General features: G+C 37.8%; 1 long non-coding RNA gene across 2 annotated transcripts; it reads left to right on the top strand.

Annotated features, from left to right (window-relative positions):
* Nucleotides 1-11,567: 11,567 nt before the first annotated feature.
* Nucleotides 11,568-49,703, top strand: LOC134761479 (uncharacterized). 2 transcript variants are annotated; one of them, XR_010140148.1, is made up of 5 exons: nt 11,568-11,717; nt 16,428-16,647; nt 21,600-21,884; nt 48,095-48,237; nt 49,575-49,703. It is a non-coding gene; the product is annotated as an uncharacterized LOC134761479 (long non-coding RNA). The 2 variants fall into 2 exon arrangements; XR_010140147.1 differs by lacking the exon at nt 49,575-49,703 and adding an exon at nt 48,699-48,967 and having other exon boundaries at nt 16,462-16,647.
* Nucleotides 49,704-72,089: the final 22,386 nt, after the last annotated feature.

Consider the following 72,089-nt stretch of genomic DNA (forward strand, 5'->3'; position numbering starts at 1 on the left):
TCACTTCCCTTGCCCCAACACCCTAACAGGCCCCATTGTGTGATGTTCCCCTCCCTGTGTCCATGTGTTCTCATTGTTCAACTCCCATTTATGAGTGAGAAAATGTGGTGTTTGGTTTTCTGTTCCCATGATAGTTTGATGAGAATGATGGCTTCCAGTTTCATCCATGTCCCTGCAAAAGACATGAACCCATTCTTTTTTATGGCTGCATAGTATTCCATTGTGTATATGTGCCACATTTTCTTTATCCAGTCTATCATTGATAGGCATTTGGGTTGGTTCCAAGTCTTTGTTCTTGTAAATAGTTCTGCAATAAACATACGTGTGCCTTTGTCTTTATCTTGTAAAACAAAAATAACCCTTGTATGCAATGATCTAGATTTGGTCTTTAGAAATGTGGCCACATTTTTATTTCATCAGACTGAAATAATTGAAATACAATGGAACAAAATAACTTCAACCACATAAAGTTCATAAAATTAAATGGGCTCATCCTGTTCACACTCAGAGAAGAATCACTTGTGGGAATGGAAAAAGCAAACAGACAGAATGAAATTCAGTTCAATATCCACCGTAAGCTGGCACATCCAACTTTAATACTAATAACTAAATGTGTAACCCACTGAAGTATATTTATACTTTTAGCAAAAATATTGCCATTTCTTTTAAGGAATGGCACATCCAATAGCAAAAGCACTGAAAAATTTCTCCTTATGGCCAGGAGAGTTTATAGACAGGAGAGGCAATCTTCCTAGTCTGGTGTTCAGGTGAAGGTGCTTACACTGCAGCTTGGAACTGAGACATCATTGTGATCAACTGTGATGAAGATGAGCAGTTGTTATTGGTGGTGGTGTTGCAGTGGTGGTGGTTGTAATTGTTGTTGTTGGTAGGGGTGATTGTGGGCTGTTATTTTTCATGGTGTTGATGGTGTTAAGGAGTATGATGGTGATGGTGGTGGTGGTGTTAGCTCAGCCTTATTCCTGGTATTTCCTGTCTGTGTCTACTAGATTGTTATAGTTGGAAGGAACTGGATTTCCCTTGGATTATCTAAGCTAAGGAAAGGGCTAGGAGATATGATGAGTGGCACTAGTATTGTTGGTAGGTATTTGAAAAATGGAAGAGGAATCAAGAAACTTTGACTTCACGCCTAGACATCTTGGAAACCCACACAAAGTTGTACAAGCATTTTCTCTGAAACACAGGCCAGTTGTTCAGACAGGCCATGGAAGACTAAAGAATGTGGTTAAGTATGTCAGAATCACCAAAATATCTTCCTAAAATTTACCAGGAACTCCCCATTCCACCTAGAATGAAATGCACGTGCCTCTGCATGCTCTCCTCAGTCCCACATGGTCTGTGGTCATTCCATCATCTCTCAGGCTCATCTCAGTCCACTGGCTCTTTTCTCATTCTGCTCTAGCCATGTGGACTTTCTCAGTATCAACCTCACTAAAGCCAAGCAAGGGTCTTGCAGTGGTGGAAGGCTATTCCCCAAGTTGCCACTCTCCGGTCTCATGCTAAGGTCCTTATTTCACAGATCTCCTCCTCAGTGAGTCCTCTAATTACCATTCTTGTTAAAGTCTCCTTCCTCAGGCACTCACCTCTATACATCTTATGTTCAGCACTGTTCTCATCTAAAATTATCAATGAGTTTTCTTTGTAATTAACCAGAGCCAGTACAGTCTGCAAGTGCAGGTATTTCACAACCTGAATGAAAAAAAAATTGAAAAAAAAGGCAAGCCTTACTAATGAAAGAATGTGACTGTAGCCAGCTCTTAAACAATTGGCTATAGCATGACTGTGAAAAAAAATGGACATTTAGCTAACAGAGTAAGTAAAACTTGGTATGTGAATAGCAGCTGCTTTTTGTGAAAGTTGTCTGGCTAGACCACAAAAGTGCAATGTGTAAAGTAAAAGATGTGACTAGATATAATAATTATGCAGTGATTAAGAGAGAAAAGCCATAACAACTATTGCATCCAGTGAAATCTAGATTTAATTAAAAAAAACTGCAAATGCATAGTAATATATTTTATAGTTATACATTTATAGCTACTAAAAGCATTATCAAGTGATTTCCCACAGAAGACAACTTTGTTTCTATGAGTCTGAAATGCTCTCCGAGCTCCCTTTTCCTCCATTAAAAAAAGAATCTTATAATTTTATTGTTATAACTTCTTATTTTGCTATAATTTCACATTTACAGAAAAATTTCAAGATTAGTACAAAGAACTTCTGTATACCCTTTACCCAAGATCAGAAATTGTTTATTTTGCCCCATTTACTTTTTCTTTCTCCCTGTCATATGAATATACACATAAATTTATATGTATTATTTTGGAACCATTTTAAATCAATTTCGAGACATAGTGCCCCATTACCTCTAAATACTCCATTGTGTATTGTCTAACATAACCACAATGATCAAAATCAGAAAATTTTGTTTTGATAAAATATTATATGATTTATAACTCAGTCAAATTTTTCAAGTGCCTTAGTAGTGGCATTTATATATATATTTTTTCCCTAATCTAGGATGCAATCGAATTGGGTTAATTGCTGCTAACATCATTCAATATAGAAATGCCTTGGCCTTTCTTTGACTTTCTTAACCTTGTTATTTTTCAATAGTGCAGGCCAGTTTTTTTTTGAATATTTCTTAAATTCAGTATGTCTGATTTTTACTTATGATTAGTTTCAGCACTGTTGACATACACCACTATAAAAATCAAGTCTAGCAAATAGAGTACAATATTTATTTACAATATATTTAGGTAAAATTTATATATAATGAAGTGAAGAAATTCTAAGCATGCAATGTGATGAGTTTTGACAAATGCATGCACTGTGCTGCTATCAAGATATACAACATTTCCATCTCCACAAAAAGATCTCTTGAGCTATTTCCTAGTGAATTCCTCTGCTCCAGATGCAATCTAAGTACTGATCCTTTTTTCTGCCATAGATTAATTTTGCCTGTTCAAAAATTTCCCATGAATGCTACTACGTAGTATGCACACTTTTGTATCGAGACTCTTTTGCTCAGCATGTCTGTGAGAATCATACATGTTGTTTTGTCTACCAATAATGTGTTCCTTCCTATTTGATGAGCAGTTGCCTATATGTGAATGTACAACAATGCATTTCTCCATTATTTTTATGATGGATATTTGGGTTGTGTGCTAGTTTTGTATTGGTTGAGGTTCATCCAAAGTAACAGAACCAGTAGGAGATGTATGAAGGGATTTGTTACAGAAAAGTGGCTTACAAAATTGTGGGGGCTGGTTCCATAGCTGTAGAGCTGTTATCTCTTTGCTTTGCTGCGCTGTGGTGAATTCCCCCCAGACCAAACCTCCCATTCTCCTTAGCACTGTCAGCTGAAAACCGCCTACTAAAGCCTCAGTAATGGCGGATACCCCTCCCCCCACCAAGCTCAATCTTTCCAGGTGGACTCCAGACTGCTAGGCTGGCAGCAGTGAGGATTTCAAGCCAGTAGTTCTTAGCTTGCTGGGCTCCCTGGGAGTGGGACCCACTGAGTGAGATCACTTGGCTCCCTGGCTTCAGCCCCCTTTCCAGGGGAATGGATGGTTATTCTCTCTCTCTGGGGTTCTACATGCCGCTGGGGTATGAAAAAACTAGCTTGGTGCCTGCCCAAACAGCCGCCCAATTCCGTGCTTGAAACCCAGGGCCCTGGTGGTATAGGCTCATGAGGGAATCTCCTGATCTGTGGACTGCAAAAAACCATGGCAAAAGTGTAGTACCGGGGGCGGGTAGCACAGTCCCTCATCACTTCCCTTGGCTGGGGGAGGGAGGTCCTATGGGTCCTTGCATTTCCCAGGTGAAGGGATGCTCCACCCTGCTTCTGCGTGCTCTGCATGGATTGCACCCACTGCCTAACCAGTCCCAGTGATCTGAACTTGGTACCTCAGTTGGAAATGCAGAAATCACCTGCCTTCTGCGCTGGTCTCACTGAGAGCTGCAGACGAGAGCTGTTTCTATTAATCCCTCATGGCCCCTCCCCAGTGACTCACACTTTCACATGGCTGGGAGGCCTCAGGAAACTTACAATTATGGCAGGAGGTAAAGGGGAAGCATTCACGTCTTACAGGGTGCCAGAAGAGAGTGAGAGTGAGGAAGTGCCACACTTTACAACCATCAGATCGCGTGAGAACTCACTCATTATCACGAGAACAGCATGGGGGAGACTGCCCCCATGATCCAATTGCCTCCCACCAGGTCCCTCCCTCAATAGGTGGGAATTAAAATTTAAGATGAGATTTGGGTGGGGACACAAAGGCAAACTAAGCCAATTATGTATACATTTTTGTCTTAAGAGGCACTGCTAAACTATATTCCAGGAAGCTTGCATACATGCTCACTTTTACAAGGTCTGCTTGAAAATGACAATTACCCAATATTCTTCCCTGTTACCCACTGAATATTATCAACCTTTTAATTTTCCACTATAACAGGCAAAAATAGATAGCTTTTTAAGTTGCATTTTTATGATTATTATTGAGGTATATATTCTTTGATCACCTCAAAAAGTAGGCTGCTTGATTTTTTTCTGATTGAATTTTGATATGGATTATTTAATTTTCTTATTAGTATATAATTTTTCATAGATAAATATTAATTATGCATGACAAATTATAAATATTTTAATATTTTTTCCTTTCTGTACCTTAGTCTTGTTTCTTGTTTATATTTTGTGTGTGTGTGTGTGTGTAAGCTTTTGAATGTTGCACAATAAATCTGTCGTTTTTCCCTTTCATTCCTTCTGAATGAAGGGAAAATCTATTCTATTTTGAAAAATACTTCCTAATCCAAAGTAAAAATATTCTTCTCTAATTTACTCTAGAAAATGTACTTTTTCTTCTTCTATTTTTTTTTTTTTTTTTTTTTTTTTTTGAGATGGAGTCTTTCTCTGTCACCCAGGCTGGAGTGTGGTGGTGAGATCTCAGCTCACTGCAACCTCCGTCTCCCGGGTTCAAGTGATTCTCCTGCCTCAGCCTCCCAAGAAGCTGAGACTACAGGCACATACCACCACGTCCAGCTAATTTTTGTATAGAAAATTTTCTTCTTAGCACTTAAATCTTTATTTCATATGGGATGTTTTGGTGTAAACATTTAGTTTCTTTCAAATCAGTAGTTGATTATTCTAGAACCAATTTTTCAATATGTAATAATTTACCCATTGATTTTGAAATGCTACACTTATTATACACACTTGAATCATTTTGTACGTGGATTATTTTTCCTGTGCCAGGAATCTGGAATGCGGAGATCTCCAACTCATATTTGGAATAAAAATTATTGGTTATTTTAATTAACAGATTAATGTAGATCTAATTTAGGCTTAATTTCTTCAGTTTAACACATTAGTCATTTAGGTGATGACATTTTGTGAAAACTTGGGCATTCATAGAGGAAGAGCTGATGTCTGTGTGACACTGTGGGACCCTTGGGGCATTTTTTATGAACTCTGAAATATGATAGTTTTTTTGTATATATCTGTGCCTGTTTTGTTGCAAAATATTTGTTTCTAAGAATTTTATAGTTTTATTGGTATTGTGATTTGGAAATGCTTGTACATACTGTAGATAAAGAAATCTATTTATATCTATTTCTAAATGGTTGTACATACTGTATATAAAGAAGAGTTATTGCTTTATCTGTGTTTTTCTTGTATTCAATCACCTTATTAAAGGTGATATTATTATTATATTTTTATTTATTTCCCTTAGATTTACTTAAATATGATAGTTTTCCCCTTTTTAAGCATTCATAGGTTTATAAATGCTTTTTTTTTTTTTTTTTTTTTTGAGACAGAGTCTTGCTCCGTCGCCCAGGCTGGAGTGCAGTGGCGCGATCTCGGCTCACTGCAAGCTCCGCCTCCCAGGTTCACACCATTCTCCTGCCTCAGCCTCCCGAGTAGCTGGGACTACAGGCGCCCGCCACCACGCCCGGCTAATTTTTTTTTGTATTTTTAGTAGAGACGGGGTTTCACCGTGTTAGCCAGGATGGTCTTGATCTCCTGACCTCGTGATCCGCCCGCCTGGGCCTCCCAAAGTGCTGGGATTACAGGCATGAGCCACCGTGCCCGGCCTATAAAACTTTTTAAAAGTTTTATTAAATTGACAGAATTCTTAAACAATACCATCCAATCCTCCTGCCATTCCATTCTAATTCTCTTCCTCTGGATCATGCTGCCTTCCACAAGGGAGTGGAATACTGGCCTCATATTTTTCTTATTACTACAATCCATGTGGATTTGTTGCATGTAGAAATTATCTTATAGATATAATAAATTTTATTGTTTGAACAATGTTTTTCTGTTTATCTAGAGAAAGAATAGTAACTTTTGTTTACTTTAAATCCAATCAAACTGAGACAGAGACAAAGAGAGAGGAGAAAGAAAGATTGATTTACTCGAACTCAGCATTAGAAACATCTTGCTCACCTCGGACCTACAGAATCAAATTCTCAGGGCTGGAGGCCCAGCATCTGCAGTTGTAACCAGGTTTCCAGGTAATTCTGGCACGCAGTGAAGCCGAAAACTCCTTCTGTAAATCCATGGGCACAACCGCAATTTTTAAAAGTTACATAATGATGCCAGGTTTTCCGTAAATATAAGAAGCAAGTGTGTTACCCATAATACTGTAGGGAATTGTATGTGACACTTGTAAAATTGTAAGATTCACTTACAAAAATGGACTCCAACAACTTCAAGAGAGTGTGATCTGATAGTAGTGTGGAAAGGAAAATAAGATCAGGAAAGCCGAAAAACAGAGCAAAGGCAAAAGCAGGAGTGAGGAGAGGCAGGGTGAACAAAAAAGACTGGTTAGAAAGAGAGAAGACATATGTTTGTAACACAGCTAACCTGTGCAGTTGGAGTGCTGATCTTCTCTCACATTAGCTCGTGTGAGCCACCTCAGTACGGGACAGACCGCAGGCTTACTTGCATCTTCTTCTGTTTTCAAGCTCACAAAGCCTCTCTATCATAAGTTTCTCCACATTTTAAAATATTTTATTATAATCCAACAATCATTGGCCTGATATAAACAGGAATGATCATGTATTCTCCAGCATTAATTTGTAGTTTATGCAGAAGTGCCTACTATATACAGTAGGGTCCCCCTTGTCCACAATTTCACTTTCTGAAGTTTCCGTTACCTGTGGTATGATATGATATTTTGAGAGAGAGACCATATTCAAATAACTTTTATTACAGAATATTGTTGTAATTGTTCTTTTTATTTTGGTTATTGTTGACAATCTCTCACCGTGCCTAATTTATACATTAAACTTTATCATAGGTATGTTTATATAGGAAAAAAATGTAGCATATTTAGGGTTCAGTACTATTCGTGGTGTCAGGCTTTCACTGGGGAACTACTGCACATTAATAGGGTGCTATTATCTCCTTGAGCACAGACAGCAGGCTCCTTAGACGGTTGAGATCAATTGGCAAGCATTTGCTTCTGTAGCTGACTTCGCGTAAGTTCCGAACTATGCCCTGAGACCCTGATAAAGAATCCTTTCTGTCTGTTCAAAGGGCCTGGTGAGCTGGATAGAGTGACTCAGAGCAAATCAAATTGGAAAAATAGCAAAAAAAAAAAAAAAAAACAAACAAAAACACACAAACACACACACACACAAACAAGCAAAAAACCAGAGACAGACAGAATAATCATCAAGTTGACCAATAAAAAGAAAGCGAAATGCTGTACTGATGAACACTGCAGAAAGAGATTTGAGGGAAGCCAGGCTGTTCTCTTAATAAAACAGCAATAACATATGAAATAGTTGCAAAAAAATTTTTTTAAATTTAATCTACTGATTTTTTTTATTTTTCAGTAATAGTAATAGAATAAGAATCATACAACCTTTAATGGTGATTTAGCAGTTTTATGGAAAGCTAAAGATAAAACAATTCTAAAATAGAAATGAAGAGGGGGCCACTAAATTCAGTCTTCTTCCCAACTGAGATCCAGGATAAGGAGGAACTGGATTAGCAAGCAAATGACAACCTCATGATTAGAGCTCGTTTCATAGTCTCTGCAAGCCTGTAACTAAGCCCTGAAGCAGATGAAAAAATTCTGAAGAGAGAAGCATGATACAGTTCATTAATTTAATGAAGAGAAGATTCTCTTTCTCCATGTCTTTAGGAAAAAAATGACATATAATTCAATCTCCTCCATTCCCTAAATCAGAGTTTCTAGTGTGTGGTCCCTAGATCAACATCAGCATCATTTGGTAATTTCAAAATGTAAATCTGAGCTCTTCGCCAGTCCTATTGAATCAGAAACTCGGGGAAGTTTCAGCCATCTGTGCTAATAAGCCCTCCAGGTATTTCTGATGCTCAGGAAAGTTTGAGACCTACTTCCTTAAAGCATGTGTATTTTCCATTTTAAAGCCTTTATCAAGAATGTGTGTGGTGGAAATTATCGTAGAAGTGGACTGGATGCATTCACGCTTCCATAGGCTTTCTGTTTCTTGGCTTATTTGGAATTATAAAGCTAAGGGGTAGACGGACACATTCCTAATACAAGAATGTTGGTATTTGCACAATGAGGTCCTGGGAGACTTTTTAACACATTAAAAAAACTGGTATGAGAAGTAAGAGGGAGTTGAAACATTAACTATTGTCCTGTTTTCCAGGATGAAGAAGATCTTCCAGGACTTTTCTCAGGGGACCATCCTCTACATTGAGAAGTGGCACAAGGAGGAGATAATTTTAATCCAACTCATAGCAAAGTGATATGAATTCAAAGAGGGTTGTAGCCTACTGGTTGACCTTGTGATTGGAAATTAGCTCATGAATTAATTTTTGCCATAGTGACATTGTATATATTCATTTGTGTCTTTCTTACTTATAACTTAATTCTCTTAATTTCCTGACTATTAAAAGTTTGGTATTTCTGAGAGTTTCCTTCTCTTTCCTCCAGCTCCCCAATGATATCTAATAAATATTCCAGTTCATATAAAAAAAAGAGTAATTTTTGCACTTAGTGAGTGCAATTTAACATCCTTTTTAAATTGAGATAGATTCCATATGCCATCAAATTATTCTCCTAAAGTATATGACTCAGTGGATTTTACTATATTTACAAAGCTGTACAACCATCACCACCAATTCTAGACCTAGCAAATGCAGTAGTCTTCCCTGCTTCATGCCTGTGAAATGTGTTGCTTTTCCTTAGTGTCCTCATTTTCTCCTCAGAGAGTGGAGAAAGTCCAGGTTCATCATGATAGCACCTCGGCTGTGAACTCACATGAACAGGTGAGTAAATCTGAAAAGCACAACATACTGGCTAGATGATAGCTTGAGCTATATTTTCTTCTTAATTCCTGTGGTAGCTGAGCATAGAAATTTCAGTTTAGTTACATAAACTGTAGCATGATTTTTTACTCCTCTTTTAATATCAATTATCAAAGATTTAGAAAAATGGAAGAAATAATAATCTATGCTTCACAGAAACTAGGATAAAAATTAAAAGGCCCTTATTCCCCTCTTTTTCCAGATGTTAGCTATCATAACCCCTAAGGAAATATTAAAAGGCTATGACCTAGGCTGATTAAATTTATAGAAGCAATAAAAAGAAGCCCACCATATGCATAAATACCAGCTTTGGTGGGTGGGAGTAAGATAATGGGGGATAAGAGAGCCCTAGAATAGCAGATACTAAAATAACCATGGGCTATCAAGCAAAAGGGCCACCAAGAAGCAAGGGCGCCTTGGGAAGGGAAGTGTCCTGGGGTACAAGAGTAGGGTCTGCAGGATAAGGAAGGGAGCACAGCTATCTCTCCCCTCTTCCTGCTGCCTGATTACCCCACATCCCTCTAGAAATTGGTGCTGTGGATCCAGGCTTCCATCTGTTTGCATTCAGATCTGTGATCTTGCCAAGTCTAATCTGACCAAATTATTGGCAGCTTTGCATCGTACACAAGTGACTGGGGACCTCTTCTCTGAATCCAGAGATGAAGTGAGCCACTTGGAAGAATCCTGCAAAGATAGTAAAACTTCTGAGCATTTATTTCCCCAATCCTCTTGGAGGCTATTCAGCCAGATACTGTGCAATACATCCACCTGGGAGGCTGCAGCAGAGGAGAGATCCACATTGATAAAACACACAGAAAGGGGATTTTGATGTCAATGTAAGGGAACTTGGAGAGTTGTAAACCATGGCAGACTGTACTGTTTAGCTTCTGAGGCATAAGAGCCATTACTTCAAGTTGCTTGTTCAATACGCTGAGCTACAGGGTCACCCCAGACTTCAGGAAGAGCCAGAACACTCAGAACCTAGACTCTTACTCTAAAACTAGGAACTCCAGCTGCTGCTGTGTGAGAGCTGCTTGAGAACTGTGTGTCATGTTCTGGGCTTTTCTCTTTCAGGGATTGCAAGGCCAGGACCCTCAAATTTGCCCAACTTGGAGACCCTCAGAATGCCCCAGGGACCTGGGTCCTTCTTCCTCAAAACAGAAGGGAGTTTAAAATGAGATTGGACCATGACAACAGTGACTATCATTATCTAGATGACAGTAGGTTTAAGGAAAATATTCATTTACTGGCTTTCAAACTTGATGAAAGAGAAAGCATGAATTACAGACTCAGTATTTAAAAATTAAATGCATTATTCAGAATCAAATATAAAAGCCAGATGCCACGAATTACTCCAAAAATTCACATTTTTTTTTGAGATATGATTGATTAAAGTTCTATTTGAGGATGCATTTTCCTATGTGACTTTTGGTTTAGGAGTCTTCTTCAGATAATCTTTTTCTAAGAACTAACCAAAAGGAATTTATTTGTTATCCAAGAATTGTCATTACTGTTTCTTCATTTCAGCACTCATTTATTTATTCACAGGTCGCATGCTGTCTGACCTGTCCTGGTTGGTGGGAGGGATGGAGGGATGGAGACTGTGTAGGGTGCCCAAGGACTGGCTGTGGAGGCTGCTGGGCCTAAATGCTTTCCCCCCACTTTTTTCCGTGGACTGACTTCTGTATCCCAAATGACTGACATATTTATTATTGACCCTCTCTGACAAAAGACAAAGAATTATGGATCTACATTTTTCTCTCTCAATCTCAGGAGCCAACATATTCAGTGTAAAAGCTCAATTTTCATTTGAAAGAAAAAACAATTGGCTCAAGAAAATTTTTTTCCCATAAGTCTAAATTCTAAAAATTTGACTTATTAAAAACAAGAAAGATGTGTTATTTTATATATATATATGTTTTTGTCCTTAGTTCCTAGCTCATAACTCCCCTAGCTCTTGTTAAAATCTTTTATTATTATATTGGGCATGTTAGTTCGCAGGAGCAGAGCTTGGGAAACTGAATCTCTCTACTGCCTTCTTTCTCCTACCCTAAGGCAGGACTTTAATCTTCTCTCACCTTTCTGATTATGGATCTTAAGAAATTTCCCTGAGAGGGCTCTGCCCTGTACCCTATACTTGGGGAAGGAATGCTGATGTCACAAAGCTTCCATAAAAACCCAAAAGTACTGGGTTGAGAGGGCTTTTGAAGAGCTGGACATGTGGAGGCCGACAGGAAGGTGAAGAAGTCATCCACATGCTGTGAGGGTAGCGCACCCCAACTCCATGGGGACAGAAGGTCCTGCATTTAGGACCCTTCCAGACCTCACACCTATGTATCTCTTCATCTGGCTGATTACTTATATCCTTTCAAAGACCCTTCTTAGTAAACTGGTAAACGTTAAGTGTTTCTCTGAATTCTGTGAGCCACTCTAGCAAATTAATCAAACCCAAAGAGGGCGTCTTGGTGACCTCAACTTGAAACTAGTTGGTCACAAGTTTCAGAGGCCCAAACTTACAACTAGGAGGAAGAAAGGAACAGTCTTGAGGACTGAGCCTTCAACTTGCAGGATGGGACACTCTCTCTAGGTGGACAGTGTTGGAATTGAATTGGGGGACACCGAGCCACTTGGCGGCGGGGGAGAATCTGCATGCATTTGGTCACAGAAGTCTCCTGGGGTGATTGTTGTGTGGTGAGAGTCGAGGAGAAACACAGTTTGAGGGTCGTTTTTCTGATACGAAATGAAAATATAATTTAAATACATCTGGAAAATAGATATGTCTTTATTAACACCATTCTCAATTTGTCAAATTTCCAATGAAAGAGACGTCTATTTTGTGAATTTAAGGATTTAAGGCCAGGCAATAATAGATTTAAATACAAAAGTGTAGAGGTGTCATTATTATACATTTTCTTCCTAAGTGAGTATGATGAACTTTATCGGTTGAAAGATCGCTGCTGAGAGTCAATGGCACTGAGTCATATTTTAACCTTTAGAATATGACAGAATAAACCATTAGCTGTAATCTTATTCATATTGTTTCTGTGGTTGTCAGAGTCTGCCACAAAGTCCCAGCACTCCCTTCGTCATTCCAAAGCATCACATTTAGTCTTAATTTCTACTCCCACTTCATCTGAGATAGGACTCTTTTGTCTGTGCTAACACTGACAGGTTTTCAAACTGTCTTTTTAAACATTAGATTTTGTATTTGTAAGGCCCCTTTCCACTGCTAGAGCCACTGGAATTGCACTTTGAAGTTTGAGTATAATCCTTTATTAGTCTTAATACGTGAGGATCCTAACTATACACTAAGGCATAAAGAATTCCCTCCATTCAGACAATGCCCCCAATCCTATGAAGCAGGGAATGAACCCAGACATGAAGCAGGGAGGAGGAAGTAGCTGGAGGGTCAGATGGAGCCATTCCTCCATGATGTGTTCAAAATGATTTCTTATACCTCCAGTGAATTTATAGGAGTCCTTGCTGATTGAAGTCATAAACTTTGTCAATGATATAAAAAAGAAATTTTGGAAAAACAGGCTGAATGTCAGATGTAGACACAATACCACCATTGATTATGATGTTAAATTATATGGGGGTTGTCACACATGTCGAGGGACCACTGGTCTTCTTCATCCACTGTTAAAAGTCACCCTAATGGATAGTCTTTTTGGCATGCAAAGTGGTTCAGGATGTTTGTATTGGACATTTGTCTTAGAACTAAGTAGACTTTCCACAAGGCTGGTCTAAGAGTTAGGGTGTGTAGTATGAAGTGTGTAGGAAAATTTATTGGATACTATTTTGCACTGTTTCGTTCCATACTGAATTTGTTATGTCACAGGCTTTCACTCTGATTTTTTTCCTGAGTTTTAAAATCCATAAAGTGTGAGAAAAGAACAAAATCTTTTTGCAGTCTACAACTGCTAACAAATTAATCTCAGAAATCCCTTTGAAGACCAACATAAATGTGACCTACATCAATGTATATGGACTCAGGGTCTATTCAGCTCAGGGATGTACCTGTGTTGGATACTGAATGGATATTGCATCTCTGTGAAACCTGCTCTGGCATCATAGTGTCTTAACATTAATCACGAAAAAAGTTATTTTGATTTTCTGCTGAGCTTTGGTTAATTTTACTGACAATAGATGCATTACAAAAGAAAGGAGCTCTTTGTCAGATGAGTAGGTTGCGAAAATTTTCTCCCATTTTGTAGGTTGCCTGTTCACTCTGATGGTGGTTTCTTTTGCTGTGCAGAAGCTCTTGAGTTTAATTAGATCCCATTTGTCAATTTTGGCTTTTGTTGCCATTGCTTTTGGTGTTTTAGACATGAAGTCCTTGCCCATGCCTATGTCCTGAATGGTAATGCCTAGGTTTTCTTCTAGGGTTTTTATGGTTTTAGGTCTAACATTTAAGTCTTTAATCCATCTTGAATTGATTTTTGTATAAGGTGTAAGGAAGGGATCCAGTTTCAGCTTTCTACATATGGCTAGCCAGTTTTCCCAGCACCATTTATTAAATAGGGAATCCTTTCCCCATTTCTTGTTTTTGTCAGGTTTGTCAAAGATCAGAATCCTTTCCCCATTTCTTGTTTTTGTCAGGTTTGTCAAAGATCAGATACTTGTAGATATGTGGCATTATTTCTGACGGCTCTGTTCTGTTCCATTGATCTATATCTCTGTTTTGGTACCAGTACCATGCTGTTTTGGTTACTGTAGCCTTGTAGTATAGTTTGAAGTCAGGTAGTGTGATGCCTCCAGCTTTGTTCTTTTGGCTTAGGGCTAATATCCAGAATCTACAATGAACTCCAACAAATTTACAAGAAAAAAACAAACAACCCCATCAAAAAGTGGGCGAAGGACATGAACAGACACTTCTCAAAAGAAGACATTTATGCAGCCAAAAAACAAATGAAAAAATGCTCACCATCACTGGCCATCAGAGAAATGCAAATCAAAACCACAATGAGATACCATCTCACACCAGTTAGAATGGCAATCATTAAAAAGTCAGGAAACAACAGGTGCTGGAGAGGATGTGGAGAAATAGGAACACTTTTACACTGTTGGTGGGACTGTAAACTAGTTCAACCCTTGTGGAAGTCAGTGTGGCGATTCCTCAGGGATCTAGAACTAGAAATTCCATTCGACCCAGCCATCCCATTACTGGGTATATACCCAAAGGACTATAAATCATGCTGCTATAAAGACACATGCACACGTATGTTTATTGCCGCATTATTCACAATAGCAAAGACTTGGAACCAACCCAAATGTCCAACAATGATAGACTGGATTAAGAAAATGTGGCACATATACACCATGGAATACTATGCAGCCATAAAAAATGATGAGTTCACGTCCTTTGTAGGGACATGGATGAAATTGGAAATCATCATTCTCAGTAAACTATCGCAAGAACAAAAAACCAAACACCGCATATTCTCACTCATAGGTGGGAATTGAACAATGAGAACACATGGACACAGGAAGGGGAACATCACACTCTGGGGACTGTTGTGGGGTGGGGGGAGGGGGGAGGGATAGCATTGGGAGATATACCTAATGCTAGATGACGAGTTGGTGGGTGCAGCGCACCAGCATGGCACATGTATACCTATGTAACTTACCTGCACATTGCGCACATGTACCATAAAACCTAAAGTATAATAATAATAATAATAATAATAATAAAAGAAAAAAAAAAAAAAGAAAAATTCATTTGGGATAACAGTAAATCAAAAAAAAAAAAAAAAAAGAAAGGAGCTCTTTGAAAAACTGAAAATTTAATAGGAAATTTTATTAAATACATCATTTTGATTTGCAACCTCATTATAAAATTTGAAAAGTTCATATTCCGCATTTGAATTGTCCATGTTTCCTTAATAAGGTGCAATAAAAATAGAATATAAAAGTATGCAGCTTCTCATCACTTTCATCTTTAATTTAATTAAACTTCTCTGGCTTGGTAAATCATACAAACCCATTAATATTGATCCTAGCATGTGTGGTTTTTTCCTAGCTATTTGTTGAATTCTATTATTTTTAAAATATGCTATCTTATTAATTATCAAAAACTACTTACATGTCTCTTTTCATTCTAGTTTACTCATATTGTTTTATAACAAGAAAAGAGATGAAATTTGTTGATATTAGAGGGAAGTTTTGTTTAGGTTAAACAGGGGGTAATTTGAATTGAAGATAAAATATATAACCACTCTAGATATGGAGTTCTGACCTCCTCTGATTAATAGTTGGGACTGAGGTGGAGCTGAGGTAGGGGCTGTAATTCCACAGTTCTTAGACAGACCTTGACCTGCAGTGGGTGAGATAAAGGAAATGAGGTCTTCTTGCAGTTCAGGAAGCCTGACTCCTATTCATGCGCATAACTCCATCTAGAACAGAAGCAGGGTTGTTTTTTTATTTTGGATTCAGGTTTCTCAGTGTATTTTCTGAATAAATAATGCAATTAATTAGTTCTAATTTTCAGAATTTTTCTATTTGCTTTAAAAAATATTTGTGCATGTATATGTATGTGTGTGTGTATATATATACATACACAATTCTTTGGGTTTAGGGAATTTATTTTCTTGTATACTTATATACAATATAAATTGGTCTTACTTTATATTTGGAAACTGCATAAATTGAGGTAGTTGCTTGTCACAAAAACTGTTCTTGTTTTCTTTAACCTGAACTGGAAATTCAAAAGCTTATTAAAATATTAAGGCAACTAGTGTTCTCAAAGTAAATTTTCCCTACTCAGATTTTAGTCAAACAACAACATGCCCATAATGAGTTAAATTTGTGCTTTAAGAAAAAGAAAAGCAATCGTGCTGAGGAATCCTAGTTGGCCCAGGAGGTTAGAAAATGGACATTGATTCTCCCTCTACAAGTCATCAATTTGATTCGGTCCAGGTTGGCAGTTTCTCAGAACATCTGTCCTCTGATTGCTCTTTAGTGGTCAGTAAACAAGAAAATCCAGATGTTCTTAGTTTAGTAGAGATCCATCATCTAAAATGCCCCTAAGTCCTGTACACTTCTATGTGCCTAAAGGTCACATTGAAATGGACTAGGGATCTCTGAGAATCCTTTCTCCCAGGCATTACTTCTAAGTGGTGGACATGCTGTCCTAGTGCCTCCCTCACATGGCCAGCGGAGAAGGGCCTTGCCCTACCTCTCAGACTGCAGCCCTGAGCCACTCCTTGGAGGTGAGGAGCACCATTCACCTGAGCAGCTCCCTGCCCTGCTGGAGAGCAGAGGAGCAGTGTCTGAGAAATAAATCTGCCTTCAGTCATACGGTTCTACCAATCTGAGCACACGTAAGGGTTTTTCTGTGTTGTCTTCTTCCAAGCAAATGCTTTCTCCTTAGAGTTTTTTTAAAATTAATGTAATCTCATCTAGAGGAGGAGATTGTTTTGTGATCACCCTGTGTAAGCCATATCAGCCTGCCTCCCTAAAATGTGGTTCAGATGTCAAGACTGAAAATGCTACACATGCAATAAGAGAGAATGCAAAGATTTGTTACAATATTAATGCTTTCTGGGGAGAGCATCATTTTGTAAAGGGATGGCTTAGCCATGGTCACCCATGCCAACATCCACAATACATAGTTACAAACGTGTAAGTGTAAAAAGTCATGTTGACTTGGGGCTTGGCTTGTAGGCGTATTGATTTTTATAGGAATATTTATATACAAATTTTTCAAAATTTAAATCTGTAAAAGCCAATTATTCTTATCACTGCAGTGCAGGTGTATGTGGCCAGGTGATATTCTGGAAAAGGGTCTGGGAAAGGATGGTCATGTTGGATGACTGGGACAATCAACCAAGTATAGGAGGGGATACTGAATACTGATATTATTTTGCTATTAGTATTTTGGCTACACATACTATACTTCTATTTATCAGAGTAACAGGGAGCTTGTTGGAGGCATTGACGAACAGTGTGGGCATTTTTCCATATGCACTTCATGTTAGAGTTTGGGTGAAGTCCCTGGTTAAAGAAAAGAGGTACCTGGGAAGTTCAGCCTGTAAGTTAGAGTTGCAGCAGTAAGCGGAAAATAAACGTCCGCGTGGGTCACGGCTGTACCCTGTAGCCATGAGGATGGAGGCTAAAGGTCCAGCTCAGGCCGTTGTAGCTAAAGAGGTATGCTCTCAATTTGCCCAAGAACTCCGACTTTCTCAAGACAGAACTGAAAGTACACCACACAGTTGACAGATCTTTGAGGGGAAGGTGTGTGTCCAAATTGCCAAGCTCGGATAGGAAAGAGACCTCCTGTGTTCTAGAGACAGCCCTAGATCCTCCCCAGCCATGGCGTTCAGATGGGCAGACACAGGCTGCTCAGCAGTGTCCAGAGATGGCTTCAAACTTGCTGTCATTTATCTATGCTCTGATCAAGGGCACGGGTTATAAAATTGTTGTAAAACTAGTCCAGTTGGGAAAGACATAGAATGCACCTTTCTCCCCATCTCAATGTTCCCCTGCCTGCCCACTGCCCACGACTCTTGTGGAGCTGCTTTTCCCCTTTTCTTCCTGTGCTTTAGCCTTTATGGCATGCCACCAGGCATATCTATGTGTGTGCGCATGTGTAAGTGTGCACCTGCAGGCTAGATCATTCTCATAATTTATTTTTAATTACTAAAATTTGTGCATACAATCATTACACATATTTTTATTTTTACTTGTATTAATTTAAAATGTATTCTAATATCTAAAGTTCATTTTAAATTTTGTTTTATATGTGTTTATTAAAATTCATTTTAAATATTAAAATTTGCTTTTAATATTTAAAATTATTATAGAGTTCAGTAATTCATCACAACGTATACTTCATTTCTTCTCCCTAAAGGAAAATATATTCAAATTTTTTCATTGATTATTTTGGGGTTTATTTCCACATCATTAATAATTATTTTATATTGTTGCTTCTTAATTTTTCAGTTTTAGCTGTAATCTGTTTACTCCCTACAATTAAAGGTGGGAATTTACCCCCCTCATATGAATCTTTCTTCCCTGACCTCTTCTTTTTTCCAATTCTCCTTTGTTTAATCTTCCAAATATACTTGCATCATAATTTTGTTTAGATCAATATTTAATATTTACATTATTACTATATACATGTTCTTCATATGTGTTTGCATAGTTTATTATAATGAGTTTATCTTTCTTACTGGTATTCCTCTGTCACTGTTTCAGCGCCAGCCTCTCCTTCCACTATGTAACTTTTGTCTCAGGATGCTCCATCACACCCTCACTCTCACAGCCTGGTGTGAATTCCTCCCAGCCTTCTGGCTGCTCTGAGCTGCCTGGAATGATTTCTCTCTCGGCCCTCTGGCCGCCCCCCAACCTCGGACCCCAGCTTTACTATCATCTTGGAAATCCTTTTATCTCTTTGAATGGTGGATGTCAAATTTCCTGAATTTCCTTATCTTTTATTTCTTTCTTTCTTGGATTATTCCTTGGATTTTGTTGGTCATGTTTTCTAGTAGCTTCCTGAGATAGGGTGCACAGGTTGTAAAATTTTTGAGAACATATATGTTTGAAATGTCTTTTTTCTACCCTTGCGTTTTATTTGTAGTTTGACTTGCTTTAGAATTCTAAGGTGGAAATCATTTTCTTTTTTTTTTAGAGACAGGGTCTCCCTCTGCTGCCAGACTAAAGTTCAGTGCTGTGATCACAGCTCACTGCAGCCTCAAACTGCTGGGCTCAAGTGATGCTCCCACTTCAGGCTCCTAAGTAGCTTGGACTACACATACGAATCACCACGCTCTACAGTTTTTGTAGAGATGGGGGGGTCTCACTATGTTGCCTCGGCTGGTCTTGAACTCCTGGCCTCAAGTAATCCTTCCACCTCGGCCTTCCACAGTGCTGAGCCACCGCACTTGGCCTCAATCCTTTACATAAAACCTGTTTTCCTCTTAAGAAGCTTGCTGCATTTTCTGTTTGTTATATTCAGTGTTCCGAAAATTTATGATGCCATCCCTCGATATGGCTCTGTTTCATCCATTATGTTCAGCAGTCAGTGATGCCTTTAAATCTGGAAACCCACGTTTCCCAAGTCCAACCTTATTTTTTTTTAAGTGTTTTACTGACAATTTTCTCCTCGTTTTCTTTGTTCCTTCAGTCATCTTTAACTGAGAATCTGTAATCTTTATATTATAATAAAATGTTTAGACTTTTTTTGTTAATACCTTTAGAACTGGTTAATTTATTTTAACTACAGTATGGTATTATAATATATGAACAGATCTTAATTCAATAATACATTCATAGACATTTAGATTGCTTCCCTTTTGAGATTTTATAAATAATATTTTAATGAATGTCTTTGTGAGTGTATTTGTGTGCCTGTGTACAGAATTTATGTTCTGTAGAGAATGGCTAGAGGAAAATGTACATTTAAACTTTACCAGACATTTTTACATGTTAAGTGGTAGTACCATTTACATTCCTACTTATGATCACTGAAAAACATTTCTCTGCATCCTCATCAATGCTTGACACAATTATACCTTTAAAATGTTGCCAACATAATGGATAAGGAATTGTTACTCAATTGAATTTGCAGCTATAAAAGTTGGAGATACTTGCATATATATTAATTCAACATGAAAGTTTCCTCTTCTATGAATAGCTGATTCATATCATTTGTGCATAAATTCTAAACTAAATTGAATTTCTAGATATAACAAAAAGCATACCTCAAAATATAAAAACAATGCAAAATCTGAATTACATAGAAAATACTTGATTTTTGCTTAATAGGATTCCATAACAAATAGGAAAATATCTAAATTTGAAGGATACATCTAAATGAAATTTATTCATAATTTTTATATTACTTTGTTATTTCAAATAAGGAGACCATTCCTTTTTAAAAATTAAAATAGCAAATGAACTATGAACACTGATTTGCTTTTTATATATTAATCTTGTTGGCTGTTTTCATCATTTATGGACCATTGCTAATGTGCCTTATTTGTAAGCTGCTTCATTTTTTGAAGTTACAAACAAAAATATATATTAAATGTTTTTCTATGTCCAAAATAGAAGACAAATTAACCATAATCCTGAAAATAGGTATAATCAATATTAATATTTTATATATATCTCTCTCCTCTTTTTATGCCTATATAAAAGTTATATATTTTAAATGTGAATATTTTGTGCAATTCACATTTTTTTCAGTCAATATCACATGAGGAGCATTTCCTTCTACATTATCAAACATTATTTTGCAACAGTATTTTAAATGGCTGCATAGTATTCTGTTATATGGATATACAACAATTTATTAAAGCAGTTTCTCACTTTTCTATTGAAAAATTTAGTGTGGTAACGTTAAAAGTTCCTGATGAATGCCTAATATAGAGTATATTTTTACTCCTACTTTTTCCCATAACATTATCTGAATATCATTTTTATTTACCATTCTAAAATTATTACAATACTTCTATGCTTCATTTGTTAAAGACAACATACACGTGCACACACGTGCACATACACACAGGCACTTTCCATGTCTTTTGGCAGAGAGATTGATATCCTGGTAAATGGAATCAAGTTTGGTACCATAAGAAATTAATGACTTTGCGTGCTTTGTTAGACCAATCTGTGATCCATCAGGAAAGTGTTAACCTAGTTTAGTTCCCTTGCATGGTTATTTTTAAATAAATTGATATTGATACTGATGTCCAGTTGCATGGGGTGGTGTCTTAATAAGTAATTCATTGAACTTATCAGCACATCACAGGAATTTCAGATTAACACTCCTGATTTACATGATTAAAAGTGCCACCATTAGCAGAACAAGGAAATGAAACACTTGCTTCCTAAGGAGCTGTTGAGATGATCATTGAAATATCTGAGTACCGTATTTCACTGAATCACAAATACGTATTTTCATCCAATTTTAACATGAAAAATGTGAATGACCTTACAGTCAACTGTGTCTTAAAATATAGCTGGTGGCAGTTTTACTTTCTTAGTGGTATGCACATTATAGCACAGCTTGTATTTGGTGGCTTCCATGCTTGGACCCACAATCTACCAATGATGTGATGGATACCTTTGGCGTGGCTCCCATCATCCCCACATTCTCGTGGTTAAACACTGCGCAGTCCACTCCCCTTGAGCATGGGCTGGAGCCAGTACGCAGAGCACCGCAAAAGGGATGGAATGCCATTCTGAAATTAGGTTATAAAAGACTGTGAGCTCTGTCTAGCTAGCAACCACTCTATGACCCTTCTTTCCTGCTTGTTCTGATGCGCAGGACCACCCGATAAGGTACTGAGGATGGCTTCTGACCTGGAGGCATCAAGGACCTGAAGGCAGTAACCATTTCAGAGGACAGCCACATCTCTCAAACTACAAACATCTAAAAAGTCCATTAACTGTTGAGTGGATATATAAATTCTGATGTTTTATAAAATGGCATACCCTACATCAATGAAGATGAGTGAATTACTTCTGCATAAATCAATATACATGCATCTAACCAATATGACACTGAGTGAAAAAAGACATCCATAGAAGAGCACAGCTCACCATTCAGGAGGTGAGTAGGCTGAAAGAATCCATGGTGTTAGAAGCTGAGACATTAACTCAAGGATGAGAAAAGTAATAATAGAAATTGGGAACCGGTGATGAGGGTTTTTTGGTTAGATAAAATTCTGGTAATATTCTATTGCTTTTCATCTGAGTGATGGTTATCAAATTGTGTTTATTTTTTGATAATTTAGAAAGTGGTACACTTATGATTTGTGTAAATTGTCTATGCAATTTTTATGTCATGACTTTTTTGTCACTGTGGCCGGGTGAGAGCTAGAGTGTCATGCACCGATTTTTTTTTTATTCTCATTTTGCTTTAAGTTCTGGGATACATGTGCTGAACGTGCAGGTTTGTTACATAGGTATACATGTACCATGGTGGTTTGCTGCACCTGTCAACCTGTCATCTAGGTTTTAAGCCCCACATGCATTAGCTATTTGTCCAAATGCTCTCCCTCCCCTTGCTCCCCACCCCCAGACAGGCCCTGGTGTGTGATGTTCCCCTCCCTGTGTCCGTGTGTTCTCATTGTTCAACTCCCACTTATGTGTGAGAACATGTGGTGTTTGAGTTTCTGTTCCTGTGTTAGTTCACTGAGAAAGATGGTTTCCAGATTAATCCATGTCCCTGCAAAGGACATTAACTCATTCTTTTTTATGGCTGCATAGTATTCCATGGTGTATATGTCATGAACCAATTCTTAAATGTTTTGAACCAAGAGAGAGAAGCTTCTATTTGCAGCCTTTTGGCCAGACAGTGCTAATCTTAAGTCTTTGGCTAACTGCATGAGGGCTAAGGATTGTAGACATGCGTGTGACCAAAATACAGAACCAGAAATAAGCAAAGTGTGGGAATATCTATTATATTAAGCTATTTCCTAAGGTCACATAGCTGTTAAGTGGAAGAGTCAGAGCTGTAGCCTGAGAGTTGAATTCTAGAATCTACTCAGCTAACACACAGTAGACTGCCTATAAGAAAAAGTGGCTTTTTGAAAACTTATATAGTCATAGGTTATGGTACTTAAATTCAGGTATCCCTATGTTAATTTAGTGTTCCTTTAATTATATTAGATACTTTTCAATTTTTATTAGTCAATTTATACACTAAACATTTTAAGAAACTATTTTATATCAGGTAACATATACTAATCTTAGAGATTCAAAATGTTTAGGAAAAAATCCCTCCCTCAGTGACTTCATGGTTAAGAAAAGCTTATGGATACAAAATCAAATTAACTTAAATCTGACACATATTTACTAGGGCCAGCAACTGGCAAAAGGTGATCTAAACAGTAGACATTCAAAGATGAGTAAGACATAAAGCATGCCCACAACAACCTCACTGTTCAGTGGAAGAGATGGGAACATTTTAAAAAATAGCTGAGGTCAGTGCAATATAACATGAAACATGTCTGAGGCTGAGAGCTGGGTGAGCCCAGCTGGCCACGTAGGGCTTCAGAGAGATGGCGAGATTTTATCTGGGGTTGTAAATAGAAATGAAATTTGTCAGGAAGATATGGAAATATTCGAAGAAGAAAAAGCTGATTGTGGAAAATTTCTGGTGTCAAGGAATTGCCTGTCATGGCTTGGAAGGGAAGGAGTGGCCAGTGTGAGTGGTCTCAGCTTGCAGGAGACAGGGTTTTGCTAACAGCCTTGTTCCCAGCTAGAGAGCACTCAGTAGTCAGAGGATAAATGAAGTTACCATAAACTTGAGCTAGAAGGAAATGGTTCAAGAGAGAATTCAGAAACATATTCCATTGCTGGGGTGAGAGAGAGGACTCAGGGATGATACAAGGTTCAATGTTGAACAAGTGGGTACTGCTCACAGAGATAAGGAAAAAAATGGTTGTAGAAATTGCTACTGCTTTGGATTATGATATGTTGGACACATTCAGTCTAAGTTGCCTGTGAAGTATTTTGGGAGAAGAGTCCAATACATTTCAGCTAAGTAATAGTTGTATATTCTTACATCCTTACCTTTCTATATTATCAAATGCTCTTTGCTCTTTCACTACTTATACAGAGAAGAAATTCAAATGAAAATGTTATGAAAATATCCAAAGACTAAAAATCCACTGCTATCACTGAATCTAGGATGAATGCTTTTTGGAGCTATCAATTTGTGAAAATTGTAAGACAACTTATTTTATTAAAGATCATTTTTAAATCAAGGGTAAGGCTTTCTGTGGGGCCAATTTCATCACTAAAATTAGTAAAAAGTGAGAGCAAATTGATCTACCAGTTTTCTGTTTGTTTTTACCTTTGAATTTTAACAGTGTTATTGAGATATAATTAATACACCATATAATTCACTTATTTAAAATACACAATTTACTGATTTGTAATACACAAATTTGTGCAATTCTCACAAAAATCTACTTTCAGATATTTTCATTATCACAAAGGAAACCCTGTATTCATTAACAGTCTACAAAGCTCTTTCCATATTTTAGAAAAACTGTACTTAATACTCTAAGCAATTGTACTACTTCAAAAATATGTATTTCAAGATTCATAAAAGGAGATACTCCTTCACTATTTCAAACATAATTCTAATATTATAGCTTCTAGATATACCAACTAAATCTAATTAAAAGTCAATGATGCAAACCAATAATATAATAGTAGATCAAATGCTAGCATATCAAGCACACAGATTGTTAGAATAAACTTAACAAATTAATAAACCAACTATATACTATCTGCAAGGAGCTCACTTCCAATATAAAGATACGTGTAAGTAAAAGGGGAAGAATGGAAAAATATATGCCATGCAAACATAAATCAAACAAAAGCTGAAGTTATTATATTAATGTCAGATCAACTAGACTTCAGGGAAAATATTCCAGAAAAAATAACATTAAATAATAATAAAAGTGCTATTCACCAAGAAGACAGAACAATCCTACAAGCATATGCACAAAATAACAGAGGCACAGAATATGTAAAGAAAGAACACTCTGCTTCTAGGAGTTAAAAACTCATGGACTCAGAGAGTAGAATGACGGTTACCAGAGGCTGAGAGGTGAGGAGAAGAATGGAGAGATTTTGATCACAGGATATGAAATTGCAACTAGACAGGAAGAATAAATGATAAGTATTTAAGATGAGGGATATGTTAATTAGCTTGATTCAAGCATTCCACATGGTATACATATATCATTATAACATCACTATGTATCCATAATTATATATGATCATAATTTGTCAAAAAATAAAATAAAACTAATAAATCTGAAAGGAGAAATAGGTAAATTCACGATTATAATTGGGCACATCAATAACCCTCCTCTCAGTAATTAAAATAAATGATGGGCAGAAAATCATAAAATACACAGAAGAACTGAACAGTAATACCAATAAACAGAATCTGATTAATATTTACAGAACTCTTCAGCCAACCAAAGCAGAATATACTTTCTTTTTAAGTGCCCCAGGGATATTCACCAATATAGACATTATCAGTTCATAAAACAAACTTAAATATGTTTAAAATTTTATAAATAATAAAAGTATACTCTCTAACTATAATGTAAATAAATTAGAACTCAATAACAAAAAATGAGGTTCCAGTTATTCATAATCTTCCCATTTTTTCAAGTATTACATCAAATACTTGGAAATTAATTAGCATATGTCTAATAACACATGGATCAAAGAGGAAGTCTCAAAGGAAATATACAAACACATTGAACTGAATGACAATGAAAGCGCAACATATCACAGTACGTAGAATGCAAATAAGTTCTGCTGAAAAGGAAGGTCATAAGGCTTAGAAATGAAGAACGGTCTGAAGGAAAGCACTTTAACTTACTAGAAAAGAAGAGCAAGAGCAAAATAAACCAAAATCAGGAAGAAAGAATAAAATAAAAATATACAGCAAAAAATGATAAAAATTAAAATAAGACAATAGAGAAAGATTAATAGACTCAAAGTGGTCTTTCAAAATGATCAATGAAACAGATAAACTTCTTGCAAGCCTGATAAATAAATAAAAAGAGAACATCCATCTTACAGAAATCTGAAATGAAGAGGGGATATCACTACTGGTATCACAGATAGTAAATAATCAGAGCTACAAACAACTCTATGCACTTACATTTGACAACTTAGATAAAATGGACACTACTTGAACAGTACAAACTACCAACACTGGTCCAAGATAGAACAGATAATCTGAATAGTCCTACTATAAAGAAAATTGAACTATTATTTAAAAACCTTCCAAGAAAAAAACTTCAGGCTTAGATAGTTTCACTGGTGGAGTCTACCAAACTTTAGAGAATAAATAACAATTCTACATAGTCTCTTTCTGAAATAGAAGACATATTTCTAAAATCATTTTGGAGTTTGCTATTTCCCTGATACAAAATCAGGAAAAGACATTACTTATAAAAAAAAGAAAGAAAATTATAGAGGAATATTCCTCAAGAACATAAGCACCAATATCCTGAACAAAATATTAACCAAAATATGTTGGTTAACATTATATATGCATACACACAAACACACACACACACACATATATATATATATTTTCACCAAATGGGGATTTATTCCTAGGGATGAAAATCTCATCTGGTATTCAAAAAAAAAAAAAAACAATCAATATAATTTTCCAAATTAATAGTGTAAAGAAGAAATGCCATACAATCATATCGATTGATGGAGAAAAAGCATTTGACAAAATGCAACACCTTTCATGATAAAAAATATCTCAGCAACCTAGGCCTAAAACTTCCTCACCCAGATAGAGATCATCTACATAAAACCTACAGCTATCATCGTATCGTATGTATGTCAAGAGGTACAGATGCCATGTAAAAGAGCTCTCAATGGCCAAAGCTGAAACAATTTGAGTTATAACACACATACATATATAAATTTCTACATAAAGTAACATAACAATTTTGTACAAAGCCAAATATATCTTTCCTATGACCCGAAATTCAACTCCTAATTATTTACTCAAGAGAACTGAAAACAAGTTCACAAAAAGGTTTTTCCAAAATGTTCATAGCAGGTCTATTTATAATAGTTAAAAACTGACGACATCCCAGGTATCTTCAATAATGAATGAACAAACAAATTGGAATATTCCCACAATGGAACACTACAATAAAAAAGTAACAAATGTTTGGTGAATGCAAGAACATGGAGGCATTACAAAAGCATGCTGAACAAAAAGCCTCACACATGTGAGAACATATGGCTCCATTTCGTTTACACAAAATTTTAAACAGGCAAAACTGATCTCTATTGAAAAAACAAATCCGAACAATGGCTGCCAATTTGGGTGTAGTGGGGGGGTAGTACTGGAAGTGGCATAAAGAAACTTTCTGTGCTAAGCGTAATATTCTATATTTTGATAGGGGTTTAGGTTATGGTGTATGTATTTGAAAAAAACTCAGTAAATCTACACTTACTACTTATGCATTTCATTGTGTATACATTTTAATACAAATCTATAAAGAAATATTGAAATCATGCTAATGTATGCATACTTAAGCATTTGAAAAGTTGTGTACTGATGTCTGCAATATACTTGAAAGCATTTCTAAAAATGGATTAAATGATAAATGGATGTATAGATTTGATAAATCAAGTATAATAAAATAATGATAAAATCTAGGTGGTGGATATTTTCAGACTCATTGTAAACTTCTTTCAGTTTGCTGTGTTCTTGAAAAATTTCATTAGAAAATCCTGAAAAAATTAATGCTACCCAATTCGTTATAGAGATGCCATTTTCCCACCAGATTAGAAGATAGACTGATGCACAAATGCCTTTAAATCAACTCACTGTGTCTAAATAAGGTCGCTGAATCCATTGTTCGTCATTTGATATTTTTATTTTTTAGATTCATAACTTCTCTTGTGTCTGTTTACCGCTTTGAGCCAACAATGAAATTATGTGCTCTTAAAGATTCTGATATCCCAACAGACCTCAGACCTGCAAACCTAATTGTTCGAAAGGCTCTTCTTATTGACCGACCTATATTTATGTGCATTGTGATTGCTGCCTGTGGGTCAGGCATGCAAACATCAATAACCTACCACCAGAAGGCACATTTTAATGACAAAGGTTAGGGAAGCAAAGGTTTACAGGATTTGCTCCCAGCAAGTTCCTTATTCATTTTAGGGTCTTCCCCAAGATTTGTGAACCCCAAATATAGCAGAGAGGCTACTTGCTCATCCAGGGCTGTGAACTTGTTCATGTAGTAATGTTATACCATCTTTTATCCATCTTTATTCGTCTGTTATAAATTAACACAGTATCCATACCCTTGGAATCACATAGTATCCACGCTCTTGGAATCACATTGAAAAAGCACAAAGTATCCAAGCCCTTGGATTTAAATTGAAAAGGTTTTATAAAACTAGACAGAAAAGGTGGTTTTTGTGGAGTACTCTTTGGAATTAAGCTGAGGAAGAATGTTCCAAAGAGGACGATCCAGGAGGACACAGGGCAGCAGAAACGAGGCACAGGGATGATTAGAGAATACAAAGATAGACCCTGGAAACTGTCCCATCTCCAATTTCCTCATTAAGGCATGTGTAACTGCAGCCACTGGCCTCCCATCTCTGGGATCACATTCCTCTGCTCCAATGTAGCACTGTGAGATTAGCAGGTTTCATCTGAATTTCAGATGTTCTAGGCACATTCCTGTGCTCCAACATAGCAGGCTTCATCGGAATTTTAGATGTTCTGGGCACTTTGTCAGAAGTGAATTTGTCAGCATGGAGAAGTAAAGCTTTGATTATCTCAAGGAAGGGGGATTCTACGTATAATAAAACACTTGCTACTCAGATGTGTCTGTGGGCACATAACAATTGCTGCAATCATATCTCAGTCCTGTGGAAAGACGTGGGTGGTATGGAAACATAAACCAAGCGGAAAAAAAAAAAAAGAGTCTGTATTAGTCTGCTAGGGTTGCCACAACAAAATATCACAGACTGGGTAGCTTAAACTGTGTCTTCACCTGGTTTTCCCACTATGCACGTCTGTGTCCCAATTTCCCCTTCTTGTAAGATCACAAGTCGTACTGAATTAGGGCTTACACTGTTGACCTAATTTGAACCTGATTACCTTTCTAAAGACCCTGTTACCAAATGCAGTCACATTCTGGAGTACTGGGGGTTAAGACTTCAAATAGAAATGTTAGGGTGACATAATTTAGTCCATAGCACAATCCTTTTCCTTAAAATATTGTGAAACTCATAAGATAAGAGTATATCACCTTGGGAGGCTGAGGCAGGTGAATCGCTTGAACCTGAGAGGCGGAGGTTGCAGTGAGCCAAGATGGCGCCACTACACTCCAACCTGGGTGACAGAGCAAGACTCCATCTCAAAAAAAAAAAAAAAAAAAAGAGAGAGAGAGTATATCACTTCAATAAACTGTAACATGCAGGGAAGGGAGTGATAGTTTTGTGCTTTGCTACAGACTTTCATCATCTTTTTTTTTTTTTTTCAAGACAGTCTTGTTCTGTCACCCAGGATGGAGTACAGTGGTGCAATCTTGCCTCACTGCAACCTCCACCTCCCAGGTTCAAGCAATATTGCTGCCTCGGCCTCCCAAGTAGCTGGGATTACAGGTGCATGTCACTGCACCCAGCTAATTTTTGTATTTTTAGTAGAGACAGGGTTTCACCATGTTGGACAGGCTGGTCTTGAACTCCTGACCTTGTGATCCTCCCACCTAGGCCTCCCAAAGTGCTGGGATTATAGGTGTGAGCCACTGCGCCTGGCCTCGTCATCTTTTTTGTAGTGACAGGAAGCAGGCTTGCTTGTGCACCTGAGTCCACTATGCTTCCATAGGGATGTGCACATCAGTGCTTGTCCTGCTGTGTTGGTTGCATGATTTTATCACAGGGGTCTGATTCCAGCCCACTCTCTTCCCCTATTACCTGGCTTCCCTTTCAGTCTGACCAATGAAAGGTACAGGCAGGAGACAGAAGGACAGAAGGGAAGGGATGCCAGGGTATCTCCCCCTCTCTCTCTGCCTTGGTGAGTGTTTCCAGTAGCAGCCACATCTCCTTGCTGCTCAGGTTCCTAGAAAGCCCTGAGCTCCATGGTTCCAACTTTTACTAGGCAGTCCCCAGTATAAAATGCTAGCCCCATCAAAATGCCTCTTGTATTTGGTTACTTGAAATTCTACTGCTTCCTACTGTTGGGACAGTAGCTCCTTCATGCAGTTAAACTGCCATGCTAACCTGCCTGCCTTCTCATCTTCCCATCACCTATGTAACAGATCTTTATGTTAAACTCCCTATATTTGGAAAAACTAGAGTAGTGTTTGCTTCACTGCCTGGATCCTAGCTGATATGGGGGTGGTCTGCTGACCAATGTATTTGATTTATACACGCACACACACACAGACACGTGAATAGACATAAACATACATCTCGCTTTTCCTTTGTTCTTCTCTTTCTAAACTTAAATACTTTTTATTACCTAATTGGAGCTCCAATTTGGGGTTTGTAGATGCTCAGATTTCTTCTGAAACATATTTATTTGCAGAAAATAAAATTGAAGTCTTTATGAAAATCTAAAGATGCTATGCTAGTTTATTGCAGTAAGGAGAATGAAGGAGAAGAATAAGAGCTGTGACAAAATTATAGAAGCAAAATAATGTTGTCAGATTTAATTAGGGGGTGTATTATGGCAAGATGGGGTAGGGGAGAAAAACAATCCATGCTAAAGCTGGTCACTGGCAGAGAATATTTTGAGTAAAATATGAAAGGAACATTTGTATTCTTTGTCAAAATCATTACAGATTTATAGATAGTTTGAAAATGGAAGACATGTGAAGAAATAATTGTAGGGAGTGTGGCTCACGATCTAACCTAACCTTTGCAAATGCCATGAGAGACAGACAGTAAAAAGACTAAAGGGCTTGAGACATAAAGGAGAAGGGATTCATTCTGGATCTTTAGGAGTTACTAGGGTGTTGTGAAGGAGTAGGGGATGGGTCCTCTGGGCAGCTGGAACAGCGTGTGCAAATTATCAAGGTGCCCTGAGCCTCAGTTGGTTAGGGCATGGTGGAAACTGTGTGTGCTAGGAGCATGGGGTACATGGGCTGGAGAGAAAGGGAATGAGATTCGGGCTCACACACCCATCACTCTTGAATAGGCGGGACGCCTGACCACCCTTGGGAAGAAAAATGTGAGAATAACAAGGTTTGAATAATAGTACTGGGGCTGACCACAGACTGCTAGGGTTCCAGTGGGGAATGGAGGGAAATGATCTGATGAACTCAGTTTCCTTTCCTTTAAGGACAGGGCCACAAAGCTGGGGAGACCTTTGTTGTCAGTCTGTAGGCTCCTCACATCTCCGCTGAGATAATGATAACTCAACTTTCACTTTAGGGGCACTTGAGCAGAACGTACTGTTATTGGCCATGTCCAGGTTCATTCTGCCTGCACACAGTAAATCAATCACTGTGACATGGGCTTTGCAAAAGAGAACAGATGTATTCACAAGGCCACAGAGCAAGGAGGCAGGAGAACAGGTCTCAAATCCTCCTCCCTGAAGATAAGGCTTATGGATATTTATGAGTTAGGAAAGTAGGGTGTTCTAAGGTGAAAAATGAATAACAGGTTCATTCTGCATAAACGCAATCAGGCTTCATGGGACTTCACAAGACATATGTACAGAAAACAGTAGTGTCACCATAATCTAAGGATGGATCTTTTAGCCCTCCAACATCAAAATGCCACTGGTAGTTTGGGGTAAAATATGGAAGGTCCAAGTGCTGTACGGCACTCGCACAGGCTCAGTTGAAGGGTTCATGGTCTCAACCAGTTTGAACTGAGGGAAGCTGGCTTAAGTTTCTCAAAAACAACTGAAGCAACCGTTACCATGGTGACCTTTGAATGTTATCTGTAAAGTGTCCAGTGAAGGTTAAGTTTGAGCGTTCAGTCGCGAAACCTTCTGCTGCCGCAGCCTTCGGCTGCGTGGAGAAAGGAAAACAATAATAAAGATAACACAAGGTAAGTGACCAAAAGCAATCAAGGCAGGCAGACCTGATCAGATTAACCCCTCAGTTTCAGGACTCAGAGACAGCGCCTTCAAACCCATAGTGCCTGGAAAGAGGAGAAACGGAATAGAGTGACAATTAGCTGAACAAAGAGATAAGCACAAAAAGGCATGTGCATGTGCCTGTGAGGTGGCAGCAGAAGCAGGAGCATTCATGCCAGCAGTGCCAGTGAGGGAGAGAAGAGGGGCCTGGGTGGGGACAAGGCTGGGACCTGCTGTGGGTGACCAGCTGGCCTGTCTGTCTTGGAACCCCTGCCTGCAGCCTCCCCTCAGATAACATGCTGCACTCTGGGTGCTGTATGGAAACTTCTGGACCTCTGGGAGGACATTTTTACAAAATTGTTGTACACTATTTTGTAAAAATAAATTATTTTATTCAATTTCAAAATATTTATTCTTATTTCAAAATAAGAGCATACACATGAACACTGTCATTAAAGCCTGTCAGGGAGGTCCCAGAGATCTTCAAGGAGTTACAGTCTCTTACTTGAAAAACTGCCGCAAAACTACAAATTAAATACCTACAACCTTAGAAGTAGAAATTATATTTAAAGATCGTCGCACGTGATGATAAAAAACCCTGTATTCATATGAAGCTTTGGATGAACCGATTATTAATGAGAAAGATAATTTTAAAATTAATTACCTCCTTATCAAAGATAGAGTGATTACTGCATGAAAAGGCACTTTGAAATGAGGACCACTTGTGAATCCACTCTGGGTTTCTTGTACTGCCTTCAAAAGTTACAGGAACTGGCAGAGAAATCATTAAAATATGACTGTGTACATTTAAATTTAAGATTAAATTCAGACTCAAAGTTGATGTATATGAAGATTTAAGCCTTTTCATAAAATTGTTCCATAAGAATCATCATCTTTAGATGCACTGAAATTTGTTTTTCAAAAGGCCTCGTTAGGTATTTATCCTATTGTTGTCACAGCCAATTTAATACTCTTCAGGAACAGTTGGATCAGGATTTTGAGTCTACTCAAAATTTAATATAATAAAAATTATTTGTGATTTTACATTTCCCAAGAGCAAGTGACATTGTTTATAATTATATCAATAGAAAATAAAGTTGCTAAGTGCATAAGTTAATGGCTTAGTAGAAGTATTTTCAGAAAAATTTAGCCATTGAAATCTTATGCTCTATCAAGGTATCACATTAATAAAGTATTATTACTTATTTATTATATACAATTATTATTTCAAAATATTATTTTTGCAATTTATGATTGTGATGTTATGTACAAAATTACTATGAGTTTTATTAATGAAAAAAATTTTAATCAGAGTAATTTTGTACATTTCTGATTGTGGTGTTACTTATGTACAAAATTACTCCAGTTATTATTAATGAAAAATATTTTTATAAAAAAATTAGCTGAGCTTGCTGGTATGTTCCTATAGTCCTAGCTACTAGGGAGGCTGAGGCAGGAGAGTCGCTTGAACCCAGGAGGCAGAGGTTGGAGAGAGCCAAGATCAAGCCACTGCACTCCAGCCTGGGTGACAGAGTGAGACCCCATTTCAAAAACAAAACCCAACTATTTTTATATAAAAGGGTCTATATTTGAGTATCTATAACTGAGCTTATTTTTCTTACTTTTGAAGAGGAGGTCTCATGTTTTCATTTAAGAATATTTACTGAAGTTTTATATATTTAATGTATGCAGCACGGTGTTTTGAAATCCTTGTACATAGTGAACTCATGGCTGCTGTCAAGATAGTTAATGTGTGCGTCTCTTCACAGAGTTACCATTTCTTTGAGTGTGGTCAGAACACTTAATATCTACCCTTTAGCATATTTCATGTATATAACACAGTAGTATTAACTATAATCTGCATGCTGCACATTAGAACTTATTCATTCTACATAAATTAAAACTGTAATAAGATATCACCTCCCACCTGTTAGGATGGCTATTATCATAAAGACAAAAGATCACATGTTGGGAATGATGTAGAGAAAAGGAAAACCTTATACACTATTGATGGGAATGTAAATTGGCACAGCCACTGTGGAAAACAGTATTGAGATTCCTCAAAGAATTAAAAATAGAACTATCATATGATCCAGCAGTCCCTTTTCTGGGTGTATATCCAAAGAAATGAAATCAGTGTGTTGAAGAGAGATACCTGCACTCTCATATTTATTGCAACATTACTGACAACAGACAAGAAATGGAATCAACCTAAGCATCCAACAATGAATACATGAATTAAGCAATAGTGGGATATTAACAATGGAATATTATTCAGCCTTGAAAAGGGAAGAAAATCTTGACACTTGGGACAAGGTGGGTGAACCTGAAAAACATTCTAAATCAAATAAGCCAGATACAGAAGGAAAAATATAGCATGGTCTTACTTATATGTGGAATAATAATAATAATAATAATAATAATAATAATAATAATAAACCACAGTGCATTCACAGAAACAGAGTAGAATGGTGGTTACCAGGGACTGGGGAGAGGGGCAGTGATGGATAGGGGATGGTATTAGGGAAACTGAGACTTGTTGGTCAAATGATACATTTTCATTTTTGCACTGGCTTCACAAATTATGTGACTGGTTCTGCTTATAAGTGTGCTAATTCTATAGAATTTATTTGTTTCTCTCGTTTATATTTTCATTTCCTTTTGTTGGTATTTTTAAGCTACTTAGCTACCTCAGCATTACTAATGTGTTCTAGCTAATATTATCTTTCAGATTAATTACTCTGAATGAATTGCATAGCCTTATACAGTAAACAAGTTTAATGATTAGTAAACTTCCTCCAGACTGCTGTGTGCTTTACTGTTTCTAATGGAATCTGTCACTGTTTTATTTATTTGTTTATGTTTGTTAACATTTCTTCTTCCCAGTGAATCAAGGAGCTTTCAGCCCATCAGCGTGAGCTGAGTGTCACCTAATTCCCAGTTATAAACATGAGCTCGTAGAAGGGTGATACAATTTGGGTGCGTCTCCACCCAAATCTCATCTTGAATTATAGTTGCCATAATCCCTATGTGTCATGGGAGGGACCCTGTGGCAGGTATTTGGATCATGGAGGCCATTACCCTCATGCTGTTCTCATTACAGTGAGTGAGTTCTCACAAGATCTGGTGGTTTTATAAGATGATTTTCTCCCTTTTGCTCATTCTTCTCTTTCCTGCCACCACGGGAAGAAGGACATATTTGCTTCCCCTTCTGCCGTGATTGTAAGTTTCTTGAGACCTTCCCAGCCCTGTGGAACTGTGAGTCAATTAAACTTTTTTCCTTTATAAATTACCCAGACTCAGGTATGTCTTTATTAGCAGTGTGAGAACAAACTAATACAAAGTGACACTGGTTCTCCAGGTGCCATCCCCATAACTGGTTGTTGAGTACCCCAAATGAGTTTACTTCTAAAGTCTGTGGGCCAGGATACTGAGGAGAACTTCCTTAAATACCACTTTGATACTCATTTTCCTCTGACTGCCCGAAGTACCAGTTATGTACCTACTAATGTCACATCAGGCCTCCATGGCCCTTAGAACCCAGCACCATTATTCCTTCAAAGTGAGCAAGGATGTGCTTCAGGCTGGGCCAGCAGCATGGCTCTTCCAGGGGAACCATGGAGGAAGCACACGGGGAAGGTTTAACAACCAACTTTCCAGTGTGCTAATAAAAATTCTGATTGATTAGTATTGCTATTATTTTAAGAGAAGGGGAGGGATGCTCTGCCATGTGGTGTAGGATTTTCTTGAATGGGAAGCAGTTTCTGAATCTAAGGTATAATGTTGGAGAGGAAAAGAGATGGTGCTAAGGACGGCTTGGTGGGATAGAGTCCTCCAATAATCTCATACTCACTTCCAACCCAAGACATGCCTGATGAGCCTACAATATGAGAAAATTGAAAGCAAAGGATGTTTGCAGAAAAGCATCCCTGGCCCTTCCTTTTGTCTAGACTGACAAAACCTCCTATAAACCTCCAATTCTAGAGCCTCCCCCGAGGTAGAGGACTGATGGATGGAAGGGGTGGAGGTAGGTGCTGCTATTTCATGGAGAAGTATAGGCCCTGTTGCTCCGTGATGTGGAAGGTTTTGGGGCCAGGTACAGAGGAGACAATTTGTTCACAGCATGGTGACCTGGTGGCTTTTCGGCAGTCCAGCAGAGATGGAGGTGTCAACACGACCACACACTGTTTGCTCAGCATGAGGTTCATCTATCTCCCAGACATGATTTGGCAGTCTTCTCACTATTTTCTGTATTCTTTCAAGAAAGAACTGCCACTCTGTTCTCTGCATTGCATGATTAACTTCAGATTTTTTTATCTAACAATTGCCAGTGTCTTCCTTTGTTTGACTACATACCATGTACAAAGTATTTTTAGCATATCTCTCATATTATCCGTTATTAACTCTCTTAGCTTTAATTTATGACATATAACATATCATAGTAACTTCTACTCAGTGTTCTAAACTGGTATGGAGTTTCTTCATTTAGCAATATGTTAAAGCTTGTGTGTGTGAGTGTGTGTGTGTTTTAAGAGAACATTGATTACATATGACCTATATGATGGGCCTGTGGTCACCTATACGATGGACCTGTGGTCACCTCTATAGCATTTTGCCTCCAGATAGGGGACTGTCCTCTAACTGGTCAATTTGGGGAGGTTAAGGGCTCATGGTCAGGTGGCCTCTAGAGGTCTTCTCTCTCTTCAGCAGGCCTGTCCAAGGAAAATATAAGTAGCCTTGGCTCCTCCACACTGCAAGTCTTACTATGCAGGCTTCCATCTGCAGCAACCCCAGTCCAGTGCTAAGACTGGATGGGAGAGTTGGTCTAATTCTGGAATTCAGTGAACTTTCACATAAGCTACATCCTGTGATTTAGCTCCTATCAATAGCATGGGTTATATTTTGATGACTTCTTTTCTTTTCTTTTTATGTTTTCTTATCTTTTCCTTTCTTTTCTTTCTTTTTCCCTCCCTTCCTCCCTCCGTCCCTCCCTCCCTCCCTCCCTTCCTTCCTTCCTTCCTTTTCTAACTTTTTTAGAGCTATTGGCAAGGGCAAGTAGAAGGGTGCTATTCATTGGGATACACATGGGATAATCCAATGTTTGTTTGGTTAATACAGTCAGTGAACTCCACAACTTCTTTATCACTGAACATTAAAATTGTCTCTATTGGATCAGGTTAACTTTCAATCACTTAGCTGGTGTGTGTGTGTTTCAACATTATTTAGGTGAGAAGTACAATTTACATGCATCCCCCCAAAAAAACCCTGAGGATACTTCTCAGGCTAGGTAATCTTTGAAGACGAAACATGGGATGGTGATCCTTTCCGTACAACTCAATTATTAAAAAGGTATGCATCCCAATGTCTTGCCTGTGGGTCCTTCCTGCTTGAAAAGACTCTGGCAGAAATGTACAATGATGAACCTGCTATTTGTGGACTGGTAATAGCTAGGTTGAAGTGCACGTGGTGACCCACACATCATCCCTGCAGGGAGTTGCTCTGCTACTTAGGGGTTGTCATTATTGCATTTTTTTCATCCCAGTATTTCAGAATCAATCCAAGATTCATCTAAATGCAAAATAGGTGATAATGTTGCAAATGGGCAGAATACTGAAAGGAAATAAAATACAATGACCTTAAGAAAGAATGGGTCGTGAGATAAGCTTTTGATGAATTATAGAGCAGTCTTGGCAGTAACGCCATGATCAATGAATTAATCATTTGTTGCTGCACTGTTACATTGTTTTTAATCTGATAATGGAGGGGATACATTTTCAGTATAATTTATCCTATGTTTAGCATAGATGGGACCTTCAAAAAGTGCTTCTAGGTGAAGAAAAATCACCTCTGAATTTGAAACAAATGGAATGTACACCTGTTGAAGGAGAAACTTCAAGTATAAGAAACTTCTCTGAGAGGTAACTTTCACTTCTGCTGATGAAATTAGTGTGCTTTATAATTCAATCAAGAACACAAGATTTTTATAAATGTCTGCAACATTCTTGTATTAGTTTCCCATTTATGTGCAACCAATTACTACCAACTTATCTTGGCTTACCCAAATATTCTGCTTAGGGTCTCTCCAGGATGTAACCCTGATGTCTGCTGGCTGCATACTCAGTCGGAGGCTTGATTAGGGAGGGGTCCCAGTCAGTCTCACTCAGGTTGACAGAACTCATCTCCTTGGACTGTGCGACTGAGAATCCTGGCTCTCCCAGGTTGATGGCTGGAGACTGCCCTCAGGTCTTAGAAGCCACTCCAGTTCTCTGCCACATGTGCAATCATGACACAGCAGTGTTCTTCTTCCAGATTGGGAACAAAATTCTTATTTACTCATAAAAGTTCCCAGTTCTCTTTTAAGGGCTTTCATCCAATTTTAAGTAAGATCCAGTCAAGATAATATCCCTTTTGCTTGACCAAAAAAAAAAAAAATACCTCATCTGCAGTCTTAGTTGCCTGAAAATCTCATCACTTTTGCCTTAAAATGTACTTAATGAAAAAAAGTGAAATATGTGTTCATTTTGCTAAATAATGTAACCCAATCAAAGGAGACTGATCCCATCTCATTTTTCATATCCTGGTGCTTAGAAACAAGTCACAGGTTCTGCCTCACTCCAGAAGCAGAGATGATCCAAGGCCATAAATCCTTGAGGGACATTTTAGAGTGCGTCTGCTACAACTTTAATTAGTTTATCATATCTGGTGTAATTTTCATGTGACAATTTGAAGAGATTCCGGAAAAGGGGAATTAAAGATGAGAAATTAATTCAGTCCACTGCAGACAAGTGGGAATTTGATTCTAGGAGCATTGTACTCATTACCTGGGCAGCTAGATAGTCCTAGAGTAGTGGAAATATCCCTCAAGACAGTCACTTCGCTCCATGCTTTCTCTTTCTGCTGACCAAACACTTTTGTACTTTACATTTTGGTCTCCCAAGTGAAACTGCCACCACAAAAGGGTGTTCCGAAAAATCACACCACCAGTTTTAACCCTATTTAAATGACTATATTCTCATTCTGTATGAGTAGACATGGGACTGAACAAAAAAATAAAAAATAAAAATAAATTGTCATTCCTGTTTATCTTCATCCTAAATTTTTTTTAACAGACATTTATTCATTGATTTACTGCTTGCCTGGAGCTTGTTTGTTTCTGTCCATGTAATGTCACTCACTGTCTGCAAGGAGACTGAGATCTGTTTTAGTTCCTGTGATTCATCTGCCCTGAGGCCAGGTCAGGGGTATCTTCTCCTAGGATGAATTCCTTCCTCCTCGCTGCCCATAAGCCCACTATATTTCTCTGGAGCCAGGAACCCCTGGGGAGCATCCCTGTTAGCTGCCATGCTCACACTGAACAGCCCTGGGCTTCTTTTGGTGACAACTCCACTCTTCCAAGGAGGCCAAAATCTGGTGGGGTCTGAGGACTCACCTTGAGCTGCTGGGATCACAGGAAAGACCCTGCAGCCTTTGCTACGGGATCTGGTCCAGGGACCCTTTGGAGACTCCAAAAAGATAGTCATCCTTCTTTGTCAACTGAGGAGAGCTAATTTTCATTCCCTGGAGACATACACAAAATCTGTTCGCTGGACAGCTCCGCCCAATGCAATCAGGGGGTTTTCTTCTTCAACATCTCTCTATCTGCCGTGCCACCCTTGTGCATGATGATCATGGTTTTCCTGACAACACTGCTTCAGAACCCAGATTCTTCTGTTATGGCAATGGCCTCTCAAAAGAGCCTTTTAGTGATGAAAATACCCTCCAACATAGAACCGTTTCTAGGCTGTGATTAAATGTGGGCATTTGATACAGAGCCAAACACCTGAGGAAGATGAAGTGACTGGGTCTGGCTTTACAACTACGTGGTGTTAAGACACAAGGAGAGTGTGTTTCTATGTCTGGTTCGGCTTCCCTTTTGGGAAGAAGAGCAACAAGGTCAGTATCCCTCCACTCTAGAGGAACCACCATGAGGGTCATGGCGGTCTTGAATTGTGAGCTATGGAGATTGCACGACTCTTCTATGTTGCTGCGGCACATCATCGTCCCCCTTGAAATTCATAAGCATTTCGGGTCCTGAAATCCTACGATGCAGAAGGGGACTCTTCTCCCTTTTGAAACACAAATTCCAAGTGACCAGTCCTTAAAGTAGGTTATGCTTGGGTATAGTTTTAATTTAATCTCACAACACTTAGCATAAGAATTGATATGCCGCATATCTCTAAATAATCATCTGAATTCAGGTTTTGTTTTATGTCTTTGGAGCCTGGTACTGAAAGCATTTTCTGGTATAGAAGATTCTGAGATTGTTTTCCTCTGACAGAGTCATCCATAATCAACCAAGCGATGTGCCACATTCAAAGAGGCCCAAGTGTCAACCCAGGACAGACAGAAGAATTTGTTACATGGAATAAACAGTGAAGCTTAAGCCAAAAGATCCTCTGGTGATTTTTCTCCTTCATCCTTCATTCTTGACAATGAATGAATGAATGAATGAATATGGATTGAACTGTCATTATTAAATATCTTTTATATTCTTACTTGTGTTGAAGGTTTCACAGGCAACAGAAGATATATTGATAGGATATACATATTGATGACTGCAAAATAGTCTCAGAGATAGTGCAATAATGACCACTTCTGCAAATGATTTTTCTTTGATGTGCTAGAAACTGTTAACTGTTCTAGATGCTTAGCAGAAATTATCTGAAATTCTCACTGGGGAAACTGCAATGTGGGTAAAGCTAGCCTACTTTAAAAATAAGAAAAGCAAGGCTCAGAGTAAACTTACCCAAATCTCCACATAAATAATGAATGAACAAGAAGGCATTACTATTATATGATTATTATAACATTAAATATGAACAGTTAATTGACAAGAGTGTCTTATGTGGGTTGGATTATCTCAGAATGAGAAGAGTACTTGGTGAGTTGCAGTCACAATGGAGGCATAGAATTGAATTAAATGGTTCATTTTTTTCTGGCTATGATTGATTATTTCACTCCTCAGAATTGAAAATTAGGCTGGGCACGGTGGCTCATGCCTGTAATCCCAGCACTTTGGGAGGCCAAAGTGGGTGGATTGCCTGAGGTCAGCAGTTCAAGACCAGCCTGGCAAACATGGTGAAACCCTGTTTCTACTAAAAATATAAAAATTAGCCAAGTGTGGTGGTGAGCACATGTAACCTGGGTACTTGGGAGGCTCAGTCAGGAGAATTGGTTGAATCTGGGAGGCAGAGGTTGCAGTGAGCTGAGATCCCACCACTGCACTCCAGCCTGGGCAACACAGTAAGATTCTATCTCAAAAAAGAAAAAAGAAAGAAAAGAAAAAAGAGAATTAAATAATCTTTAGCCACACAAAAAATAGTCTTGGTAGTGAAAATCATGTACGTAATTATCTACAAGCCAATTATTTTTTCCCTAAACTAAATTGGAATGGCTAATTTTTAACTTGTGGTCATCCTTTCTACCCTGTCTTTTATGATACTTCCCCTGTTTGAAGTTAATTATATATATGTTTTCTAAAAAACTAATATATAATGAAGAACAGAACCCATTGTAGGTCATTTTCTAAGAGAATAAAGAGTAAACAAGGCAGCTATCCTTTCTAAGCTTCAATCTCCTCATCTGTAGAAAGGAAAAAATATTCTATTATTATTTGTAAAGTATTATTTATTAATTTTTATTATTTTCTATTATTATTACCATGTAATATAATAACTTCCGTGATTTTTGTGAAAATGGATAAAATAATATTTGTAAAATGCCCAGTACCATTGAGTACATAGAGAGATAATTAGTATTTATTACCTTTGGATAGGAAAATTAGCTTTCGGCTAATTGCCATCAGAATCAGCCTTCAAACCAAAAGCTCTTGGATAGTTTCTTAATTAATTTTCCTGGGGAGATGCACCCCTAAAATAATTCCACAAATTTCTAAAAGAACCAGCTATATTATCCAGTGAGCCTTTAATCTAGTCCAAATTTCAGCATATTCAAAGCTCTTAGGGGACTTCCAGGTTTATAAACTATTGCTGGTATTGAAAAGTTTTGCTTTTGGTGGTGCTTTGTATAATCAACAAATTTAATGTTATTCACCCTTAGGAGTTCTTGACAAATAATATCCTAAACAAACAGTTAAAACATAAGAAAGAACTAAAGCTTTTTATGAGTTCTAAAGACCCAAACAAAACTTAAACTCCCTTTATATTCTGACTCCCACAGCATCTTTTCAGACTGTAAATAATTATCACCTCATTGAGGAAGAAAACAGAATAAAATATTTGCATTCTAGCATCTCTTCCTACTTATACCTTAAGAATGAAATGTTGGATCCTGGTTATGACTCTAGGACAGAATGCTTTGGTACTGACCCAGACTGATATGGTTCTCAATCAAATGCACTCTGTTTCCTGTACTACATCAAATGCATGCTGCCTACCTGTCCACTTTGGGTTTAGAGAGCAAATCAAGAAAGTAAACAGTGTGTGGAATGTTTAAGATGTAAATTACTCTAAAGGATGAATCACAAAGATGCAAAATGGTACAATCAACTTAGAAGACAATTTTCCAGTTTCTTACAAAACTAAATGTTATCATACTATATGATATAGAGATTATGCTTCTACATCTTTATATGACAGATTTGAAAATTTATGTCCACACAAAAACAAACAAATGAATATTAATAGCAGCTTTATTCATAATTTCCCCCAAATTGGTAGTAATCAAGGTATTCTTCATTAGGTGAATAAAATGAGGTAGAACCAAACAATGGAATATTTTCCAGTGGTAAAATAATGAGCTATCTATCTATGCAATGATGTGGATGTACTTTAAACACATATTGCAAGTGAAAAACTGGCTAATTTGAAAAGGCTACTTACTAAATAATTCCATATATATGACATTCTAGAAAGACAAAACTATAGGTATGGTAAATAGATTAGTGGTTACCAGGAGTTTGAGGCTGAGCCAGAGTTGATGAGGTAAAGCCCACGGGATTTTTAATGCAGTGACACTTTGCATATACGGCTATGAATTAATAATGCTATGTTTGTATCATACATGGTACTTGATAGCACAAAGAGCAACCTTAATCTATGCAAGTTTTTAAAAATCATTTGGTAGTTCAGGGGATCCCAGGATGAAATGCAGATTGTGACAAAAGAATCTGTGTACACATGTATGAAACAACCTCACTGATAGGCATGGTGGGGAAAGTGTTGACCTAAGCAACATTGGGAATTAGTGGAATCTGTAAGATTAAAAACAGTGGAAACTGCACATAAGCACTGTACTCTAGTTGATAAAGTTGATATGTATAGGTTAGCAGTGGTGAAACCACTGTACATACATACTGGAATGGAACAATTACAAAAACGGGTGGCAGATGGTAGGAACCAGGTTTCTAAATGTTGAAGTGGAAGTTTATAGAAAAGCAAAGAGAGAAGGCATGAATGATCCATGTGGTAATGAATTAGAGTTAGAGACATCAGTATGAGCTCATGTTTAGCTACATGTGTGTGCATATAGATGCATACATAGAAGGATATTTATAGATATATGGATATGCATAGTTTAGTATACACATATATTTCCTTGTTCTAGCAACTGAGAGGGTCTAGAAGCAATGACACCCAGTAGCAAAAACCGCACTTATCACCCAGAGTTTGTTTTCTAATTCTATTATGAGATAAAAAGAAGCAACATACTTGAAAAAATTGCTGGTTCTAGGAATGGTACAGGGAACAGGCTAGATGATCCTGGAGCTTCACAAAGTGCCATGAAGTGAAGAAATGTTTTCCAAAGTCCACAGTCATGAGGGTATGTCAAGGAGACACAGGAGATGACTGAAGGAGCCCCAGATAGCTGAAGCTGGATAATTAAAGCAACAAAACTAACAAGGAAGTATTAAAACTCAAAATATAAGTTAAGTATCCATGATTCCACATTGATATAAATTAATGACTGTTTAAGAAAGCAGAATTGGAGAATATAAAATCTTTTTTTGGAGAAGAATTCCACACAATTTATGTAGACATTTCAGTCTCAGGGAGATAGAACATAATTCCACACTTCCTAAGTTTGGGCTGTGCACACGGCATTCTTTCCAAAGGGTACTGTATAGAAAGGAAGGGAGAGTAATTGTACAGTAGAGGAACCTGACACACACTATCTCAGGCAGATGATCAAGATGAACAACAGTGGTTAGTTGATTTGGCTTGGCTGTGTTCCCACTCAGGTCTTATCTTGAATTCCCACGTGTTGTGTGAGAGACCTGCTGGGAGGTAATTGAATCATGGGGGCAGGTCTTTCCCATGCTGGCCTCATGATAGTAAGTCTTACAAGATCTGATGGTTATTACACGGGGGAGTTTTCCTGTACAAGCTCTCTTTGCCTGCTGCCATCCATGTAAGATGTGACTTGCTTTTCCTTGCCTTCCACCATGATTGTGAGGCTTCCCCATCCACATGGAACTGCAAGTCCAAATAAACCTCTTTCTTTTGTAAATTACCCAGTCTCAGGTATGTCTTTATCAGCAGCATGAAAATGGACTAATACATAAGTCATGGTCAGAGTATGTACGCTTGATTTAATGTGATGGAAATGGCTGAGCCACTGCCATTTTCAGGCACAGCAAAGAGGAGCCTAAAGAGAAATAGTGACTAAAGGCATGTGGTGTTCTGAATGGGATCATGGGTCAGAAAAAGAATAGTAGGTAAAAACCAAGGAAATCCAAATAATATACATACTTAGTTAATAAAGATGTATCAATATTAGTTAAGTAATTTTGACAATTGTACTTTACCAATATAAGATGTTAATAATAGGAGAGACTGGGTGCATATGGAAACTCTGTACTATCTTCACATATTTTCTGTAAATTCAAATTTTTTTTAAAAAAAGTTCACTGACTTTTTTGCAAACTTGTAAAAGGCATTGCTTTTTTAAAAAATAAAATTATAATTATTCCTTGCTCAAAATCATTTGGATTTTTTATATTAGATTTGCTTTTTGTGACCTTGCTATATTTATTTATTAGTTCCAGGGATTGTTAAATTTTTTTAGCTTCTTTGATATAAATTCTTTGAGATTTCCCCTGTAGGTAATCATGTCATCTTTGAATAAAGACAGCCGTATTTCTTCCTTTGCAATCTATACACCTTTTATTTCTTTTTTGTGTCTCGTAGCACTAGCAAGACTTCTCTTACTGGATAGCAGTAGTGATAGAGCACATTGCTTTGTTGCCAATCTCAGGGAAAATGTTCAGTTTTTTACTATCAAGTATTATGTTACTTGACTTTGTAGGTTTTTTATTCTTATTTTTACTTATTTATTTATTTAAATCAAGTTGTGGAAACTCCCCTGTTACAAAGTCAGCTGACAGTTTTATCACCTGTGGGTACTGGATTTGTTATCTGCTTTTCCTGCATCAATTGATAAAGTCATTGTAAAACGTTCGTTAGCCTACTTATAGATGGATTACATTGACTAATTTCTGAATGTTAAATTAGACTTGTATAACTGAAAAAAAATCTCCTTTGGCTATGATGTATAATACTTTATATATATTGTTGGATAAAATGTGATAATATTTTTTGACAATCATGTCTACATTCACGAGAGATATTGGTCTGCAGTTTTCCTTTTCATTTTACAAGACATTTTTCTTTTAATGTCTTTATCTTGTTATTAGAGTAATGCTGGACTTTGTGAGTTAGAAAATGTTTCTTCTGTTTTTATTTTTGGGTAGAAATTGTGCAAAATGTGTATTATTTCAACTATTCCAAAGGCAGAAGCAGCCACCTGAGGTACTTAAAACTTTTAATGAGATGCATTATATAGTTTTAGTTATAGCAGATTCTTTCAAGGGTTAGCCTCAGCTCTCATGGTTTTCTGAATGGTTTTGAGATTGTTAAAATTAGAAAACCTATGTCATTTCCTTATAGGTTTTAGAAATATATTTGTCACAGGGAAAAATCACTCAGGTTAATCTAATCTACATTCTGTAGTTTGGCACAGAAAGAAGAAAGACAGGATGTCTGCCCAGCGAAGTCACAATAGAGTGAATTTTCATCCTGATTTGCCCAGTAAGTCTCATCCTGCCTATTGTCTAATCAGCTTTTCCAGTTTTGCATTTTTCCTAGATCTTTTATTTTTTAAGTAGTATGATTAATCATTGCATGAAAACAAGCTGTGATGTTTGAGTCAGCCTCCCACGCCACGCATCCAGCTCCTCTCTAGTTTTTACCTGCCCATGTAAATAGACCTATATTTCTACAGTGATACTAAACATTTTCTAAATAAACAAGTCCTCTAAGTTTTGCTTGTTTTTTTTTTGTTAAAAACCAATTGGAAATATTTAATCAAATATTAAATGAAAGGTAAATAAAAAGATAAGCTTTTAAACCTTTGAATGAGTTCTAGTACTCGCACACAGAAAGCAATTATACCTACAAAAACAAGGAAAAAACAAAGATATACAATAGGCATTTGAGTGTACATAGTTTAGTGTTTAAATCAATAATTGCACTTTGGTATACCTCATCTCATGAGAAGAATATTTTGGTGGAGTTTACATTTTTAATTTGATATACTATGTGCCACAACAGAGCAATACTGAGATATCTGTGAATTTTTAGCATCTAAACTCAGCAAAACTTTTAGAAGGATCATAAAGATAAAGAAAAGTACTCTGGATAACTGAATGGTGCCACTACATAAGAAATATTTACACATTTTATTTTAAAACTAATACACAAAATGTTTTAGAACTGAGACTCTCTGTTTAGCAGATTTTGCTCTCAGGTTAGCAGGTACTACAGCACTTAGAGAAATAATATTTTCCCTATTAAAAGTATTATGATATATAGAAAAGGGCCAATTAAACATTGTCAATAATTTCAAATACATTGACTACAACCTGCAATTTAGAAAATTAAAACTAATATGACCATATTTGTTTTATCTCTCTCTGTTTCTGTATCTCTGTTTCTCACTTTCTCCCTCATGTATCATAAAGAAGAATTGTTGATGTCAACCAAAAATGTTATTTGTTTGAAAATAAGTTTCTGTTTTGGTAGAGGTATTAGCAGACCAGTCCCAGTATCTGGTCCAGGAGGGTGGGTTAGGTACTGCTGTTGGGGCTGGGAAGAGAAACTATGGCTCTCCTCTTGGGTGCACCATCGTTTTGAGTATGAAAATAGACAATACAGACTAAGAGAGAAGAAGATTATTTACCCCAACATGGGGGTTGTAATCAGACATTACATCACCTCATGTGAGGTAAGCAGACCTTGTAGAAACAAACAATTTTATGATTTTATTAGCTACACAATCAGAAACAATATTGGTTAACTGAAGGGAGGTTCACACCCACTTCCTATTTCTACCTATTGTCACACAAATACATTCTTTTACCACCCTCTTCTCATTCTTACTTCCTTGAGAAGACAGAAGATGTGGGTCACACTTCTTTCAGGAACACTACAATTTAGCAAGAGGATAAAACATGGTAACTGAAATTTAGAAACACAGGCCTGGCGCAGTGGCTCACACCTGTGATCCCAGCACTTTGGGAGGCCAAGGTGGGCGGATCACTTGAATCCAGGAGTTCCAGACCAGCCTGGCCAACATGGTGAAACCCTGTCACTATTAAAAATACAAAAAATTAGCTGGATGTGGTGGTGCACACCTATAGTCCCAGCTACTCAGGAGGCTGAGGCAGGAGAATGGCTTGAACTTGGGATGCAGAGGTTGCAGTGAGCTGGGATTGCTGCACTGCACTCCAGCTTGGGCGACAAAGCAAGACCATCTCAAAAAAAAAAAAAAAAAGAAAAGAAACATAAAGAGACATTTACTCAAATAGAGGTGGCATTTAATAATTTTATTATACTACAAACTCCTTGAATATCTTCATTGCCTTCTGTCCACTCTCCAGAGTGAGCGGAGGTTGGGTGATGACAGCAATAGTGATGTTGTTTAAAGTAAGCAAAATTGATAGCAGTTATTAGAATAAAGCCTATTCGATCTCCTTACCTCACTAAAGTATTTACCAAAAATGGTAAATAGTGTGAATATCCACCCACATTCTAATGCCAGATAATTCAGAATCACCCTTTACACACCCTTATTCTTGATCTCTGCTGATTTTACTTTCTGTCTACTTTCTGCATGTGCTAACTTCTCTCCAACACGTCCAGCATCACGCTGGTCCAAGCCACCATCATCTCTCACCTAGACTAATGCAGTTCTTCCTGTCTCCATGAGCCTCCTCTCCAGTTGCTGTATTGCAAATAACAATCGAAACAGCATTTAAAAGCAAAACAACAACAACAAACAAATGGTAAGCAAACAATCAACCTAATCATTCCCTCTCTTAATTATTTCGAAGTGGCTTATTCACAAAATAAAATCCAAATCAGTTGTATGATCTAACTGTCCTGTTAGTGGCATGTATCTACTGCTTCAGGCTTAGTGTCCATCACTCAATCATTTGCTCAGTATACCCTGGGTTCCCCCTTTCTTCTATTTTCTGAAACTCCAACATCACCTCCCATCTCTCAGTATGAAGAAGGTATGAAGATACCTTCCCTCTATCTGGATTGTTCTCTGACATGCTTCCTCTAGCTACCTCCTACTCATCCTTCATGCATTAACTGTCACTTCCCGCATTTTCCTACTCTTGAGTTTCCCCAGATCAGAATTGATTCTAGTAAAATTTGCTATTTCTCCTTTGCCAAATTTATTATAATTTTAGTTAGATTCATTTTGTGATTCTGTGTTTCATATCTACCTTGCCTCTAGACCATAATAAGCCGTATGGCAGCATGAGAGAGATTATACAAGCTTTGGTGACTAAATACTTAAAAATGTCTGACCTAGATGAAATAATCAAGATTGTCATTTGGGGAAGAAAAGCCTGAGTGTTTCGAGTGTTGATAAAAGCCCTGTCCACTCACATCTATGGGAGCCCCTTCTTTCTTATTGGTTTCATCACTTCCTATAATTCATCTCTCTCAGCTTCTCCAGAGCCTGACATAAGCTGATAGAGTCATGAATTTAATAAACTAGAATAATGTGACTCTGTAGACTGAAAAAAACTTACCATCCAGAAGATGAGGATTGTATTCCCAGTTTTGCTATTAATTTTCTCTCTGAACCTAAGCAAAGCACTAAGCATTTCCATGTACAACTTCATTGCTTCAGCAAAACACTGATTTGGTTCCTTAGAGAAATAAAACATTGTAATTCATCTTGAATTTTTTTAAAAATTAGATTGAAATGCTAAGCAATTACTTTCTTATGCTGTAATACTGATCACAATGCAGCTATCTTATTGATTCAACAACATATTTATTATTGATGGAAATTGTCTGCCTGGTATTCTAATTCAATTAAATGTTACTGTCATCATCCTCATGGTAATGCTGCATTCATCATCAGAACTGTTCACTGCTAGATAATTTGAATTCCCCCCCCTCCGCCTCCAGTGTTGCTCTGTGAGTGGATTGCTTCACATCTAAAAACAAGCCAAGGAATGATGGGCTCGACTTTATTAAAGCCACACACCTCAGTGCTTCACTAGATTTCTCCTAGAATGTGACATACAGAGTAAACTATTAAAGTATCTTCTTCTAAATGTATGAAGAAAAAAGCTTTACAATTTTTGTTTTGCTCAAGATAAACCTTCTACCTCCCCAAGTTTCTACAGGCACACATCTCTTTGGGATTTAACAGAGCATCATCACTTAGCCAAGCAAACTGCATGCTAAATAGATCCAGCTGAATAAATAGGACCACTTGATTCTTTTTTTGTTTGGTATTGTCTCATGTATCCAACTCTGTTAATAGAAAATACAGTGCTACTAAATCATTGCTATGTTATAAGAAAGCAAGAAAATCCAATGATTGCACAGATATATAACTAAATTTATGGTAAAAAAAATTCTTTTTTTGGAGTTGAACTCTCTCATGCACCATTACAATTGACTTATTTAATGTACAGAAGAATCAGATTTATTCTTGTGGATTTTGAAAACACTGGGACCTATTTACAAAAATCATAGAAAGCCACATATTGGTTTAATAAAGAGAGGGTTTCTAATGACTAGGATGGTCCAAGAATGAGGTGGTCTGGCTTGTGTCCTAGTAAATTAGTGGTCACTGAGAGTACTGGCCTGATGACCTCTGTCAGATAAAACTCCCAGATGAAGTACAAGGTTGTACAGAGGACATCTGATAGCATCTCTACCTTCAAGGTTTCCAATGTTGGCCATAGTCATAAGTTCTCCCTTCAGGTAACACTCACAGCCAAATTTCATCCTTGACTATTATTATGTTAGCCATCCACTGGAGAGTTCAGGTTCAGGGTCTTTTATGAGGTTATAGTCAGATGGTGCCTGGAGCTTCAGGCATCTGAAGGCTTAAATAAGGTGGGGGGTCCACTTAAAAGGGGCTTTCTTGGATAGATGGCAAACTGGTGCTGGCTAATGGCCGGGAGACTCAGCTCCTCTCACTGTGTGCTTCTTCACAGGAACATCTGAGTGTCTTTATGGCCCTCATCCCTAAAGTGAATAATTCAAAATACCAAGGCAGAAGCTACAATGTCTTTGTAACAGTCTTAGTCGTGTATTGCCACTTGAATAGAAGTAGAATGGAACTAAACAATGGCATGAATATTAGTGGGCAGGCTCACTGGAAGACATTGGAGACCAGCTTTTATAGTCCACCTCCTTCCCCCGTTGTCTCATGTCTATTTCATATGCAATGTATACTTGTGCTTTGTTGGGAGACAATTCCTCATGAGTCTCATATTTCTCCATGTCTTGTAAGCAGAGAGTGCCTATTGTTTCACACTCTGTTTTCAAAGATGGTTGTATAATGAACAGCTGTGGAAGATACAATTTCTCCCTCGAGAAGAGAAGACCTGTCTTCTTATAGCTGTAAACAGAATATATCCCTCGGAAGCAAAGCAGAGGCAAGCTTACCATGCAGTGCAATCATGGATAATGTCTTTCTCCAGACTAAGGACAGGCAAGCTTACTGTTACAAAACACTTGGGGTTTCTAAGCTCAGTATTCCTTTCCTGTAATGCAATCCACTCTGTGTACAGGTATCTATCCACGTCTCACTGCATTGTCCTCACGGTACTTGGGAGCCAGGGGAACTGACACGTGATGTTCATACTTACTGCTATTCTTGGAGTAACAAAAAAAAATTCATTTTCTTCGACCAGGAGACATCATGTTTTCTACCAGCATTCTTGAAACTATGGCAAGTTAACTAATTATCAGGTAAATGTGGTAACATATCAGACCCCTCTCAGCTCTTGACACTGTCTTCCAAGAATACCTCCATCCCCCATCCAAGTCTCATCCCATTATAGCATCAGCTTGAAGCCCAGATCTTAACATTCCAATCAGGTCCATTTCAGAAAGTGGCTCTTCCCATATCAGCTCTTTGAAATGTGAACGCCTGTGAACTAGAAAGGCAAGTTATTCAATTTCCATGTGCCCAACACGTAGTGGTGAGACTTGTGTAGAATAACTGCTACAGCACTTTGGGAGGCCGAGGTGGGCGGATCACGACGTCAGGAGTTTGACACCAGCCTGGTCAATGTGGTGAAACTCCGTCTCTACTAAAAAAAAATACCAAAATTAGCCAGGCGTGGTGGCACAGGCCTGTAGTCCTAGCTACTCGAGAGGCTGAGGCAGAAGAATTACTTGAACCCAGGAGGCGAAGGTTGCAGTGAGCCGAGATTGCCCCCACTGCACTCTAGCCTGGGCAACAGAGCGAGATTCCATCTCAAAAAAAAAAAAAGAGAGAAAAAAGAATAACTGCTACAGACCCTTCTATCCTCAAAGGGGGAATAGATAGAAAGCAACACTTAAGTTACTTCTCCATAGTAATTCTAAAATCCATTTGGACACATCAGGCCGATTTCTTCATGAGGGCTCAGCACCACTGCCTGAGATCTTGGCTCCAAACTTTGGGCTTTTGGTTCTGACTTCTGCATCATTCTACCTTTTGGATAAAAAAGTGGCTGGTATTTGCATCTAAGTAGTTTTTTTCAGTTTGCTTTCTTCTTAAAATAGTTGAGAAGCCCAAGGCCTCTTTGCCTTTTTACTGACTCTTTCCCTTTTCATCCAGTCTGGTGGTGTTGTATCTATTACAATTGTATAAAATGTGTGTAGGTCTTTTGTAAATTTTGCAGGGATTCACTCCATTGGAAAATAGACACACACAAATCTCATCAAGATCATCTTTATTTTACCTTTTGTTGCCCATAAGGTACCTGTAGCACAATGCTCTTAAGGTTCTTAGGAGTGATTTTTTCATAATAAAATGTGTGGTGCATACCGTTTGCATCCTGGGAAGGGCACTGATCTGTTTGAGGCTCTGTCTTACATGTTTCTGATATATCACAAAAAGGCTTCACAGTCACACCTTTGACCTTACCTGTGAACCATTTTTGACTCACAGTATTCTGAGCTATCTTCATCTGGAAGCTTTTCCTTTAAGATCTTTTACTATTTAGAGAGACCAGAAATGATAAACAGTTTTTAGTTTTGAACCCAAAAAACCCTGGTTCCTTCACATAGAACAGCTTTTTTTTTTTTTCTGATAGTATTTCCCTATGTCTCTCACATTTTGTGATGGGTACCGAAGAACACAAGACAGTGCCTTCAGCACATTGCCTAGAAACCTCCTTTGACGGACCCTCCAGGTGATTAGGTACATTTTTTCCCTATATTCCATCTTACATAGGAGAGAGTGTTGTTCTACTCTATGCCACTTTATAATTTTATAAAGGGGCCCTCTTTCCCCCATTTTCCTCAAATGAATGCTAAGCACTCACTGCAGCCTACTTGGAGGGCATCAGGCTTCTGCCAACACTCTCTTCAAGCTCTCTAGGATGTCACTAACACGTTTCCCAGGCACTTTTCTAGATTCTGCTCACTGCAGGGTCCCAATGCCCATCCCATGTCTTTTAGAATTTCTGTTATTGCAGCAATCAGAGTTGGCCCTGTGTTATCAATTCAATTCTATGGGAGTGTGGCTATATCATAAAATGCATGGCAGCTTCCATCTTGTTTTCTTAAATCACTTTCCCTACAGCAAACGAGACACTGTTCCTTAAGGATACTCAGCCTCGTGGACAGGCCACTGGAGAGCAATGGAGCTCCACAGGATGGTCCACAGGATGGCTCACAGGATGGCCTTCATTTTTATGTACCAAAATCTGTACTAGTTACCTATTTTTGTGTAACTAAACATCCCAAAATGCATGTTTAGAATAACAATAATCATTCCTTATCTCCCATGTTTTCTGTGGGTCAATAATTTAGGAGCAGCCTGGTAGGAAAGTTCTGGCTCAAAGTCTTCCATGAAGCTGCACTCAGGTGCTGGTTGGGGCCAAAGTCATGTGCAGGTTTGACTGACTGATGCTGGGGGAGCCTCCTCCAAGGCGTGTTCCTGACGTTGCTGTAAAATAGGTATGGTGATTGAGAAGGGACCTGCATTTCTCTTCCTCCGTGTGGGCCTCTCCATGAGGGTGTTTAAATACACTTACAGAACAGGGTCTAGTTTACCACAGAGAAAGTGATTTAAGAAAACAAGATGGAAGCTGCCATGCTTTTAAAGATATAGCCACACGTCCATAGAATTTAATTGATAACACAGGGCCAACTCTGATTAAATGTGAGGATGGATTGCACACAGGCATACGGACCACAAATGGAAGTCAGGGCCGCTGGAGAGCTGCTTGCAAGCCCACCACCACTATAGCCAGATGTGAAAAGTTCTACATAATCCGTAAAGAAGCAAGAGGTCAGAAAAATCCACTGATGTGCTAGGTGGTGTTACTCAGAGGAATATGGTCAGACTCCAGTGTTTGTGGGAGATTTAAGTGTGAAAACAAGGGATACTTCAAAATCATGTTACCACATTGGGATGTAGGTGTCTATGCATCTGTGTGTCTGTGTGTCTATGTGTCTATGCATCTGTGTGTCTATGCGTCTGTCTATGTGTCTGTGTGTCTGTGTCTGTTTTTAGTTACTCTTTAAAATGTGAATTTTCCTGAAAAGTTTTTAAAATAAGCTTTACATTTTGGAATAATTTAAAATTTACAGAACAGTTTTAAGGATAACACAGAAAGTTCCCATGTACCTTTCATCCAGTTTCTCTAATGTTAACATCTTATATAACTATGGTATATTTTCCAACACTAAAAAATGAGCATTGGCGCATTACTATTAATTAAAGTCCAGACTTTATTTGGATTTTGCCAGTTTTCCATGGATGTTCTTTTCCTGTTCTGGGATCTGATCTGGGAAACCACATTATAGTTAGTTAGTATAGTTGTTAACTGTGATATCTCACTCAGGAATCACAGTCTTCCATATTCTCAGCTCTTCTACCCCCTTTCTCCCACCAGAATCACTTCAGAGATCATTGAGATGACTAGTCCATGATCTCTTTCCTTACCCCCATCAGTCTCCTTCAAGTTTTGACTCAATTTTCTCTTCATTTGGACCACACATTTCGCAACATTGATGGTCATTCAAATGTCACTCTATCAACTCTCTGCCTTCCATTGATTTTCACAGCCCCTCATCAAAAAGCCTCATATCTGTGTAAGTGAAATCTCCAAAGCTTCTCCCTCTATTCTCACATTGGTGATGGATTACAGTTTAGAATCTCTAAAATTCATGGTCTCCAACCTCAGTTTTCTCAGGACCACCTGGCTATCTTACTGTGTATTCCTCATTACTCCCTGACCAGTCCCTATTTAAACCTGTTCTAAGATTTAATTGCTGGTTTATACTATGCATACTATTATGCTCACCATATCTTCATTCAGAACACTGCCTTCCCTTTCCCCGCTTCACCATAGAAATACAGGAATCACGAAGGACCTGCCAATATTCTTCCACAGCTGCCCTGTCCCAATTAGTAACACAATTTTTGGCACCTGCCCTCGTCATTCCTTATCTGCTCAGTGGAGGAGGCTCCCCTGATCACAGACTGTCATCCACCTTGTCCTTGCACTGCATACCCCTCCACTCCTTGGGGACCTTACCCCATTAATTGCCCAGCCTCTGCAGATGTCTTTAATCCCTCCTCACTTGCTGCTGTTTGAGCTTATACATGGCTTCATGTACACTTCCTGCCTTAGAAAAACTTTCCTCCAAACCTACATCCCCCTTTTGCCTACTGCCCAAAGCCTTTTCTTCAGTTTTTAGGTGCCATGATTCCCTTTGAATCACTCACTCCTCAACCTTGATAATAGAGCGTATGCCCCATTACTCCATGCAACTGGCCTTGCCAAGGATGCTAACAACCCGCTCCCCTGTTCAATACTACTGAATCTTATCATTTACTGTTCCTCATCTCACTGCAGGATTAGACTTGAATGACCTCATCTTCCCTCCAAAACACTTTTGTTCCTTAACATCAAGATGACAAGTATCCTGCTCTTGTACTTTTTTTTTCCCCCTCTGAATGTTCTTTCTCAATATTCTTTGTAAGTTTCTTCTTCACTGTTTTTAATATTGGGGTCTCATGAGGTTCCAGCCTGGTTTATTTTCTTTATTCTCTCTTCATGAGTAATGAAATGATCACATCAAACCTTCCTGCAAACTACCACCTTCCTAGCTCTAGACTGAAATGCACCAGGTTTAGGCGATTTTACAGCTGATTTATCGGAGAAAATGGGTAGTTTAATAATCTCTTATAACTTGTTTATTTATGAAACACTCTGAAGGTCAATAACAAATATTCAAAACTCCTTTCTTACATTTTACTTATCCTTTCTCAGAACTGATTAATTATGGTTTGATGTTATTTGAATGCTATTTCCTAAAATACAGATGGAGTAGAACTTTCAATACTCATCGCTTCTTTGTTCCATTTTCATTATTTCCTTATGGAAATGTAAGATATGTTTTCCTATTTATGTTCTTCCAAGTGGCATTGCAGACTTTGAAAGTATCATTAAAGTTATGCCTGAGCCTTAAGTTTTCCATGTATTTTCTATGCCAGAAAATTTCTATGCCAGAAAATTTAGCATTTGTATAACATAATACTCTAAGCTTCTGACTGATTATATATAATTATATTATAATATATTATATATTATATATAATATATAATATATATTATATAATATATATTATATAATATATATTATATAATATATAATATATATTATATATTATATAATATATATTATATATAATAATATATATAATTTATATTTACATATAATATATAATTATATATAATACAATATATAATTATATATAATTATATAAATTATATATATTTATATAAAATATATAATATATATTATGTATATTTAATATATATGTTACATATTGATATAAATATCAATACATGTTACATATTGATATAAATATCAATACATGTTACATATTGATATAAATATCAATACATGTTACATATTGATATAAATATCAATACATGTTACATATTGATATAAATATCAATACATGTTACATATTGATATAAATATCAATACATGTTACATATTGATATAAATATCAATACATGTTACATATTGATATAAATATCAATACATGTTACATATTGATATAAATATCAATACATGTTACATATTGATATAAATATCAATACATGTTACATATTGATATAAATATCAATACATGTTACATATTGATATAAATATCAATACATGTTACATATTGATATAAATATCAATACATGTTACATATTGATATAAATATCAATACATGTTACATATTGATATAAATATCAATACATGTTACATATTGATATAAATATCAATACATGTTACATATTGATATAAATATCAATACATGTTACATATTGATATAAATATCAATACATGTTACATATTGATATAAATATCAATACATGTTACATATTGATATAAATATCAATACATGTTACATATTGATATAAATATCAATACATGTTACATATTGATATAAATATCAATACATGTTACATATTGATATAAATATCAATACATGTTACATATTGATATAAATATCAATACATGTTACATATTGATATAAATATCAATACATGTTACATATTGATATAAATATCAATATATGTTACATATTGATATAAATATCAATATATGTTACATATTGATATAAATATCAATATATGTTACATATTGATATAAATATCAATATATGTTACATATTGATATAAATATCAATATATGTTACATATTGATATAAATATCAATATATGTTACATATTGATATAAATATCAATATATGTTATATACTTATATAAATAAATCTCCTTTGGTTTGAAGTTACTCTAAATCAATAGTAAAGGCATATTTTAATTGATGTTGAAGTGGAGGAAAAATACTGAAGTTCTTCATATCAACAGAGGGAGAAGAAAATAGAAAATGAGTGTTAGAATTGGGAAATTGTTAACACAAGTTATTTATTAAGAGTTTAGTCAGAAGGTTTATTAAATGAATAGGCTTTTGACTTCCAAGAAGCAGTTCATGGTATTTGTGGTTTTACATATTCATTGGATCTCCTTCCTTTATGCAGCATTGGGGTTAATTCTTTTCCACAAAACAAGATAAGGGAAAGAAAAGGGAAAGGCTTCCCCAGGGAATATCACTGGGGAGCCCAGTCGCCCCATGTGGCAGGACCTGTAGCAGGGACAGTGGTGTGATGTGGCTCCTCATCGGGTTTTCTGTTGGTAAAGCAAGGAATGCTTGTGGCTCAAGAGACTGAAAAGGAGCATCCTACTCAGATGAATAGCTCTGGGACATAATTTCATCCACAGGAGACTGTTCTGGGAGAGAGGAAAGGCGGCCATGGAACAGCAAACCCAATCACTCCCTGGGGCCAGCAGAGGCCCTTCAGGTTCAGGTAGGGGTCACTGCCTGTAACCACTTTCCTTCACCTGTGCTGTGTTTGCTTCTGCTTCCAACAGACTTTGAAACTATAAAGACAAATCAGCTAGTCTTCCATCTTCTGGATTTAGCCACTTCCCATTATAAATGAAGGGATTTTCAGGCGGAATGTAAGCCATGTTCCTCTCCTTATCTAAATTTTTTCTGCTGTGTGCTTGAGCCCCAGCAGGAGATCTATGCAGGACAATGATCTTATAAAGCATACAATCCAGGCAAGAACAAGGAACATTATCTTCATTCGCATAAATGAGCTATTACCATATACCTAACCAGCAGGGAATACTGAAATGAGAGAAATAAAGGTAGGCTGAGTAAGAGATTCTGCACAGAGAAGAGGAGTTGCACAGGTGCTGAAGGATAAAGGAGAGTTCAGGTTATGGCAGGACCAGAGTTCCGGGAGGGCAGTAAAAGTATCGGGCTGTTCACTGCTCTATTGCTGTGTCTGGCGCAAACTCAATAGGTTGTTTTTAAATAAATGATAGATCCAAAGCACTGAGAATTTCCCAGTAGAAGCCTCAGGTTTAGGGTTCACTGAATTTTGAAAGAGACAAAATAATTCTGTTTCTGAATAAAATTTCAAGAGCAAGTATTAGGTGGTTTGCCAAAAAGTACATTTTATCTTGATAAACTCTAATGATATAAAGGAGGAAAAAAAAAGACTGTCATGATCATTTCCCAAGTAATCAATGTATATACAAAGATGAGTTGTTGAACTGCGAAATTACAAAATTTGGATATTAATGTTAAGAATGATACCCTTTTTTGACATCAGTTATCATAAAATTGCAAGCAATTAATTTTAGAGAGGAAAAACTTACTCTATGAGGACTTTGACATGACTCAGGGACACTAAAAAATGATAGTTGTGGCTGGGTGCAGTGGCTCATGTCTGTAATCCCAGAACTTTGGGAGGCCGAGGTGAGCAGACCACTTGAGGTCAAGAGTTCAAGATCAGCCTGACCAACATGGTGAAACCCCACCCCTACTAAAAATAACAAAAAAAATTAGCTGGGCATGCTGGCGGATGCCTGTAATCCCAGTTACTCCAGAGGCTGAGGTGGGAGAATCATCTGAAGCTAGGAGGTGGAGGTTGCAGTGAACCGAGATTGTGCCATTGCACTCCAGCCTGGATGACACAGTGAGACTATGCCTCAAAAAAAAAAAAAAAAAAAAAAGACAGTTTTAAAAATATGTCAACAGGAAGCCACACCCTTATGAATAACAACCTGCCACTAAAAACATATTTAATATATTAAAAATCAAGCCACATATTAGAGTTTAAATTAAAAATGATTCATGCATGCTTTTAACCCTTCCCCTCAACTGACCCCAGTAACACAGTCTGCAGGTAACCATTTAAACAGGTTTCCCATCTCTTCAGATGATGACCACTATAAATCTAAATCATCAAAAAATAAATTAACATTTTAATGCTGATATAGTAATATATTTTTACATATCTATACGATGATTGTCTCTTTTGAACACAAATAATTTCCCATACTAAAAGGAAGGGGGAGAAAGTGGATAAAAGGGAGGGGGAGAAAAGGGAGGGGGAGAAAGTGGATAAAAGGGAGGGGGAGGAAGTGTTCATTATATGTAAGAAACTTCCGGCATTTCAAACATTCATCCAGTGTGCTTGAGTACAGTGCCAAATAACTTACAAATTACAGCTAAAATTAACTTTAAACTTTCTCAAATTGAGACTTTAACATGGAGCTAAACAAACATTATTATTCTGAGAAAGCAAGGGTCTAAGTGGCTCAAAATCTGGAGCTTTCTTGCTTGACGAAAAGAAAAAATTACAAATCAAAAGTCTAGGAAATTTAAACTCGCGAAGGCACAAATTTAAACACCCCACATTCTCAGAGCCTTTATTTTTTCTTTTCTTTTCTTGGGCAGTAGCAATACATTCTGCAGAAATTCAGGACTGATGTTACCCTTTAAAAGTAGCTGTCAAGAATTATGCTCCCATTCATCAGCACCCATCTTGGGGTGTCAGGCTGAAACCTGTGATCCATTCCCAATGAGATCACATGGAATCCACGCCTGTCTGCTTCATGTCGTCAGTTGTTTCAGGTGGAGGCTGACATCCCCGATAGAACAAATGTTTGTGCTTCTGTGTCTGCGCTGACATGGGCCCAGCAGCCTCCTCCTTGATATGATTCCCAGGCCCTGAGTGGGTCATGTGGCCTCCCCCAATGTTTCCCCTGTTTTTGGATGCCCCAAATATCTTACTGTTCCAGCCATATAATCTAGTAATTCACAAAAAGTTACTGTTGTGTAGATCATTTGCAAAGGTCACAGTGGGAACCAGCACTTCTTAGTGAATGTTGCCGTAGTTGGGTATTTCCCATCCTTTCAGGTCTCATTTTTAATAGCACTAGAGCTGGAAATCAACCAAATTCTGGATGCAGAGTTTGTCTCAGAAGATGAAGGAGGGTGGAGTGATAAAATATTGGGCCTATGATGTACCAAGACACAATTTTTCCTCTTTGAAACTTTTTCTAAAACCTAGCTCTAGACACTTCTAGAAGTTCATGGGGTAAAACATGAAATTTGCTCGTAAATTAGTCCAAAAGCCCATTCCCTCATCCTATTGAGAAAGGAGTTGAATTTCGTTCTCTGTAACACATATGTGGAAAAAGGCAACTGTGCGTTTGGTCATCTATGTTCACTTTGCAGACACTTCTACTGGTATAAAGTGTATGAGCCATTCATTCCTATGATGAGGGCTTTGGCTGTTTGAGATCAAAGCTGGACATTTTATTTGCTCAGGTGGTGCTGGGCGGCATTTCAGGAGAGGGCTGTAGATCATAAGAAATTGAAGTTTTGTGTCATTAATTTGGATTTAGAAGTGATTGGGAAAACGTCCTTCTCTGTTGGTTGCACTGCCTTTTGATGCTGCTAAAGCCAATAATTAATAACATTTTTCCTGAGCAAATTTCATAAAACAATTACTAATGACTATTGGTTAGAGTTGACATTAAGATAAAGTAAAATAAAAAGAACAGAAAACCAGTGGTAATTATGGTCTTTGTTAAATTCCAGTAATCCAAAAGCAAGCAATAGATTTAGTAAGAGAGCTTAATCTCAGTATGTGCAAAAGGCCTGTCCTAAAATGTAGAATAGTAGTGATAGTAATAATAATAATAACAATAACCTTTTATAATCCATGGAGACCATGAAATCACAAAGTTTGTCTTCTAGCCCTAAACTATATAGTTTTCAATAATTTGAGGATTTTGTGAAAGCATATGCCTTTTCTAAATGGAGATCTCATAGTTGTTTTGGTTATGGCTTCCAATTTAATATGAATAAACATTTGCTTTGTTTTGTTGCTATAGGGTTTAATTTAGAGTGGGCAGTTTCTTAAATCCATCAAGAAGATTAGAGCGGGAAACAAATTTGGTTATGTTCCCCTTTAGGAGAAGAGGGCAGGCTGCAGTGAGAACTGGAGACACTCACTCTTGAGTGGTCTGCATTCTCTACGCTGAAAGGAGAGCAGGTTTGATAACTGTGTCATGTTGCTGTGTAGAACAGGCTGCCCTCACACAAGACCTAGGCCACTGGAGAGAAGCTGTCCAAAGAAATCCTACTGAGCAGATAGTGGTAGCCCTGGAGGGTGAAAATTTTGCATGAAAAACATGATCCTTGGGTTAGATTTTCTTAGTGCCATGATCTCCCTGCACGCCCCATCTCCACATTCAAGTAATTCCTCATGTTCTTTTTCCTTTGGTTACTTCTTTCCCTCCACCCCCCATCACACTGATACTCACTCTCATACCTAGATCATTCCAAGTGTGCCTGAACCAAACCCAACTTACTTGTATTCCTCCAGCTTCCCTCTCAGCCTCTTCCTTCCCTCTTCCCCCCTTATCACCATTATCCAAACTGCTACAGTCACATCAGAATTCCACTGCCACCACCACATATCCTCTACATTTCCAAAACATGGAGGTTTTGCACTCCACATTTATAGTGGAGTATATTAACAGTCCTAATAGAGATTAAAGACTATGTATAGTACAGCTCCACCATTTATTTCTATCTTTCTCTCTAACCCTGCACCAAATCTCTGCTTCAGGCTCATTGATTAACCTGTGGCCCTTCACATAGGCCAGGTGATTTTTATTAATGCTATTTTCTATTCCTTGGTGCCTTTCTTCTATTATTTTTTAACTTAAACTTATTCACACTTTGCAAGTCTATCCATCTTACAGAGCCCTGTTTTCCTAAGCCTTCTTCATCCTCCTCTTTTGAACTCTACATATTGTCTGCTCCATTAACTAGAATTTTTAATCATGCCCCTGAGTTTCCTTAGCTCCCATAGAACTAAGGATAGTCATTTTTTTTTTGTGCAACATTCAGTGGCCTCAGATTTGCCCCGGCCCAACCTGTGGCATGGGTGATATGGTTCTATCTCTTCATCATCATCAACTTGTGCCGCACCTCATTAGCTTAGCACACATTTATTAGGCTCCTGTTATGGGATGGGGGCTCTGCTAGGTGCTGGAGTTATAGAGTAAATAAAGCAGACATCCTGGTCCTGGAACACTCATAGTATAGCAATGACAATAGCAGCATGCATAAAAATAGACAAACATGCTCCAGTGAGGGAGCAACTGAGTGGAGTGTGCACAGTGTGCTCAGATAATACATTTGGATTATGTGGGTTTAAATCCCTGCTCTCACACTTATTATTTCTGCCTCACTTACTACTTGTGTCCAGCTCCTCCCCTGTAAGAGGAAATTAACCATAGCTTTATCGTAGGAATATCATGAGAATGAATGTGATAATCTGATGCAGCCCCTGGTCCAGCACCTGGCACTGCAGACAAGCCCAGAGGCTGCTCTGGGTTGTTCCTGTCACTCAGCTGGGTCCCAGGGAAATGGCCTGGGGCTGCCTGGGACTTGGAAAGGAGGAAGGAGGCGTACCTCATGGGTGGGGGGAAAAGCATTAGGGCAAAAAAGTGGGATTTTAAAACTTAGAAAATGCTTTTTTTCTGCTATTATTCTGAGTACTTCTCCAGAATAAAAAAAAAAAAATCAACTCCATGGAAGAATCTGATACAGAATATAAGAAATAGAAAATCATAAATTAAAATGTAGTTTCAGAGCATGCAATATATTTAGGCAGCTGTATTCGTCTGTTTTGAATTGCTGTAAAGGAATACCTGAAGGTTGATAATTTATAAAGAAAGAAGGTTTATTTGGCTCATGGTTTTTCAGGCTGTTTAAGAAGCATGCCATGAACATCTGCTTCCAGTAAGGATGTCAGGAAGCTTTTACGCATGGAGAAAGGAGAGGGGGCCCCCACTCCGGGAGCAAGAGTTGAGGAGTCAGGGAGGAGAGGTGGGGAAGGCACCATGCTCTTTTTTTTTTTTTTTTTTTTTTTTTGAGATAGAGTTTCGCTCTTGTCACCCAGGCTGGAGTGCAGTAGTGTGATCTCGGCTCACTGCAACCTCCGCCTCCCAGATTCAAGTGATTCTCCTGCCTCAGCCTCCTGAGTAGCTGGGATTACAGGAGCCCGCCACCACGTCTGGCTAATTTTTTGTCTTTTTAGTAGAGATGGGGTTTCACTATGTTGGCAGGCTGGTCTCGAACTCCTGACTTCAGGTGATCTGCCCTCCTCGGCCTCCCAAAATGCTGGGATTATAGGCATGAGCCACTGCACCTGGCCGGCACCATGCTCTTTTTAACAACCCGCTCTCTTGTGAATGAATAGGGTGAGAACTTATTCATTACTGAAGGGAGGGCACCAAGCCATTCATGAGACATCTGCCCCCACGACCCTAAACATATCCTACCTGGTTCCATCTCCAACATTGGGGATCATCTTTCAACATGAGTTTGGGAAGGGACACATCCACACTATCTCAGCAGCAATGTCACAGCCTGGCTATATCATTTCGGGGACTTTTCCTTATTCCTGTGTAATTCATCCTTAGAAATTTTAAGGAACAAACTTGGATCACTCAGTCTATAGAAATTCCCATAGTAGTTCAAAAAGCTACTCAACTCCTCCCCTCTACTTATCACAGCAAGACCACTATGTGGTGACATGGTGGATATCAAAGAGGAGCCCATCCTCCTGTGGCAAAGGGAATTGTGGGAAGTGAGGGAGAGGAGACATTGGTTCTGCTTCTCCCACCCCTAGCAAAGTCCAGGCAAGGGACCCCTTCTCCCAACACTCCAATGAGGTGTGAGCCAAATATCCTCCCTGAAACCAGGACTCCTGCCAAAGACAGAATTCGGGGAGGGTCAGCTCTTGGAGAGACTGAGCAATTTCTGAGTGAATTCATTAAATCCTTGATAAAATGAAGATTTAAGTTGCTTGGTCTCAAAAATGTTTTCCCATCCCCTAACGGCTAAGGGCTCAAAAAGATAAAGAGTTCTGTTTTGACTGTAATCCAGGGGTCAGGAGCGTGGCAGCCTCTATCACAGGGTCCTGCCAAGCTTGTGAATCCTCAGGCAGTGACAAGGACTTAAATGACCTACTGAGAGTCTGTGATTTGTGCACCCAAATGCTGAGCTGTATTTATTTTTATTTTATAACTTATTGACAACTGGATGGCCTCCCTAAAGTGAAAACAGCCTCCTTTGTCATCTTGTCATGGTTTGTTTGATAGTTTTGTTTCACACATGATCTATTAGGAAGCAGCCAGCATACCACAGCAGTTCAGGGACACAAATTATTGGAAGGAAAAAGAAGATCCACTCAGAAAGAAGATGAAAGGAAGGGAGAAGTTGAGGCAGTTCTGATTGTAGTCGTTTTCTAATGAATAACTCATGGCGGGTTCTGAAATACTGTTGTACCCACTGTTCTCAATGGGAAGGAACTAGGAGAAGAAAGCTTAGGGACAGAAACCAGGGGAGACATTCTGACACAACCAGCACCCCACACTGGTGCTGCTGCAAGACCAGTTGAGAAAAAGTGCTGTGAGCTTGTCACTCAAGGATTTCCTACTAACGGCAGTGATGAAAGAAACATCCTTTCATTAAACAGATTAGACTGTGATTGCTCAATGATTCTTAGGCAAAAGTGTGGCCTCCCGGGTACAAGGATGGCAGTAAATCACTGACTAACCAACAGGAAGATGTGATGTGGGCTGGGCGCCCCCAAGCACAGGCAAGAGAGGATGGAAGCCTGGACAACTGAAGACTGTCACCGCCACCTCCCTCAATCACCTTCCCCTCCAGCCTGGTTCATTTTTCCCTTAAGGAAAATCTACAACTTAAATTAGCTCATATTTGGACCCAATATTCAGGGCAAAGGCAAGAGGCACTTCATCGGCATAAGTTAAACATCTTTATCTGTCTTTCCAGAATTTTTCATCGTTTTAGGAACAAGAGCTGAATAAAATAAACAGTGATATTACTTTGGTCCATGTTTCTGAGGCAGTGTGGAGTTTATGTTATACTATGCTAATTTTAACATGGATCTATTATGTGGCAAAAATCAGAATTGTCCTTTTTCATTATTTTCAGTGTTAAGTGATTACTGTCTAAGCATTTAAAGATAAACACAGATTTTAAGAAATAGTAATTCTTTTTCTCTTTCATACATGTCTGTTTTCTCAGTGATAAGCTGTGGATATAATTCTTTTCTTCAATGATGGTCGTAATGAATCAACAATATTAATGCATGTGGAAGCGTCCAGTGCAATGCTGGGCACCCATCAGCCCCTTCCTTCCGGCCTCCATTTTTTCCTTTCCCTCTTTCTCTTCTCTTTCATTACTTTCTCTTAGGAAAAATAGTAAATAATCAAATAGTTCAAATAGTTTATCGCTGACATTCTTTAAGATTTCCTAAATGAACAAAAACTCCACAGAAAGATGATTTTTTCTTTTTTGGTTAATTTTGTGGGAAGATTCTCTAAGATCAAAGTACCCCTTTTCCTTGGCAGTCCTGGCTTACATATTCAAGAAATACAAATCTTCTCAGAGGCAGCAAAGTCTCTATGTAGCCTAATTATTGAAAGGAATAAAAACACTGAGCAATGCAATCCATGAGTGATATAAATTAACATACATATAGTAGGTAGTTTTAGCACTCAAATGCAGGACCTTAAGGTGCTTAAGATCCTTTGCAAGGCTAACGTTACAAGGTATGTGTATGTACCTGACCATAAATGAATATGTCAGAAAAGAAAAAAACAAAAAACTACATTTTTTCTTCTGTATCATTCAATTATTCTTGGTTAAATTCGGATCTGTTAAAAAGTGGTTTCGCATGATTCCTGTAGAATTTCACATATATTCCACTTTAGCACTTTCATTTCTTCCTTATTTGACATATGTGCAGCTGATTTTGCCTCATTTTGGTCATGTTGTCTGAAGAAGGGTCTAAATATACACAGGGAATATTTCATAATTTAAATCCAGCCACTGGTTCCCAAACACACTTGGTCCAGGTATATTTGCTTAGTTATCATGCACAGTGTTTTTGGTTTCTTAATCCAGTGTTAAATGCAGAGACAATCCTCTCAGAAAATTTGGAAATCGAAACCAAAATATATCTTATAAATATAGACATTTGATTTTCTATTACACAAGTAATACCTATAAAATTGTTTTGAAAAGAAATTGTGTAAAGAACTCTTAGAACTCAGTAAAAAAAAGGAAAAAAATGACCCATGTATAAATAGGCAAATATGTAAATAGGTATTTTCCAGTGAAGATATACAATAACCAATATGCACAGGAAAAGATGTATGACATCACTGGTCATCAGGGAAATGCAAGTCAAAATTGGAATGAGATGCTAGGTAATTTCCATTAAGATAGTTTCAGAAAACCAGAGAATAACAAGCATTGACAAGGATGTGGAGAAACTGGAGCCTTCATCCACTGCTGGTGGGTTTAAACATAGAGAGTTACCATGAGACCCAGAAATTTCACTCTCTAGTATATGCCTAGGATAAATTAAATGTATGTCGACACAAAATCTTGGACCTACATATTCTCATGAGCATTATTCACAAGAGCTAAAAAGTGGAAAGCATTGAAATAGCCATCAACTGATGATAAAAAAATGATAATAGACAATAAAATGTGGTATATTCACAATAACAGGCTCTGAAATTGTGGCAATAATCAATAGCTTACCAACCAAAAAGAGTCCAGGACCAGATGGATTCACAGCCGAATTCTACCAGAGGTACAAGGAGGAACTGGTACCATTCCTTCTGAAACTATTCCAATCAATAGAAAAAGAGGGAATCCTCCCTAACTCATTTTATGAGGCCAGCATCATCCTGATACCAAAGCCGGGCAGAGACACAACCAAGAAAGAGAATTTTAGACCAATATCCTTGATGAACATTGATGCTAAAATCCTCAATAAAATACTGGCAAACCGAATCCAGCAGCACATCAAAAAGCTTATCCACCATGATCAAGTGGGCTTCATCCCTGGGATGCAAGGCTGGTTCAATATACGCAAATCAATAAATGTAATCCAGCATATAAACAGAACCAATGACAAAAACCACATGATTATCTCAATAGATGCAGAAAAGGCCTTTGACAAAATTCAACAACCCTTCATGCTAAAAACTCTCAATAAATTAGGTATTGATGGGACGTATCTCAAAATAATAAGAACTATCTATGACAAACCCCAGCCAATATCACACTGAATGGGCAAAAACTGGAAGCATTCCCTTTGAAAACGGGCACAAGACAGGGATGCCCTCTCTCACCACTCCTATTCAACATAGTGTTGGAAGTTCTGGCCAGGGCAATTAGGCAGGAGAAGGAAATAAAGGGTATTCAATTAGGAAAAGAGGAAGTCAAATTGTCCCTGTTTGCAGATGACATGATTGTATATCTAGAAAACCCCACTGTCTCAGCCCAAAATCTCCTTAAGCTGATAAGCAACTTCAGAAAAGTCTCAGGATACAAAATCAATGTACAAAAATCACCAGCATTCTTATACATCAATAACAGACAAACAGAGAACCAAATCATGAGTGAACTCCCATTCACAATTGCTTCAAAGAGAATAAAATACCTAGGAATCCAACTTACAAGGGACGTGAAGAACCTCTTCAAGGAGAACTACAAACCACTGCTCAATGAAATAAAAGAGGATATAAACAAATGAAGAACATTCCACGCTCATGGGTAGGAAGAATCAATATCTTGAAAATGGCCATACTGCCCAAGGTAATTTATAGATTCAATGCCATCCCCATCAAGCTACCAATGATTTTCTTCACAGAATTGGAGAAAACTACTTTAAAGTTCATATGGAACCAAAAAAGAGCCTGCATTGCCAAGTCAATCCTAAGCCAAAAGAACAAAGCTGGAGGCATCACACTACCTGACTTCAAACTATACTACAAGGCTACAGTAACCAAAAGAGCATGGTACTGGTACCAAAACAGAGATATACATCAGTGGAACAGAACATAGCCCTCAGAAATAACACCACATATCTACAACTATGTGATCTTTGACAAACCTGAGAAAAACAAGCAATGGGGAAGTGATTCCCTATTTAATAAATGGTGCTGGGAAAACTGGCTAGCCATATGTAGAAAGCTGAAACTGGATCCTTTCCTCACACCTTACAGAAAAATTAATTCAAGATGGATTAAAGACTTAAACATTAGACCTAAAACCATAAAAACCCTAGAAGAAAACCTAGGCATTACCATTCAGGACATAGGCATGGGCAAGGACTTCATGTCTAAAACACCAAAAGCAATGGCAACAAAAGCCAAAATTGACAAATGGGATCTAATTAAAATAAAGAGCTTCTGCACAGCAAAAGAAACTACCATCAGAGTGAACAGGCAACCTACAGAATGGGAGAAAATTTTCGCGACCTACTCATCTGACAAAGGGCTAATATCCAGAATCTACAATGAACTCAAACAAATTTACAAGAAAAAATCAAACAACCCCATCAAAAAGTGGGCGAAGGACATGAACAGACACTTCTCAAAAGAAGACATTTATGCAGCCAAAAAACACATGAAAAAATGCTCACCATCACTGGCCATCAGAGAAATGCAAATCAAAACCACAATGAGAAACCATCTCACACCAGTTAGAATGGCAATCATGAAAAGTCAGGAAACAACAGGTGCTGGAGAGGATGTGGAGAAAAAGGAACACTTTTACACTGTTGGTGGGGCCGAAAACTAGTTCAACCATTGTGGAAGTCAGTGTGGAGATTCCTCAGGGATCTAGAACTAGAAATACCATTTGACCCAGCCATCCCATTACTGGGTATATACCCAAAGGACTATAAATCATGCAGCTATAAAGACACATGCACACGTATGTTTACTGTGGCACTATTCACAATAGCAAAGACTTGGAACCAACCCAGATGTCCACCAATGATAGACTGGATTAAGAAAATGTGGCACATATACACCATGGAATACTATGAAGCCATAAAAAAGGATGAGTTCATGTCCTTTGTAGGGACATGGATGAAATTGGAAATCATCATTCTCAGTAAACTATCGCAAGGAGAAACAACCAAACACCGCATGTTCTCACTCATAGATGGGAATTCAACAATGAGAACACATGGACACAGGAAGGGGAACATCACACTCTGGGGACTGTTGTGGGGTGTGGGGAGGGGGGAGGGATAGCATTAGGAGATATACCTAATGCTAAATGATGAGTTAATGGGTGCAGCACACCAGCATGGCACATGTATACATATGTAACTAACCTGCACATTGTGCACATGTACCCTAAAACTTAAAGTATAATAATAATAAAATAAAAAAAAAGAAAGAAAAAGTTATGCCAATAGACTTGGTCAATGCAGGGTTACCATAAACCATCAGCTGGTCAAAGAAATGCAACATCTGAAAAGTACAATAAAGTGGAGTGCAATAGAAAAAAAAAAAAAAAGAAGTGTGGTATATTCATTCCACAGAGTGTTATTCTGCAATAAAAACATATGAAATCTTGTGCATGATACAACATGGATGATGGACCCTGGAAACATCAAGCTGAGTGAAAGAAGCCAAAAGGAACAAGACATACTCCCTACACCGTGGGTCTCATGCCTGTGGCATAATGGCTATGTGCTGGTCAGGGGTAGATCTGCATTGTTTGTTAGTTTTTTACTTAACCATCATAATGAAGTACCACAGTAGAGAAGTTGGGAGAGAGCATTAGAATGCATAAAGATGCAACGTAAATAAGAGGAAATAAGAGAAAGTCATTTTTATTTTAGGTCAATTGATCCTTTCTTAATTTTAAGACTTCCTACAGTTATATTTACTTCTTATTTTCCTGGATTTTAAAAATGTTTGTCTTCTAAATTTTTCTTTGTACATAAAATCTATAATGCTTGATTTTAATCCAAAAGCAATCAGGTTCATACATTTTCATGAAAATCATAATATAGCTGTAAAATAACCAACTTACAGACATTTATGGACAGTCTGTCAGACCAGGCACAAGCTGTCTTTGTTAACTTTAGATACTAAGAAAAGGAACTTTCTGCAAGTATAAAGCTTCACATTTACATGGATACATGTGTATACCATACATTTATATAAATCAAATTGAATGAACAGCCTGAAATGTGTTCTTAATAGCAGAAACAGAGTGAATTTAATTATTTCTTTTGGATTTCCTATAAAAAATTCATACAGGATGTGGTCAAGTCACCTTTATCATGGTTAACAAAAAATTAAAGGGCTGCTCTCTGAAGTGTGGATCAAACTCAGGTGCACCAAATAATGAATTCTGGGCATCTCAGGACACAGCAATTCTGAGGGAAATCTACTGGATTCTCAAAAGCGTGTTGCATATCTCCATTCTACATTCAGCTTTTGCTTCCAAAGTTCTTCCACCTAGGACCTCAGTCTCTCACTCTGAGCATAGATTCCAGCAGGGAATATGGCACAGATTCCAGCAGGGAATATGGTCTCTAACAGAATAAAGTATGCCCTGGCAGTTGTGTGCAGGGCCAGCTTCTACCCACCTGTGAGTTTTCAGGGATTTGTGAGCTGGTTGACATTATTGGTAGCTTGACACCAGAGGCAGTGGGAGAATATTATACACCACGGAAACTGGCAAGGACAATTTCACATAGAAGTTCCTCAGACAATGTTGAAGAAGCCTTTCCAGCTTGTTCCTGGGCCTCATGTACCAGCTTCTAAGAGAGGGAGACTTCTGAGTCATGACTTTCCATGCTTGTCTTTGGTCCTCTGGACTTGGCCTCTTTACAGATCTGGGGCCTCTGGAGGCTCCTGCCCAGAGTGTCTTTGGCTTATTCAGGGGTAGCCTCTGGTCTGAGGCTGTGGAGTCCTTCCTGTCACTTGTGCATAAATTTCCTTCCTTGTGAAATATAAGAAGCCAGTTGTGGCCACACATCAGCTAGGATAGCATGAACAATGGCACAGGTGGTGTCCATAGCTCCCACTCCTGGATCCGTCTTCAGTTGGTGCCAAACTGAGAAGGGGAAGAAAGCATCCCCAAAGCCCCGCAAAGTTAACCCTCAAAGTATTTTAAGTCTTTGTATATATCCCATTTTCTCTTCACAGGTTTGTTAATAAAATGTTAAACTTATGTTGTAATTAACGTTCTCCCAAATCTACCAACTCCCCCACTAAACCTGCAAGTCCATAAACTCAAGTTTCTTTCTACTTCTTCTCCATTATAAATATCATTTAAAAAACATTCTTCAAAAACTCAAAGGCCTTGTCTCCAGTTTTCTGAAATCTGTTGTTCACAATGTGTAATTACTTTGTGTTACCTTTCAGGCATTTCCTTGGATCTGAATCATCCATCAGCATTACTGTGAAATCACGTCCTTCCCTTTCATTTTGTCTCATACATTTTCCAGGTTCCACGTTTTGTATGGGAGTCAGAGTGTGATGGTTTATTTTATGCATCAACTTGGCTAGACCAATGTGCCCACATACTTGGTCAAACATTATCTTGGAAAGCTGTTTTTTTTTTTTTTCTGAATGAGATTAACATTTAAATCAGTGGACTTTGAGTAAAGCACATTACTCTCCATAATGTGGGTGGGCCTCATCCAATCAGCTGAAGGCCTTTCCTAGAACAAAAGACTGACCTCCCTGAGCAAGAAGAAATTCAGCCAGCAGAAGCCTTGGAACTCCAGCAGCAGCTCTTCCCTGGCTCTCCAGCCTAGATGCTCCCCAAGATTTGGGACTCACCAAGCTTCCATAATCACATAAGCCAATTCTTAAAATAAATCAATTTCTATGTATCTATTTCTC

The sequence above is a fragment of the Pongo abelii genome, chromosome 4 (assembly GCF_028885655.2).
Source record: "Pongo abelii isolate AG06213 chromosome 4, NHGRI_mPonAbe1-v2.0_pri, whole genome shotgun sequence".
Taxonomy (NCBI): domain Eukaryota; kingdom Metazoa; phylum Chordata; class Mammalia; order Primates; family Hominidae; genus Pongo; species Pongo abelii.